This window comes from Onychostruthus taczanowskii, unplaced genomic scaffold, assembly GCF_017590055.1.
Source record: "Onychostruthus taczanowskii isolate IOZ18803 unplaced genomic scaffold, ASM1759005v1 scaffold220, whole genome shotgun sequence".
Lineage (NCBI taxonomy): Eukaryota > Metazoa > Chordata > Aves > Passeriformes > Passeridae > Onychostruthus > Onychostruthus taczanowskii.
Window position 1 is genome coordinate 3,119 of NW_024499463.1, and position 72,089 is coordinate 75,207.

Here is a 72,089-nt window from a genome sequence, read left to right on the forward strand (position 1 = left end):
GGCTTCAGTGCCACTGAGACCAGGGCTTGAGCAGTGCAGTAGGGGCTTTAAAAGCCCAGACACCTGCGGCAAGTACAGCTCACCCTCCATGGCTCCCTCTGCTCCCCTACCCTGCCCAGGCCCCCTGGCCCCCTCTGCCCCCTATTCAGGACAGAGATCTCCCTTGCCAAGGCAGGACTATCCCAGCATTCCAGATGGGCCCCCATGTCCCCTACCTGTGACCATGCTGTTGTGTTTGCTCCTCTGTGGTGATGGTAGAGGGGTGTGCAGCGTGGCTGCCAGGCAGCGGTGGAAGGAGCGGCAGTGTGTCAATGTGCCTGGGCAGGGAAGGGGCTGTGGGTGGGTGACAAGGGACAAATGGGCCACCCCAGCTTGGGGCAGCTCACCAAAACCCATAGGCTTGTACCCCACAGCACCCCTCTACCTGCTGCCCTTAGGGAGGTGTTTGTGGAGGGAACACTCCACATGAAGACATGGCTTCAGAGGTGGCTCAGCAGAATCAGACCCTCCAGACCCCTCAGGAGAGCCTAACCCCAGTGCCTGAGACAGCACCCATCCCCTGTCCCACCCACACAGCCCCCCAGTATACCGGTGCCGGGTGCTACTCACGCGCCAGGCACCTGCATGTTGAACTGCCGGTCGCAGGACAGGCACTTGAATGGGACCAGCAGCTGCCTAAGGGAGAAAGGGCTGGGTGAGCTCCTGACAGGACTGCAGTGCACACAGACAGCAGCTCACAGGCAGCAATAGGTGCCAGGCACATTGCTGCAGGGAGCCTCCATGTTTGCAGGGGGAGCTGTGAAAATGTTGAGCCTGGTTTTCTTCCCACGCAAGGGGACAAGGAGATAAGTGTGCCTTGGCAGCACTGGAACTGCTGAACAGTGGCTGTGGCCCATAGCTGACCAGAGCAGGCAGGAATATCAGGGGAAGGGTGCAGGCACCCACACCACTATCCAAACAAGCCCTTGCCCTGGTGTCATCGCCTTGTCAGCGCTCACAACTCCCCTGCATCTTGCCAAGGTGAGCAGGTCATGACTGAGGCTTGTGGCACCATGTGCTGCACCCCTGCCCAGGCAAACAACCTTCTGTTCTCCATCCTTGAACCTCTGCACCTACACCCAGTTCTGGTTTGGACAGCTCTGTTTTGCAGATGCCCATTCTTGTGCCTCCTTTGATGCGGGGAGCTTTGATGGGTGAAGAAGGTGTAGCTGCTTTGTCAGCATTCCTGGAGTTTGTTGGCTACATTGTTCTGATGCCAGGGTACCATACAGGAAAGAATGAGGCCAGTGCTGTTGCTAGAGCCAGTACCATCCCACTGCACTCACTGCTTAATTCCAGCAGCGTCGTCAATCTCTACTGTCAACTCATCCTTGAGATCCTTAATGGTCTTTGCCCAGGTATCCTCTAGCTGCTTCTGGAAAGGCCCAAGCTCCAGGCGATCCAGCTGTGGACAGACGCACACCCTTAACCAGCTGCTCCAGGATGGAACATGGTAGTCCACAGGGAAAAGCCAGCAGAAGGGGAAACCTCAGAGGGAGGCTGCCTTGGGCTGCAAAGCCCCCAAGGAGCCAGTTTTGTACCGTGAGCATAAGGCATCCCTCACCTTGGAGTCCAGGACATCACGGAACTGCTGCTGGGCCTCCTGCCAGCGCTGCTCCTGACCCATCACCCGTCTCAGCAACTCCCGCATCCTCTCCTCCAGACGCTCCATGCTTTCATCAAAATGGGCACAACTGACTTTGCTGCCCAGGGCAGCTTTGTCCACTTTCTAGCAGGGAGGAAAGGCAGGAGAGCGGTGGGGACAGGGCAGAGGTACAAGAGGCAGGGCCAGCATGTGTTGGGGGTAGAGGCAGAAATGTTCCTGGGGGGCCATCGTGCCCTTTTCAGGGCTGTGTGGCCTGCTTACCCATCACCCCCAGGGAGTCAAAGGGACTTAAAGAGGGAGACAGAGGGACCTGGCAAGGGATCTGCAGCCAGTCTGGAAGTACTCACACCCTCCCCCTTCCCCATCCAGGCCAATTTTGCCACTGCGCACCCAGAGGGCAGAGGGCATTTGTCACCCTGCCCGAGATCGCTTGGGCTGAAGATGGACCTCTCAAGACCATACCAGCAGCAGCAGGTCCTCCTTGTCTGCTTTCTTCTCGAGACCCTCCAGGGACCGGAACAGAGCCTTTCAATACAGAAAGCATCTCATGACACCACAGCAGGGTCAGAGCTGTGTTCTGGCCAGCCAAGTGCTCTTTGGGAAAGGCCATTTGAACCAACAAAGGGCTTGCAAGCAGGTGGGCAGGGCATCAGACCTCTGTGTGATCAGACCAGCCTTGATGTGCCTGGGGGATACTTTGACCCTGTGGGGGTCCAGCCACCAACCTCGATATCTTTCTGATGCTGGCGATGGTCATCCCGGAGGCTCCCGGTGACATAGCCGAGCTGCTCGCAGTCCCCTTCCACCCGCACAACAGTGGCCTGGATGCTCTTTAGCAGCTCCTCTTCCTGCTCCAGGGAGAAAGATGACAAGATGGTGTCATGCAAGGAGTATCTGGCTACCCTCAAGGACAGATCTGGGCTACTTGGCCATGAGCACTCAGTGCCAGCCGGACATTTGTATCAAGGCTTTAATTTCCTGCCATACTGCCAACCCATCCAAACTGGGGGGTTAGCAAGGGGCTGCTCTACATTACAGTGAGCACAGACAGAGGGTCCTGATACAGCCTCCCAAGCCCCCGCTCTATGTTGCCAGCTGCCCACCTGGGTCTTCTCTGGCAGTGACCTGTGCACCTGCTGTGGCACCAGGCAGTCCACCTGCTGCTGGAGCCTTTCACAGCGGTGCAGGAGCTTCCTCACAAGCTTGTTGTCTGAGTGTGACTCTCCCGGCTGCTGCTTCGCAGTCCCCATCACTGCCCTCAACTCATTCAGCTGCAGAAAGGGGAGAAGGAATAGATTTTGAGATAGAATGGATGCTGCCAGCAGAACCTGGTGCCCAGACGGCCTCCAAACCTCACCTGCTCCTGAAGCTGGTCAGCTGTGACCAGCTGCTTCAGTGTGGTCTTGGTAATATTCTGCTCCTCTCTCAGCTCCTTCTGCTCCTGTTTAATCTCCAGCAGTGCAGGCCTAACCAACAAGATGAGGGCACAGGCAGGCTGAGCCTCCACAAGGCCATCTGGGAGGTGAGCTTTGCTCCCCAAACCCAATGCTCCTGGATTGCCACCCCCCATACCTCCCGGTTCCCCTGCAGCCCGTAGGATATGAAATCCTCTCCCCATCCTCTTACTCCAGCTGTAGGGGGATCTCGTTGGTGCCATCCACTCTGCGCTCAGGTACAGTCACACCCAGCTTTCCAAGGGCATCCTGCAGCTGTCTGATCTGGGAAGGTGGTAGTGGCAGAGTCAGGGTATGGACCCCATGGTCTCCTTTGCCTGCCTCCTCTCTACCAGCTCTCCCTGGCATCCTTGCAGCCCCCTTAGGGACTGCTATTAGCTTACCTTCTCCTTCTCACCCTGCAGGTCTCGGACCAGGTTCTGCAGGGAGGACATCTGGCTCTGGAGCTCAGATAGGTCTCTGAGGATGCTCTCCATAGCTGGAAGGCCTGCTTGCAAACCAAGCTGTGTCCCAGTGTTGCCACTTTGGGCACTGGGGGTCCTTGTCTGCATCCCAGGGGTGGTGCTCTGGGTACCTGGGCTCTGCCCTAGCTTGTCCATGTCCGAAGTGTGGGGCTTGGCAGGGGCAGGCTGGTCGTGGAAGACCAGTGGCTGGCCAGCAGCATCCTGGAGGTTCCCCTGGAGTGGAGTGAGAAGATGGATTGCAGTCAAGACCCAGGAGCATCCACAACTGAGTTTGCACCCAAGCCAGAGAGACTCTGGGTGGGCTGTGGCTGCCAAGCACTGGTAGATCTTTACCTTCTTTCCTTCCCCATTTTCCCTTTTTTCAGGGCTGCTTAGTTCAAAGTGCCTCAGCAACCCTGTGGCTGAGGCAGGCAGTGACATCTACTACCAGGTTGATCTGCAGGCAGAGGTGGGGGCCTCCTAGTGGGCAAGGCTCAGTTTCCACACTTCCCTCACAGGACACCCTTCCCACTCTTCTATCCCAGTGACCTTCACAGTGGGTGACACCCATGGACACAAGGCAAGGGTGGCAGGGCAAGGTCTTGAGAGGCACGGAGGTGGGGAGGGCCCAATTCCCTCCCAAAGGCAGCAGCTCACCTGGCCAAGTGCTTCCTGGATCACCCGGATGCCTTCTCCCATGCGGGACTGTGTGGCTTTCATCTCATTGATCTCCTTACAGAGATCCTTGCAGAGATCTGTGGTCTAGGAGAGGAGGGTAGGGGGGATGAACCTCAGGGGAGGGTTGCTGGTGACCTGCAGGACCTTTGCCTGCACCATGGTCTGTGGAGCACAGCCAGATAGCTGGGCACTGTGGGTTGCACTCTCCATTCATCTGGCATGGCTGGCTGCAGCTGAACCTCCAGTGCACAGGGAGGTCACTGGCTGCTGTCTCACACCTGCAACATGCTGATGCTGGCAGCTCACCTGGCCAAGTGACTCCTTGATCCTCTGGATTTCCTTTCCCATGTTGAGCTGCATAGTCTTAATCCCAGCCATTTCCCTGTGGGTCTCCTGGGAGAGAGCAGTGGCTTAGGAGAGACAGGTGGTGGGGCTGAGCCCCAGGCAAGCAGCTCCCCAGAGACTCCCACTCCTGTTCTGGGGGAGCCCTGGGTCAGCAGGAAAAGACCCAACATGGGAAGGCCCTAAAGCTCCCAGAGCTGTGTTTCAGCCCCAGATTTCCTCTCCAAATCTTCCCCCCCCCCTGATGTTCTTCCCTTCACAGAAAGTCAACATGCTGCTCGGAGCTTGGGCTTCAAGCAAACCTTCGTATAAGGGCACAGACCCCAGAGGAGGGGGCGTCCTGGGGGGAGCACCGAAGCGGGTTGGGAAAAGCCTCTACCTTGGAGATGCCACTCTCTTTGGCTTCAGTCTTCTCCATCTGTCCCATGTCGGCAGCCACCGAGGTGACAGGAGAGCCGCTCCTGGTCTCCTGCAGCTCATCCGGCGGCTGGGAGGGCTGTCCCGCCTCCCACGCCCCCGCCTCCTGCTGCGGGCCGGGGCTCTGCCCCGGGGCGACCGCGGCTTCCTGGGCCCCTTCCTCGGGGATCACCTCCTGCAGACCCAGCAGGCTCAGGTGGTCCACTATGACCTTCAGCAGTCTGCGGAGCGCCTCCAAGTTGACATTGACTTCGGGCTGCCCGATGGCGTCATCCAGCAGCTGTAACAGGCTGACAGAGACCATGGCTGCTGCCCTGCCCGAAAACACAGCACCTGTCCTTCCTCCGTGCTCGGAAGGAAGCTGCAGCTAGGAATGTGGGCAGCCAGCAGCCTCCTTCCTCCTCTTCCTCTGCCTTCCCGAGCCCCGGTGGCACGTGCCTGTGTTTGTGGTGTCGCTTGTTGCCAGGTAACGCCTGGCCCTGGCAGCCGGCTGCGGCGGAGTCATGGAGAGGCCGGCTTGGAAGGGACTGCTTACAGATCACCGAGTCCCATGTTTGCAGCTGTGGTGGGCCAGGGACCTCTGGCCTCCCTGATGGCCCCCTTTTTCTTCAGCCACTTGGATTGGGGGAACACGTGATTAGGAACCCCAAAATTCCCTTGCTCCCCTTGATCTCCATCTGCATTCCACCTTGGGTGGGAGGACAGCACTGGGGGTACCCCAGCACCCTCCGTGCCCTCAGGTGTCACCCCCGCTTGGGCTGCCGCGGTACAGCACAGCTGAGGGCAGCGATTCAGCTGCCGCGGTGCTTCGAGCCATGGGGCCAAGCAAGGGTCATGCTGGAACTCAAGGGCTTCAGTGGAAGGACACACACACACATGGACACATGGCTTGAGTTAGGGACCCTCTGGTCAGTCCCAAAATCCTGGAAGGACCCAGGAGGCTGGATGTCGGGGCAGCAAAGAGAGGTGGTTTTGTCCACACTTGGCTCCCTCTTTCGGCTCTCCGAGACAGAGCACAGCTGGCACCCCAAAACACAAAACTTCCAGGTGTTTGGGGTGCCCACCACAGCCAGGAGGAGACATGCATCTGGGCATCTCCCCAAAGAGACCCAGATTTTGGTGTGCTCTCCCTGAGATGACCTCCGGATAGGACCCAGATGCCTCTGGATAGGACCCAGATACCCAGATAGCCCCTCTGGACCAGGATGCAATACAGATGTCTGGGCAGCCCTTCACAACCAGGAGGAGACCCACGTGTCTGGGGTTCCCCCCAAGGACAGAAGTGGAGCACTGGCATCCAGGCTGTCCCCTCACAACCAGAAGAGGACCCAAGCATCATTTGGGGGTTCTGAGGGGAGGCAGCTGGGGGGCAGTGGCTGGGGGTTTCCCCATCACCTTCTGCACAGTGTAGTGTGTGCCCTTGGAGTTGCTGTTATCCTGAGGGGACTCCCATTCCAACATCACATCGAACTCCAAAACCTCCTTCACCTCCACTGCTCAGACATGGAGGGGGAAGGCCACTCTGTGGGGCAGCCTTTGCCCCATGGTCCTTAGGCCCCCAAAATAGTCCCCAAAACCAGTTCATGGCCCACAAATATCCACCATGGACCACAAATACTCCCCCAGCATGCCTGCCCTAGCACATCCAGCCTCCAAACCACACCCCAAAACACACTGCTCCTATTGCCCCCAGTGCCTCTCATTCCAGTATGGCCCATTCCAGTGGTCCCGGTACCCTCAGCCCAGTGCTGCCAGTACTCCTACACTAGGACTCCCAGTATAGCACATCTCAGTGCTACCAGTGCCCACTGAGAACATGCAATGAGGATGCCCTCCCAGGCTGCCAACATGCGTGTCCTACCTAGCACGCCCAGCCCAGCTCCCCCATCCTAGTGCTTCCACTACATTCAGTCCCAGAGCTCCCACTAGTCCCTCTGCCACTGGTGACATGCAGTGGGAAGGCAGCTGTGCCTAAGATCTGCTTTGACATAACCAGGATTTCCAGCTCAAATTTTAAATAAGTCACCTCTCCTCTGGTGAGAAACTTGTAAGTGATTCTAACACCCTGGCCCTGACCCTGATACAGCAGGTTCATTTGTGGGGAGTAGAGGGCCATGGAGCTGGGAACAGGGCCGCCTCAGTGTGGGGATGTCGCCTGCCCATCACCCTCAAATTGCATGTCCCCTGAGAGTCTGGAGGTCCCTGACCTCACAGGATCCTATACCAGCACCCAGAGGTCCTTGTCCCCAGGAAGTCCCCACCTTCACTGGAGGTCTCCAGCTAGGCGCAGTACCCTGAGATGGGGCTAAGGGTTCCCATGGCTCTGGGGCAGGTCACCAGGCTACCTGTTCTCATGGGTCACCGAGCACCTTGAAGACTGTGACCCTGTGAGAGGCAAGTGATGCAGAAGGGGTTTGCATGGTGATGGCAGGATGAGGGCACAGATTCCGTGGTGTCCCAGCATGGGAGTCCACTGGCTGCCTCCTGCCTGCCCATGCACCACTGGTCAGTTTCTGTTCATATCAAAGAATACGAAAGAACAAGTGAATTGCATACGTCACGATGGTTTTTATGCAATTTTAGATCTTGTTGATCTGATATAGCTGACCTGTGTGTGTTGACAGACTTGTGTATGTTTATGTGCAAGCGCTTTCTTTGTTCAGAGTCAAGAGTCAACTAAAAGTCCCTGATATTTCAGCAGGGATGGGTGTGTGGGTAACCTGGTCCTCCAGGTCAAATTAAATTAAAGTCACAAATACTATTCAAAATGCAGAGTCCAATCCTGTGATAAGCTTCTGCAGCCCCAAAACCCCTACAAGAACATAACAACACGGTGTAAAGAGCCAAAATCTGCAGATGCCTTTCTAACAGTGATTCTTTATCACTCTCCAAATCTTCCAGACCAAGAGACTTATGGAAAAGAGGATATGTTGCTCAAGCAGGGTGTTTCCACATATATAGATAGTACATACTTGCAATACTGTGTCAAGAAAAGAATCCTTGGACTTAAGAGGATCTTCAGCATATGCTTTGGTGTCTTGGTTGTAGATGTAGTAGATGAGTAGATGGCAATACCATCAACATCTGCTCAGTTGAATGTGAGCAGTTAAATAAGTTATAGGTAAACAATCACCTGCTTAGTGTGTGTTTAATAATAGCATACTCCAAATCCAGGTCATCTGTAGTTAGAGGGGTTTCTTGCAATCTCAGCACTCTGCTCTTAAGCATCTGTTTTATTGGAGGAAGAGAGTAATTCTTGCCAAAACTTGCTAAATCACTAGAGACAATAACATAAATCCTGAATTTGATGGGGTTTGATTTTCTTGTTATAGCTGAAAGAACTCTTAAGGAGACAGTAGGCTAAAACAAGAGTAAAGAGAGAAATTATTTATTTATAACACATTAGGAACACTTTTCACAATACATCATTAACAGGGTGACTACTTAATAAGGTGATCATAAAAGGATGACTTAAAAAGCTGGCTAAAGACAAGGCATAGATTATAGGTGAGTCATGGAAACTGGTAGGCTTTTTCCTCCCATAAGCAAAGCTGCACAAATAAAGACTGTCTCATACTGTTTCTGCAAAGGTAAAAGACTGATTTACTCAATCTGTATATTTTCTTTATATTGTATAAATTTACCAATACTTAGATTAATGTTTTCATATAGTTTATGATGTTAAATTTAAATACAGTATTATGTCTCATAAATTTAAGGTGCAATTTATCAAAATCTACAGTAAATATTTTCTTCTTAATCAGTTCTCTTTGGCACACTTCTGGTCTGTCTAAATACAAAAGTGTAGGATTGAATAGAGTATATAACACTGCAGGTACTTGGAGGGTTTTTTGTTAGCAAATGAATGTGATTTTATGCTTACCACAAGCTTATTCACAAAGAAATAACAGTATATGAATTCCAGTTTAATTTATATATAAAATGTCTAACTACTTCGATGTGCAAGGCAGAAGAAAAAATTGTTACAGCAACTCCTCCCTTGAGAGAGTGATTTTTGCACCATGGAAATCTTGTATAAAATGTTATAGAAAATGGAGATTTTTAATGAGGAAGTTCTCGGTGCTTCTTATCTTACAGCAAGCCACCTGAGGACATGATTTTCTAGGTCCAGAAATGGTTCATAAGATACAGTTTAGCTGACAGGTTGGCACTGTAGTGGTGCTGCAGCTATAAACTTGCATGTTCAATTGACAAACTAAACCAAAGAGCCAAAAAACCCCAACCAGTCTGTATAAGAAGTTTAGTGAAAGTGGCTTCTTTCTATGAGAAAGGTCTTGTTCCTACATTCTTGATATATGTGTGTATATATATATATATGCTTTTATTGCAAGGAAGAAACATTTAGAATTAGCACTCTGCACTTTTGTCTCCATGACCTCTTCTTACTCTTGGACTGACTAATATTTTGTTAAAATCATAAGTGGACAGCAGAAAATGGACTTCTGTTTCTGATGGAAATGTACGAGGAGGCCATCAAAGTTGACCTAAATAGGTAAAGTATCATTTTACAAAAACTCTTCAAATGCCAGAAGAGCAAGCTCAGAGCAATTTATTTCACATCTGGAGTCCAGTAACAGTAGCCTTCATTCACATGAAAGGTATGAGGAAACTTAGCTACATAAATACTGGACCTCTTTCAGTGACTAATTATTTCACAATTGAATAAAAACTAAACCCTATTCAAAGTACAATGTACTTATTTCAAGGCCCTTCTGGTCTGTTTATTCCTGAATCATGCAAGTAGTATCCCCTCAGCTGCAGAAATTAGCATTTTGGCAAATGATCAAGTTACAGGAGTTGTCAAGTACTGTGCAACCTGTTTAGAAGGCAAGGATGTAAAAAGGGATTTCATACAGGTACTTTGTGATGTGGTGATGTGCTAATCCTGAGTAAAACGCATTTGGCTGTCCCAGCTAATGACCCATTTATGAGCATGCTGATTTCAGAGAGGCATTTCACAGCCTCAGGAATAGTACATATTCTAAAAAAAATAATTAAAAAAAAAGTATTTTACAACTGTCTTTTTCTTCAGCCTATCAGTAAGGACTAACAATAGTGAGTTCATACTGTTGAGGGAGAGGATGAGAAGGGGCATGGTAAGGAGAATCAGAGTCTGTGTGGTAAATCAGGTGTAAGTGAGATGTAATTAATTCTCAGTTTCCTTTAAGCTTTTTGAGATATTGCATATGGCCATGTCCCTTAGTGCTCCTGTTTTATGTGAAAGCTACTGGCTTTAGAACTGGGATGTTTGTGTGAAGGATATGGTATCAGATTTATCTACAGCAAAGCCTCCATTGATGTAAGATTTCTTGGCCTGTGTTTCATCATTATCAAATATTCCTGTTTCCAAGGCAAAAGGATTGACTATGTTGACTTCAGAGGTGACATCCATCTGCTCCAGCTCCTTTTTTGAGAGCTTCTCCACTATTCCTGTACCAAAGGCATCTCCCAAGACATTCACCATTGTTCTGAATCGATCCCTATGGAACAAAAAAGTTGGCAGACAAACAATTCAGTTGTTTAGGAAATTGTTTTAGTAAAAGGAAGGTACTCTAGCTCATGCAGCACTGTTTTCTTCCCAGTGCAGATTTGGGTAATTATTCAATTAAAGAAAATAGTATTTTAAAACAAGAATCAGAATTTTACCCACAGGTATTTGAAGAAGACTGGAGTAATTTTAATGAGAAATTATTTTGTGTAGGACATGCAAAACTGCAAGTCATGTCACTTGTCTGTTAGAGCAGTAATTCCACTGCTATGGCACAGCCTTACAAAATGTTGGAAGGAACACCTCTCAGGCCCCTGAAGTATACTACAAAGCTGGTTCCCTTTTGTAATGATAGACTGTAGGGTGCAGCAGAAGAGTTTGCATTGTGCCTTTTGTCATTCTAAGTCATGTCCTCACCAGAAGAACACCTAGCCCAGTATGTCCAGTGTTCTGGCCCAGACCTGGAAAAGGGAAAGGCCTGTCTTCTGCTATCTCCTCCTTATTAAAAAGGCCTGAAGGACAAACCTATACTAAAAAAGTCACTTAAAGGAATATGATACTCCTGCACTATGGATTTTTCTCCAGACAGAAATGTGACATGAAGGCCTTAAAAACCTGCTGCTACTTGACAGAGGAACAACAAACCCTTGCAACATAACAAAGTTTGAAAATCAACATTTAAGTATGGTATGGAGAGTGGAAGGCTATGCTTTCCTGTTTTTCTTTTCAGTTACAGAGCACTTACAAAGGTTCTGTGGCAGAACAAGTTTCTCTTGCTATGTAGAGACATTGAGGTACATATATTTACAGTATTTTGCAATACTTCTACAACTGCTGAATTCTAGTGCTAAAAAAGTTTTCCATATGCAACAAAAATATATGATAGGGAAAGGAAGAGAGAACAGTAAAGATTCTAATAGGATCAGTGTGACGAGTGAGGAAATCAACAGCACTGGAAACTCATCTGTTATAAAGCACTACTCTATTTAATTTAATTTACACAGCAAAACACATCTTAGTCTGAAAAATGCCTTGTTTAGAACCAGAAACATCTTGAATTATTTGTATGTTTCATGGTGGGAAAAGTGCCTTCCATGTAGTCATATTGTGCCTAAAACCCACAAATGCTGTGGACTTCTAAAGTGGAGTAAAATTCAGATCCATAAAGTCATGATCGCTCTGAGAAACAGGGTATTGTTCTCTTTCTCTCTCACTCCCATAAGGTAAGTAGAGGACATCCAATGAAATTATTAGGGTGGAGATGAAAACAAACAAAATTCAATTATATCTCTGCATCATTAGGATGTGGAATTCATCTCCCTAGGACTTGTGGAAACATGGGTCCCAAAGTAATGAGGCATTCATAGAAGAAGACAACAATCACTTCTAACTCAGGAACTCTCTGCTCTGCAATTTGCAGGAGGCTGGGCAAAAACTTTGGAAAAAGGAACCATTATATGTTTGTGTTGTACTTAGACTCTTTAGATACCTGCTCTGAGCCAGCGGTTTGTACTAATCTGCACTATCCTTAAAAACATTAAATGCCCACTAGGAATAGAAGAGAGCTGGAGAAAACAAAATTACTGTGGAGCACAGCAAACAAACTATTAGACCCCCCCCAGCAGACAGCTGACTGGAAGAATGTACTTGTGGATGGAACTGGTTCCTTTGGAAAATTGAATTGATTCTTGCATCCATACAACAGCTCTGATTTCCTGGAGACTGGCATTACATAGGTTGCTGCCAGAAATCCTTCAATAAAATTATTTGAAAGCCCAGAGGAGGAACAGCAAGGCATTTATCTTGAGTGTAAGTAAACCTAAAGAAGACATGCAAATATTATGAAATTATTAAGATCACTGGACTGATACCAGTGAAATGTCATCCCTGCAAACTGCAGGTGAAAAAGACCTTGGGCTGACCACTAAACTCACATAGTTTAGGAGGCAAAAGAACTGAAGTTATACTTGTTAACTTGTGAATCCTGTTACCCTATATATCGTGGGACAAAACTGAGCATTGACAGCCTTCTGACCTCCAGAATACACTCTGTGATTCTTTGGGCTTTTGCAAAAGTGGCAGAGAAACACACTGGTGTAACTTGAAAAGATTTCTGGTGAAAAAAGATTTCTTTTTCTCCAGAAAGAGCAGATGAATGTGACTGAGATGTTTTGAAGTGCTCTGATATGGTTTGCATTAGGCATAAGAATCACTTTCCAAATTTAGATGTATGCTTGTTGATCAAGGGCTGGGCTAGTGTTCTCAGTGAAGAACAGCCCTAGCAAAGTAGGGCCGGCAGCACAGATCTGTGCATGTGGAATCAAAGGTTAGTTTTGCTTTGTTCATGTTGTGCTCCACTGCCAGTTTATGGATATTATGTGCTTTGCAGCTTGTGGCTACATTTGATTTTTATGAATGATATATGTATTTAGCAAAATGTGGTGGCATCTCTGACACTCTAGAGGTATTTCTTGTCTGTCTTGAGGATGATGCTCATCATTTGTTAGTGCTGTGACCACTGCTTTAAGGCAGAAAGCATCTCTGAATGTGAGGTTATTCACTGCCATCCCATGCAGGACTCTCACAAAGCCATTACTGCATTCAACTCTGAACGAGCCTGGCCATAAGAATAATCTTTGTCCATTTTCTGCAACTAAATTATTTTATTGCTTTCTTTCTCAGATTCACACATTTCTAGGCAACTTATGCAAACATTAAAAAAAAAGATAAGGAAAATGAAAAAGGAAAAATAATTAATATGAGGTGCCTTAAACTTACAGAAGCCAGTCAACTGCAATGATCAGAGTAACATCCTCGGCAGGCAGGCCAATGGCACTCAGCACAATCACCATGGTAACAAGTCCGGCTTGGGGCACTCCTGCAGCCCCGATGCTGGCTGCTGTAGCTGTGACGCTAAATCCCAAATAAAACACAGAAAAGGCATTTGAATACATGTTACTCACAGAAACTCTGTTTTCTGGCACAAATAGTTTAATTTCACTGCAAGAAGGAAGTCTAAATGTTTCAGTTTTCCTCTTGAATAGTATTTACTCAAAGTCTGGTATCAAGCTTATAGATGTACTCTTATGGTTACACTGCAGAATAACAGGCAACAACATCTAACAAGCAAAGTGGATAGATCAAAGGTAGAGGCTGAGTTAGGTTTGTGAGTGTTTGCAGGGAAGAATAATGGCAATTTTCATAACACTGCTGTATACCAGCTGCATATCCTGATCCATCCTCCCTCCCCATCAGGTTGCACTGGCTAGGCCTTCAATCAAGAAGTGAGAATATTTATTATTTCTTGTGCTGTGAGTGATAGTTTAAACTTTCCCATGGAGTATCCAAAGTTAATGTAGCATTCACAAAAAAGTTCACTTTGCACAAAATGCATGTGATGGCTGTAGTCTTACCTAATGGTGACTATCTGGCCAACATCCAGTTGTAAGTCATTCAGCTGTGCAATAAATATGGCTGCTACTGCTTCATAAAGAGCAGTGCCATCCATGTTGATGGTAGCTCCAACTGGAAGAACAAACCTTGTGATTCTTTTGTCAATCAAGTTTTTTTCTTCTGCACAGCGGAAGGTGACAGGCAAAGTTGCTGAACTGGCACATAATGAAACACATAAAATAAGTGAAGGCAACAACACGCCATTTCTATTATGTTTCCTTTTGCTCAGAGCATGATCTGCTTTGTGACTCAAAAGGAGATCTAAGGCAGGAAGGAAGGCTGCATCATGAAAAAGCAAAGCAACTTTTGTTATACCTTCTAATTACTGGAAGAAATAGCTAAGTGTTGTTCTCAAAATTACATGGTAAATTGCCATGGTATATGTAGTCACAAAAAATGTCCAACAGTTTAAATGCTGTCAAGTCTGCAGCTAATGAACTGAATGGCAAAGAACTGCCTCCTCCAGGGAGAGGCAGACCCTCATCTGGTGTAAGGCTAAGGCATTCTAGAGCCTTTTGAGTATGACATAAATAATGATGAAAATAGTATTTCAGCCTTCAGGGGACTGAGAACTGTCCAGCTGATACCATGGCTTTTAAAATAGTAGCAATAAAATAAGAGCACAGATCATGCAATTACTACTAGGTACATTACAGAAAAGATGTTTCTTTTGTTTACCTGGAAGAGATCATGAGGGCTGTCAGAAGTGCCTGAGCCATCCCCATGGCAAACCGAAAAGGATTTTTCCTTACTATTACTAAGTAGATAAGTGGCAGAACTATACCGGAATGGATTGCAAGTCTGAAAAAAAAATCAAAAAAAAATCAACTAGTTAAACAAATAGATCCATCTCATTGTCTTTCTTTACTAAGATGGTGATAATAGGTACCCAGCTCTGTCCTCAAGTATACTTATGAAACACTAAATGTGACTCTAGTGACAGCTAGGTGCAAAATTTAGAGAGAATGCCACATTAATAAAAAGCAGAATCATGTTGTTCTACACTTCCTTTTGGAAAGGAGAGAGAGACCATATATGAATCGTCTCTCCTAAGCTGAGCAAGAATTTACTTGGAAAAAATTTCAAACTGATAATAATGAGAAGCCTAAACTAATACATAATATTTACAGTGATGTGCAGAGAGTGATTTGAAGTAACACTAAAACACTTCACTTTTCTCCCAAATCCTTACAATGCAAACCAGAGACAAATCAGAAAACCAAATCAAATTATTATTCTCAGTTTGTCTGCCCTTATTACAGAACATGTTTTAGAAATAAAGATAAATATGTTTTCCAGTCAGGGACAGCTGAAATGCACATCTTTCTGCAGAAACTTCAAATATGGACCTTTAGAAAAATCCACATCTGCTCTATGGAAAACTGTGTAAGTTCAGGTCTACAATTAAAACATGGTGAAGTATTTGAGACTGTTTAAATGAGATACATGTAGTCTAAGCATTTTTAATGTTGTAAGATGCTGAAATACTGTATTTTGAAACTATTAATTTTTAAAATTAAGTGGGTTGATTCATAGAAGATCACCTTGCTCTTTTGACTTTAGCAGCTCAGATGTATTTGCCTGGGTATTTGTATAGGTCTTAGGGACAAAATCATCCTTCAACTTATGCATTAATTTTGAACACTGTGCAGTAATCCTGAATGCACATGAATGCAGAGCTTGTGGACATTAAGATAAAAGGTAAACTGACTGCTGTAAGTACGTTTGAAATAAAATGTATTTGAAGGGTCTATGAATATTCCCTGTGTTCAAAGGTCGCAATTATAGCAATATCCGCTTTTCATGAAAAGAAATTATCACATAGCCTGGAAACATAAACCCAAAAACTGTTGTCACCTGTGACCTTGAATTTTTATTCTGTCCTCACAAAATGTTCATGTGCATATTCCTGTGTTGTAATAATGCTTTATGATTTCAGAGCAGTTGATAAAGATAGCAATAAATCATGGTACTATTTGTTCTGCCAAAATCAGACAATTAAGAGACCAGTAGTCACAGTACAGAAATCCACAATGGCATAAAAAAATCATTCACAAAACCTACATATTTGTTTCCTTGAAAAATTATCTTTTTAAAAGGAACAGGCATTGAAGTTTTCATTCTCTATGGAAACGTATCATAGAATTGTAGAATCACATTACATATTTAGTGGAATGTCAATAATCACATGAAACATGTCTTGATAAAATTTTGTAAATAACTCTAGAAAGAAACCTAGCAATTTATACATGCACCACCACAAGGCATCATTGTATAAATTGCTAGGTTTGTGACATTCCTGAGAACAAACTGAATATAGGAAAAAAATAAAGTGGTATGGGTGCCATTTGCTGTCTTAATAAAATGCTAATGAGAGTAAGCATTTCAAGTATGTCTAAGTCTAAAAGCATACTGACTTAGTTATTTGAAAAATTTAGATCTGCACCTTTTTAGTAGCAGCATGAACAGGACATTATTCAAAATATTTTTGTGTATCTGCTTAGCTACTACTGGTTTTCCTGAAACAAATTTTAAGTAATACTTATTTTTGTTCATAAAATGTAATTATCAGGAAGGAGCAGAATTTTTTATAAGAAAATCAAAAGCAGTAATTGAAAACAGAAAGTCTAATAGCATTCATTTTTAAGTTAGGAAGAGTCATGCCCCTCAGAGTCCCAAGCTGCCATTACATATCTATTACAGGGAGTAGCTGCCTTGCTTCTTTCCGAATAGACAAAGGCACAGGCAAGGAGAGTCTACTTGCTGCAGTTTTTATTTTCCCCACTTCAGCCTGAGTTCCCTCTAGCACTTAAATTATGCCTCCACTTTGACTTTCCTCTCCTGTAACTTCTAATATGTTCTCATTCTGTCTCTGCAACCATTAATTGTGAGAGACTTGAGATACTTAGTGGCAAATTGCACCAAAGACACTGGGGGAAGTCTGTTCCCTCATGCTGACCTGAATGAGACATAGAGACTGAGATGAGCTGCAGACAATGGTAGTTGTCCTGGTAGGGCTGAGGCTATGAAAGCTCATAAATAATTAAGTTGGGAAGAAGGTGAGCTGGTTAGGGAGGTTAAAGGAAATAAAGCAGAGACAATTATCTTCTAAGGAATACAAGACATGTTTAAGATAATCTGTTATTTTCAGGTTCAAGCTTAAAGAGAGGATGATAAGCAGTCACAGAAGACACCAGTGAACAGAATACACTGCAGGTAGGGTCAAACACATAAGAATGAAAACCAAAATGATTGTGGGAACAGCAGTTTTTAAGAAACCCAGACAAAGAGCAACATTTCTCCTTTTTCCTGAGAGGTAAGAAAAAAGGCTGAAAAATGCAGAACAGGCTGAAAAATGTAGAAGCACCTTTTCCCTGCAGCCTATAGCCTTATGTATATGTGTCCATATCTTCTCCTGTGATCTGATTATAACATGCCCTCCCTGATGGGCACTTTTGCAGAGAATACGCTGCCGTTATCTGTTATCCACAACGCCTTGAGTAGCACTCATGGCAGGCTGCTCTGCAGGAGGCAGAAATGCTGCAGAGATCTACTTGAGCACCCATCGGGGAAAATGGTCATATTTGCAGGAACAGAGACTTTTTCTCTCCAAGGATGCAAATGTGCTCACTAATGTTTTTATGGCACCTGGGGATCTACTTACAATCGTTGTGCCTGTCAAACTAATGGTTACCAGCTAAACAGGAGGCTATGCAGTGGCAGTTTACTTTGCAATCAAAGTGCTTTGGAGAAGGCACTGCGTCTTCACACACATCGTAAGGAAGACTTGCCTTGTCACAGTAAAAATAGTAACCTGTAACCAGTAACTAATAGGTAAATAGTCATAAAACTTGCTATCACATCTGAAACTAAAACTTGCTATCTGATGTAAAACTGAAGTCAAAAGGCAGTAGTAACCCATTCAACATATTCCTCCTCTGAATTAACTGGAGTTAATGACACAGAAAACCTTCAGAAGTAATACACTGTCATTCTGTCAATGATTTCTATCTAGCTTGTGGTTGGGGTGTCATTTATAATTCATATAGAAACTATTAGAGTCTTGATTTACCATCTCTTGGTAAATATCAGCTTTTGAAACCTGTAAAAATCTGACTTGTGCAAACAAATACAAAAAACTGCACAATGCATTAGATAAACATAACTTGCACTCATCTCTGTAACATTTTGAAAAACTCATGAATCAGTGCTATTTCTGGAGCAGTAATTCTTATTTAGTAAGAAATTTTATCTTGATTTTCAAACAGCTAGTCCAAACATACTGGCTTATGAATAAAACAAAACAACAATCTTGAAATAAATGTGCTTATCTAGCAAAGATTAATGTAAAAACCCTGAGAACCTTCTTGATTATTTATAAAGTAGTTTGCATTTAAGACAAATATATTGCCATTCGCTTTGCTTGGCTGTCAGAAAATATGTGAATTTAAATGTGACATTTAAAGAATAGCATGCAAATGCGTAAGTGTAGGGAAATAAACTCTTGAACAACTTCGGACCTAGCTTCTAGACAAAACACATATAAATCCTTAGTATACTGAAGGAATTATAGGAGTGGATGCTAAGGTAATGGACCAAGACTGCCCAGAAGGCTATGCTTCACTGAATTGGAGATAGAAATTTAAGCACATTTATTTTATTGGGACTGTAATATCCATTTATCTGACAAAAGAGTCATTTGTAGGATAGTCTTCAGAGATATATAATAACCTGTATTATAACCTATAATTTGGAGCAGTTAAGTTATTCTAAAGTTCCACTGCTGAAAGGCTCCACATTGTGCAGGTGTAACCTCCTCCACCCAGACTGCTCTACATAGACAACTGCTAAGCAAAAAGAATAGGAAAAAAGTTCTGATGCTTGGCTATGTTATTCACATTGCAACTTCTCTTTTTGCAGCCTCACCATCTACCCTAACCTTGAAGGAGGAATTAGCAAACAGTGCAATCTCCAGGCCTTCTCTTAATGTCAGCTATCTGCTCAGTACTGGGGAGGGAAGGGATCAGTCTCTTTGGCATCCTTTACTGTGCACTGCTCTGCATCTGTATTCAGCAGGGAGTTTGGTCTGTGCTGCAACACCTTGGGCCCAAAAAATTCCATGGAGGTTCCCAATATAATCCACATATTTGTTTATGTTTGATAGGCTGGCAAGCCCCAATAAGACATAATTCATAACCTCACCTTTAATACAACAATATTTTCTTCAGCACAAGCTGTGAAACAGTGAATACAAGAAAGGAATTTGCTTTTGGGGTTTGGGTTTTTTTAGAATGCAAGGCAGTGACTTTTTAAAACAGAACATGCATCCAGCAAAACATGGATTCAAACCATTCTCACATATTGTCACATAATTTTCACGGATGAGAATTTTTGTCTCTGATCTAGAAGACTGGATGTGGTGGATAATTGAGTGGTAATCAACTGAGCTCCAAAACTGCATACATCTTTAAGAAATGACATACCCACTTATTACTGTAGCCATATAAAGACCCAATTTACGAAAGATTTCCCAGTCCTCAACTTCTATTATCTTCCCAGCAATTAAAAACACGATACCAATTGGCATATACCTAGAAAGCAAAAATAAAACTATCAAAAATGCATTCTCAGAAATACTGCATGCTCACCATTAAATAATTTCTTTCCCAGAGTAATTTTTTTAAACAGATAAAAAAATATGTTTTGATATCCTATTTCACAACAATGAATTTTTTTTTTTCTTAAATTATATTATACATTGGACTTTATTCATTTGCAGCAAGGTTACAACAGAGGTGACGAAAAAAGACTGGAAAATAAAAGTAAATGTAACTCTACATGTAGTCTAGCTAGTATTGTATAACTTGGTGTCACAGAATACACAGAAGCTGGGAAGGGGTATGGGCATATACCCTGTTACAGCAAATGTTCATGTATAGCCACAGGCTCCCTGGGTGTGGAAGTTTGCAGGGTTGAGATCAGTGTCTGTCGAGTCTGTAATCACACAGATGAGAAAGATCTCCTGCAGTTACAGCAGCTGCCCTGCAGCACTGGGGGCTGCATCTGTGTCACCTGCACAGAATAAAGTAAACCTGCACTAGGCCATGCCTAATGGATCGAAACAGCTGCATAGGCTACTGCCTACAGAAAATTCAAGGGAAATATCAGGAATTATGTTAGCACTAGCTCCACTGCATTTTTTTTTTTAGGTTCCACAGAGCAGGCTGTCACAGAGACAAGTTATTACTCCAGAGCTTTGAGCAGTATAAATTAATCTAGAAATTTGTGAATATATAAAATGTATTGATTTTAAATTAGAAATTATACATATATAAAATATATGTGTGCTATCTCATAAACAAAATTGTATCTTACCCCTGTAGAAAGTGGGGATACCTAGTTCCTCTAAGCACTGAACTTGATGAAAACAGTACTAATTCCTCATACTTTCAGCAGAAAACTCTACCTTGTTTCAAACAACAGCTCCCACATCTGCAGAAACTCAGGAAGCCTGTAGCCACAGCTTCTGGCACATACAAGAAAATGGATAATCAATTTATAAGTAAATTCCTGTATGGCATGTGCTAAGTCTCATTGTTGGTAATTTTCTGCAGAGTGAGGCAGCCTATCTCACAGGGCTTTAACTTAGCCTGGGACTAAACTAGCTGCTTGGTACAGGACCAGTTGCAGAAATTAATTTACCTTTCTTTAAGGAAGCAAGAATTGTGCAAGCCCTGGACAGGTTTGCTGTTTTACAGATATCTCAGTGTACTGGGATGTAAGAAAAACCCATGGAAGGGTCAGATCTGACATGGTACTGGTATGAAACATGCACATGAGCAGAGTATTGTAGTAAGTGGCACAAAGCACTCTACATGTAGGATCAAACTCTGGAAGGAATTGTATGTATTTGTAATTGATCCCATAATTGTGATTTGCACAGACAAAATTCTATTAATAGCGGTGAAGTCCAACCAAACACTATCAAATGAGTTTCTGTATTTTAAATTTGTTTTTCTTGTCTGAGAATATTATGAGAATGTAGTCTCACAAAACCTATTACCAGGAGGTAAATGATACTAAGTTGTATTTTGCATACAGTTTTGAATTTTTCTTTGTGCTGTGGCTTCCATATTAATTCAGACTTCTAAAGGAACTTAGATCCAATACAGCCATCCTGTGAAGATAATTTCTGTCAGGGAATAACGTTCAAGACCCAGAAGGGCATATGAATGGTAATGCTTATCCTCAAAAGAGTCCTCAAATGACTAGTGCACTAATAAACATCTAGCAAGAATGCTGAAAAAACTCTGGTTTCTTGGGAATGAATAGGACTGCTCCTTTAGTATATATTAAGAAGTCCTGTCTCCAGTTTCCTCAAAAGGATCAAAATCTGTAGAAAGGAAATTTTTTACCAATCTTTCTTTGAAAGCTGCTTTCTGTAAAGCACTATGCAAAAGCAAACATTAGGTCTGAGTCTGCTTTTACCTCTTCAGTGACAAAATCCACTTAGAGAAGTTGTTGGAAAATGCCACTATATACTTGAACTTACCACATAATTATCTGAACTATTCTCATTGTAGCTTCATTCAGCGCGTTGAAGAAATCCATCAGCACTTGTCCTTTCTCTCCCATTTTCCCAATAACCACTCCAAAAACAAGGCAAAAGACAATCAACCCCAGCGCATTGATGCCGTTGGAATACATCCCCACAATTTTATATTCTTGGGTTTTGTTCTATAAATTGGAATGAAGAGAAAAAAAAATACTATCTGAAAATAATGAATTTACTTTAAAGAGTTCTAAAACAAAAACACATTTAGATTTTTTTGAAAGACACGAAGCTCTTTCCCAGGCACTCTACTGGCTTTCTGAAATTGCCAAGTGGGCAAGCTCAGGAATACATTAAACTGAACTTGAACGCTTTGTATTTTAAAGCCATGCATAGACCTAACCAAAGCAGGGAGTAAAGCACCCCTTAATTTGTGTTGTCCTTTCTGTAGACTTCTGACATGAGGTATGGCAATGTCTAAGTATCCACAGTCACACTTCCAAGATTTACTCCTCTACACTCAAGATTTACTCCCCATGGAAAGCGAAACACAGATGTAGAATCCTTGTATTTGTATCTGAGCAACTAAACTTTGTATCTGGATCTAAGATAAATTCACCACTGCCTAACAACTGGGACATCAGTGTAATTGCATAATTTATAGGAGAATTGTGTGCACATAACAAAAATCCTACTGAAGAGGTATTCATACATTCTTCTGTGCAGCATGAACATATGAATGAAAGGGTGCAATTCTTCACTACATTCTGTTTTAGGATTTAATTAAAGTCTCTTCATATAGGTCATCTTCCCATGCCATTATTACTTTGAGATGAAATTTTGAAGGAGTATAATAAAATGTATATTGATTTGGTATTGTTTACACTTCTGTGTTCACATTCTATTGAATTCCTTTCTCCCTCTCCTCCAGAATAAATCTAGACTTTATATACCATTAACACCCATAACACCCGTAAGATTTTCACACATGATGAAAGGCTTCTTAAATCTCTTCTTCACTTTTGTTTCTATACTTTTTTTTTCAGAGTAAAAACTATTAATTAACAAATGCTTTATATTGTTTTATTTTCCATTAGAAATATTTATTATTATTTTCAACTTTTAAATTTTTTAATAACTTTATAATTTTCTTTTTTTTTTTTTTTTGAGTTTTGAGTAGCAATTACAGTCATTGCTACTCAAACATCTCATGGTGATATACATCTAGTGTTTCCACAGTGAGTGTTGAATTTCTTGAAAATTGACAATTCCTAAGACAAATGTAATCAATCTTCATCTTTTCTTTGGACTGGTCAATTACCCATGGAATCCTCTGATGTTCTTAAACCTACTGGAAGGACCTCTAAGCATTTACAAATTAATGTCTGTGTTTTTGCTAAAATCCATCTGTGTGATATTTCCAGTCATTTCGTTATCACTAACCACATGAGCTAAACCAAATTTAGTCTATGTTCTTTCTTCCCACTTCATATATTATGAAGGAATAAAAAGATAAAAGGTCGTACCTCTGAAGCCTTTGCTGTCATAGCCATTGTAGTGGGTTCCTCTCGAAACATGGAGCTATTTTTATCCACAGCAGTTGTAGTTTTAACTTTTTCACGTTTGGTTTTATACTGGAAAAGTTTTTTAAAAAAAATCCAGAAGAACTTATTTAGAAAGATGAGAAAACTGGGGAACAAAGGCCGAGTAAAAATAAGAGAAAAATTAACCAACATAGACAAAGACTTTATTTCCCAATTCATGTGAGCTGTCAGGGCTCTGTACCTCAGAAGCTGTAGATCAAACAAGAGGTTCACAAGTAATATGCTATGAATTCTGCTCCCCAGGATCTTGGATACCCCATCGATGTGCTGCAGTCTTGCAGGGCACGAGCTAGAGCTCCTGACAATGGCAAGAATTTTTGCTGGAACAAAGAGTTTGGAGAGAATGCTGACAGCCATGCCAGCCATGCCAGGAGAGGCCCTTGGTGGTGTGGTCAGCATAACTAATGCCACTATGCTAGGCAAACAGCTACTCTTAGTGGTCAAATGGGTTACATATTTCCCTTTCCCCTCATTGCCAGGTCTTCAACGTCCTGTGCACCAAGCAGACAAACTGAACAAACCTACTCTTCTGCTCCCTACTAGCCTCCAGATTCCTGGCACTAGGCTGACTACTCCTCTCCTTATTTGTCTTTAATGTTCCAGGCACCCAGCCAGATGAGTAGTGTTGATGATGCAGTCACAGAATAGGCAAGTGTAACAGCAGCAAGTATACTGTCCATAACACTAAGCAGGTCCAAGTCCTAGTGAGTAACTTGGACCAAAACTGCTGCAGGACAGTAAGACCTGGTGGTCAGGGATGCCTCCATCATTGTCTGTTTCCTCTGAGGACTGAGTGACCAACCTGCATTCTTTTATATGTTTTTCAAGCCTAGATTATGGTTGTTATATCGATACAGCAAATGAAGTATTCAGATGTGACCAAATATGCAGTGGCTCCAAGTGATTAGAAAACAAGTTAAATGGTGCTATATAAAACTGTTCTGCACTGATTCTGCTCATAGAAATCCTGTGCTATTCTGATTGTAAGTTCTGTGCTATACTAATCATAATCATTAAGAAAACAAGACTTTAATAGTAACTACAGATCAGTGCCATCATCATTCTGTCAATGATTTCTGAAAGAGCCTCCCTGTCCCCTTAGTGTGGGGTGGCCAGTAATGATGACAAAAACTACATGGCGAAGTTTTATAAAGTGAGTTGTGCACAGCAGCACAACAATCTGATATAAATTTCTGGGGAAGGTTAACTGGTAAGTCTAATATATAGACAGAAGTTTCCTCTTTCATCTTGCAACACTCACTTTTCCTGAAAGAAAAAGTGAGTGTTGCAAGATGAAAGAGGAAACTTCTGTCTATATATTTGAGTCTATCTCAAATAGACTACTAGTTATCATGCTTTTCCTTCAAAGGATTTGGTCTGGCAGTGGATATCAGATGTGAGACACTTCAGGGTGAGGGCTAACTTACACAAACTTTATCAGATGCAGAGGGATCTTAAGAACAAGGAAACTAATCCTCATAAGATGGTTCTTCTAACTCTTGTTGTCCCAAAAGGAAACATCTTATCTTACATGTTGCTTGGTTTCTGCATCCAGCTCCTAAACAGTGTCTTTTTGGGACTTAATAGCTGATAGCAGAATGTTTATCATAAAGGAAATGGAACCAAGATGCCTTAAACCCCCACCTTTCTATAGGCGATGGAAGATATTCCTGGACTTCTCAGAAATAAGTCTTGCCTGACAACTTTTTTGTGACATAAGAAAATAAATTGTGGTTAACAGTGAAAACTACAGAAATAAAGAGGGATGTTCAAACTTACCTGTTGGAAACAGGCCTGAACAAGGTTCTCTGGGAACATATTCCTGTTAACAAACATAGAAGCATTTCAATACTACAGCATAGTAAGGAAAAGTTGTTTGTATAAACAAAATGATAAAATTTGATGCTTAAAAACAGATCATGTTTTGTTTATTTTTGTTTCTTTTAGCAGAAAGGAATATATTTAGCATCACCACCTAGAGATAGATAGATAGATAGATAGATAGATAGATGGATAGATAGATAGATAGATAGATAGATAGATAGATAGATAGATTTTTTTTCTGAAAGAAGTTAAGGGTTTAAGAGTCCTAATGACTGTTTTCCTGCTTGCAGTTGTTGAACTTTTGGGCTTATTTTTTAGTGTTTGGCATTTCTATTGGTAAGCTACTAAACCCAGTGTATTTTATCCCTGCTACATTATCCCCTTGACTTGCATAAGGAATACAGGACACACCTGTACTATATTTGACATACCCTATAAAGGACACTTTATAGGGTATGTCAAATATAGGCAGAAAACAAAACAAAACAAAAAAACTCATACAAAGGCTGTGCTGTAAGAATAAGATATTTGATGTGCTCTACTGTAGTTTTGAATTCAGAAGTTAATCTTGGTTAGTGGTAAATTCTCCTGTGTTATTCTGGTGTCAAGGACAATTTTTACACACTGAAAAATAAGGAGATTTAGTGCAATGCAGTTGTGTGACTGCTTTCCAAATGGCAATTTCAGATTCAAACAATTGCAAAAAGAAAGCATTAATTAGGTAGTTGGTAAATATCCAATCCAGTGCAGAAAATGCATTTTATTTACTGAAGCAGAAGTTTTTAAATTTCCCCTAAAGATCTTTCACAAACTCGTCCCTTTGTTTTCCAGTTTTAAAAGCAAAATCTATTCAAAAGCAAAATCAGTTTGTGTAAGTGTGGGTTTTTCCTTCATCTTTACAAGACTGTCTGGTTTTGAATCCTAAATCTATTATTTTTATCCATATTTTTCAATATAAATATGTAGGCAATTCTAATTCCTTTAGAAGAGAACTTCAGATCTTAATTTAACTCAATAACATCTGCTACTTTACAGTTATAATCTATAGCAAACCCCCAAACTACTAGATATATGGCAGTTGATTCTTACATGACAGATTAAGTAAAAATTCTACAAATACAAAATGGTGGGCAGGAGTAGTGACCCAGAATAGAGACTAAATACACCAGAAGAAAAAAATAATCAACAGAAATATTTTTGGAGGTACCACCTAGCCTCTAGCCTCTATTGGAAATGCAGCCTTAATTGGTGTTATTTTTCTTCAAATCCCTTATACACAGTAGCTCTAAAAACCTGCAGACTTTTTCTAAGGGTTTCCTTCTTCTAACCACTTTAAAGTATCTATCATTGTCTATGATGCTAATGGGGAAAGACACATTATACGGTTGCCTTAGATACTGGTGATGCAGCAAACTTCTTGACTGTGGAACCCCTGCAAATCTTGGCATACTGCATCTGTTACTCTGCATGCTGCCTTGAGGAGGGGAGCCACAGCTCTGCAATTACAGCTGGTTGTCTGTACAGGATGACACAGAAGCTGCCAACCAGTAATCCACCAGTAGTCCACCAATCCTTTATGTATCTTTTCATCATAATAGATAAATCTTGCATGTCGATTTCTGTGAAGGAGGGATTTTTCATCACTGGTTTATTAGCCAAAGTGTATGGTGTGAAGAGACTTTTTTTTAAACTAACTGCTCTGAGTAAATTTTAAAATGTCTAATTTGTTGAAATACTACCCTTATTCATCCAAACAGTGTCAGAAGGCATTTTATTGTATTACATATCACAACTTTATTTATGTTTGTTTGGATTTCTGCAAAGGGGATATAGAAACTAAAAACAAAATCTCACCTGATCAGATCCAGCAAGGCATCAACAGTATTGACTTCTGGGGTACTGCCCATTCTGTCAATATCACTTGCTCTTTGAGTCACTCCAGGCTTAATGGTCACAACAAGGATAATCCCTGCAGAAGGAGAAGCAGAGAGCTCACAGTGCAAACAGAGACATTGGTGCATTCTTCCAAGTATATCCTGTGTAGCCAAACTCTTTCTGAACTCAATAAACACTTCCCCTGGGTGCTTCTGCTGGTATGTGCAGAAAAGTCTTCAGGGGGTGTTCTTAAATGTGTGGGGTTCCTCTAGCACAGGAGCTACTTGCAGGCTTGCCCTCAGACTTCGTCACTTTAGCTTTGTTTTTGTTTGTATCATACTACATCACTACTGCTCACCAAGACAGTAAATTAACATAGATGGGCTTCAGATGAGTGTGCTGCAACTTTTGCAGAGTGAATATATTTCATTGCTATTTCCCTTTTCCTTTATGTAGCTCTTCTTGTTATTAGCTTTCAGATATGAATACAAGTGTGCACCCCAGAGTCACAGGGTGTTTCATTAAAGTTAAGTAGCAATATATTTATGTAAGAGACGGCTTCAGAAAAAGAAAGAAATAAAAAATTGTAGATTAAGAAATACTAGATTTGACCTTGTAAGTACTGAAATCAATGACAAATTTTTCATTTACTTTAGTGGCTCCACTTTTAAGCATTTTTACTATTGTTATCCTCCAAATTTTCCAAATTTTTTTTCTCTTTTTGTTTTTTAACTTATACAAGTCCAAAGAAAGCCAAAGCAAATTAAACTAGTAAATTTCAGTGAAGGGAGAAAGAAGGGAGAAAGAGCTGTTTGGATGACCCTTCAATCAGGCAGGAACAAGTCTTTCTAATGAATAAAAGCAGTACTGTATTTGCATAGCTCTGCATTATGAAACAAGTAATGTCATAAACGCCATGGAATAACTTAGAATAGCAAGGACCTTGGAAGATTGTCTGGTTTAACACCTCACCCAAAGCTGAGACAATTTCAAAGTTAGATACATACTAATGTTAGCCTTTATATAATATTTCTTATACTATATAATATTTCTTATGTATTCACAGAAATTACCCAGACAAATGAGACAGATTGTTTTATTTTGTTTATTATTAAAGAAGGCTGGCTGAGAATGTTTCTTTAAGCAAATACAGAGCATGTCAATATTGCTTGTCAGGAACGAACTTTCTGTAAGAGGAGATGAGAATTTCAGATATGTAGGATTGGAGCCTGGCAGTGACAGAGGGGGGAAAAAACCTTTAAGGAAACAAACAAGATGACAAGGGAAGCAGTATTTTCTGTCATTCTTTCAGGTGTGACACACTACATATTTTCCAGTCTGAGAATCAGGAACAGGCTATCAGTTTTGCTATTGAGGAAATACACTTTGTATTTAAGGTTGGCCTTTGACATTCATTCAGCTTTCTCAGTGCTGGTCATTTTTTACCTCAGCAGACAGCTCCTAATCCCTGAGCTGAAATATATGGTGAAATTGCTGGTGGCTTCACACTGGATATGAACACAACCCAACCATGGACAGCAGGACTAGCTCCTCTCTGTATCTGACTACAGGTAATGTCAGGTTGTCCGCTATTATTCCCCATCTCATCTCCACATCCTGTCTTGGGAAATTAGTAATGTCACAGTGCAGTACATTTGTAATTAGGCAATGTTGGTGATTCAAAAAGTTAGATAAACGCAGAGTACCTAATATTACAGCAATGACTGTTGTGCAGAAATAATATACAACTGCTCGCAAACCAATCTTCCCAGAAATGTTGGAATCCAAAGCAGCAACACCTGCAAAAAACAGCCACAGAAACAAAACAATAAAAATCAGTCTTATAAGAATGTTGTCATTTTTGTAGAGAGAAGTAATTATTGTCCCTTACTTCTATGCAGAAAACTTTTCCTTATTCAAGATGTTTCTAAATACTTAATTGACATTGGCACTTCTGGAAAATATCTGTAGCTGACCAAAGTACTTGCTTCTGCTTCTTTGCAAAAATCTGTTTTCCTTTTTCCGCCCTCTCCCCGCCCCTGCTTTTTTCTAGGACCAAGACAATTGAGTTTTCTTGATTCTGATGTTTGTGATTAATTAGACTTTGGTTTATAAGAGTATGTCACAATTTATTTCCTTATTCACTTAACTCATAGCTTCACTTTTTCCGGATCTGTAACATGTTGGCTTTAAAGCTAAAGACCATGTGAAGAGAGTTGCTCAGGCCTGTTATCCCAAGTGGCTCAAAGGCTCATCAGGCAAGTAAGCATTATTTCTGGTCAGTTTGTCTTCATTAACAGGTTTACAGGTTTTAAATTTTTGAAGCTTTTTCTGAAGTTTGGGTGGTCCAAACTTCTCCACCTGTATATGTCATTGTGAAGAACAGACAGCAGATTTACTAATGAAGGCAAGTGCTGAGACAGGTATTATACTCAGGTCAATTTAGCTTCTGGCAACAATACTTGATGAAACTTCTCGTGAAGTATTTATTAATTGTTTAAAAGATTTATAAAAGTTGTATGTGTAAAATCAGTAACTAGGGCAAAATGAGCATTTTGACTGCAAAACTGGTCTGTTTATAACAACATTAGTTAATAATTCACTGCTATCTCTTTATTATACATTTGTGATCCATTAATATTTGTATGTTTATTGAGTCAGTTTATCAAAGACTGGATGGATTCCTTTGTATACAAAAGCTAAACCACAAGGAGGGTATTTAGCCTCAGAGAAGTGTGATTTTGTAGGGAAAAATAGTTTCAAAAGTGAAGGAAGAAAAACCAAGAGATCTGACATACATGTAACTTACTGATCTTTGAGCTCAAAAACAATCTTAGCAAGCACAGTTTAACCATGTGTTGATGTCTCATTCAGAAGGTGTATTAACAGACAACTTGTGCCTAGAGTACTCATATAATGTCTTACTAGTTCTGTTAATTGTTATTCAAAATGCAAACAATACTCAGAGGGAAGAATGAAGGTTATTTTATTTCATAATCTGATTATCTTGGGGTCATCCATGGTATAGTGTATCATAAGACTGAGTACAGAAGAACCACACATATATACAGAAATCACAACGCAAAGATTCTCTCACTTGCAGAGCAATGAATTGTTCATATGGCAAAGGAATACAGATTAACACAGAGAAAATCAATGCCACAGCTATTAGAGGAAACTGTCAGCAGAAACTATATTGTTATAGGCATGAATAACAGAGTGAACACAGAATCTGGACCTTGATTTCTATTCTCACCTTGGGAATTGGGGGGTAAAAAAAGGTAAAAAGGAGGACTTTTCCATTGCCGTGGGCTCAGCTGTGGAAATCATGGCAGCAAGAATGCCTGAGAATGGATAGTTTTGGCAGGAAATGGTTAAAAGTGGAAAATTTGGGGAGGGAATAGTTTAGACCAAAGTAACCTTGCAGCTAGGAATGCTAAAAATGTCAGTGTGGGAAACCTCCATTTATTATGCCTAGTGTTGTTCAGCCACTGCCTGTTCTGAGAAGTAGAATTCCTATGGAGAGATAACACTCTCAGAGACAAGCAGGAAGCCTTTTGTTACAGCGAGGCAGGCCGCAGGCACTTCCCCCGCGCTGGCCGCTAGGATGAGCCAAGCCTAACGGAGCTCTGCCTCCATGTGTCTCGGCCACCTGGCATTGCTGGTGAGGTAATGAAATAAATCTACTCTTTGCGTTTCGGCTGTCACTTGGTGGTTCCCTTGGCTGTCTGATTGTGTCGATTCACACTGATAATAACAAATAATGCTTTCTATGAACAAACCTATTTTCAAAGGCTGTAAATGTTGGAACTTCTGCACCTGAGAAATTAACTTGGAAGAATTCACTTTTTTTTTTTTTGAAAGAGAGCAAACAGGTATTGCCACCATTTCGTATCTCGTATCTTTTAATGAAAATTTAAAAAACCTTGGAAATAGTGGAATTCTATTATACAACACTTGTGGGGTTTTTTTTTTTTTTTTTTTTTTTTTTTTCCTCTGACACTCCTGTTGACTTAGTCAAGAGCCTAGTAATCATGCAAGGTTATTTCCCTGGAGTAGTCAGTTATAAAGATCCTACAGTAAATATGAAAGGAGATTCCTGTGACAGGAATTCTTCTGTCTCCAAATGAAATCCCTCTGCAAACTGTTATGCTCAGTAAAGTTATAGAGGTACAATAAAGGGTAAACTTTGCCCCTGCCTTTTTAAACTGGGTAATGATCCTGTTAGTGAGCAAGCTGTGCTAGAATCCAGCCTGTCCTTCCATTGTCATGTTGATGCTGCTTTGCTGGTAACCATAAAACCACACAAATTATTCAGACAGACATGGCTGAATAAGTACAACTATGGTCTGGGGATGATAGCTGTGGGGTTTGCATTTTTTGAAAGCTGCTGTACTCTGAAACCTGCATTCAGAATGATGCTTCCATTTAGAGACTGAAATAGCATTCACTACAAGTGCCACAGACACAGGTCTGCACTGGGTCATCTATACTGCTAAGCTCCTTTTTTTTCCATTTTAGCTTGTTACACATAAGAAAATATCATATAATAATGGACTTCTATCCAAATATGTCCTACTGTCATGACTGAACAATTGATAACATAATTGATAGCTACTAGCCTTTTTCTCAAGATAACTGAAAATTAAGGTTCCCTTTGTAGTTACATCATGGCTTCACAGTTTCTTTGGAACTGAAAGAGTTAATAGAAGTATTGAACAAGCACTAAAACACTACTGACTACAAAGCTAAATAGTACTAAACTACTACACAACACCAATTTCAGTTCAGAAGAAAACTAATTACTCCAATTAAGATGGCACATACGCTGCTTCAAAAGGAAAGTCTGCAGTGTCGTTCAAAATTAGATCACAAAAGCAGTGTAATTAGGTTTGGTTATCTACTTTGGAATACCACTAAACTTTTACAACTAATGTATTTGTTCTTTCTTCCCTCAATTTATCCCCAAGTTTAAACATGTTTGAGCAGCTAAACTGGTAATGTAATTTACTGTATAGAGTTTGAACAGGCATGATGGATTCTCCTCCATCCCATGGCATTTCAAAACTGCAATTATTTCTGATTAGTCCTTTAAGTTTTCCTATAAAATATTTCCTAATTCAGCTGTAGCCACTGAAGCAAAAAATGCAATTCTGTGGCTATATACAAAAAATTTTAAGTGAGATCATCATGAGAGACACCAACTGATGTTAAAATCTGTTTATCTACCTCTCTGCCTGTATCATTTTAGCAGAACAGAGTTAAAGTTTTAATTACTGAAGTCAAATTTTGGAATCTATTGTCCAGTCTTCCACAATTCACCTTCCACGTTTTCTGTGTTACAGTCTTGAAGCTCTTAGTATTCTTCTCTTTTTTTGCCCAGTTTTCTCTATTTTGTATTACATATGCTTGCAAAAGAATACAACCCAAAAAAATCAATGAAATCAAGTCTCTCCCTTCTACTCTTTCTTGTACAAGGACCTCAAAACCCTTCCAAAGTGAAATGCTGCACTGCAGCAATTTTTAAAAATTGGACATGCTTTTTATCTGAAAAGTGAACACCAAATTCTAGCTCCAGCATTGAGCAAGATTATTGCTTGCACAAGCAGTGTATAGCAAGCTTACTGCTTATTTTCTTTATTCCTCTATGTATCTAAGAAAATCCAAATTTGCATTCTTGTTTCATGAGCTATACCGACTTTAATCAGCTACTGCAAGGAAAGGAAGGCATCTCACACATGTAAGACTAGATTTCATCGCATTTCCATGTAAATTTTAGTCATTATTTAATAGTTGGGTTATAGACACAAACAAAAAAATTTCCTTTTTACTCCAGGGAAAGGCCCTTTCTGCTGTCCTATAAACTTGGGACAGTTCAAACATAAATTCAGAAGAATATTTTTCTGAAAAGATTCCAAAGCCAGTTGTCCTCTGTCCTTTTGTTCTTGGCCCAGTATTTCCTTTTGTCCTTGGTCTATGCTTACTTTTTTGAAGGGAAAATCCTTCTGTATACAATTCAGAAAATAAGTGCAGTGAGGGAATCACTGTGGTGAATTCAGAGCCTATGCTTTACTGAAGATGTTTTTGAGTCCTCTATGATTTTCCCCCTTCCCATTTCAGACTCTGAGCCATTTCTGTCCCATTTTGTCCTTTTATTTGCATGATGTTTTAGTTAAGCCCTGACTGTCAAGTTGCCTTGACTATCAACAATCTCCTGAAAGGTCATTTTCTTCACATTCTCCCAGAAATTTCAGTTTCCAAACTGTTCAACAGCAATTTCTGTTGCTTCTTCCAAAAGCTGAATGGTGAATCTTTTCCTTTTTTTTCCTGATGCTCTGTGGAACTCTCTGGGAAATGCAATACCACGTTACTTGTGTTTGAACAAGACTATAGGACCGAGGAAGTAGTTCACAACTATCTACTGAAATACCACCCACATGCAGGACTTCAGACAGCAAGATGTACTGCCCGTTGCTCATCTGAGACAAAGAACTCAGATTACTATTGCCAGCAGATCCTTCTCAAACATCTTTCAGTTGACATACATCTCATAATTTTATTTTTCCTCATGTTTACCATGTCATGGGGCTTGGAAGTATCTTTTGCAACTAGTCTTTCCCCAGCTAACTGATAAGTCTCATTAGAAGGACAGTTCCAAGTCAGATTTGGCTGAGAGGATCAGGTAATGAAAAAGCTATGGCAAATGGAAACCCCAAACAGTGATTTACAGTCTCTCAAATGAGATTTTTCATGATCTGCTGTCTTTAGTGTTTTTACAAGGTCTTCCATTCCTATTCTGTCAATTCTTCTGTAACAGCAGTTATCCTGTCTATTCAAATGTCATTGTTACTTACTTAAAGGAAAAGGATTTCTATGACTGCTTGTAGCAATTACCTTTTCAATTGATTTGATAGACATTTCATTAATTGCTCTTCTGTAGAACAAGTGATTGTTACTCTACTAGTATGTTGTGTCAGTACAACAAAAGAATGTCTTACAAATGAAATGAAAAAAACTACTACATGATGGGGGCAGTGTGAGGGAGAAAGTGGGAAAGAGAGATAGATGCATGCAGGTAATGCCTAAGCATCTGTTTGTGCTATTTAAACATCACAAAAAAATTCAAGTCAGAAAATTCTCAATTTCTAATTACATGATCTAATGAGACTTGGATTAACATGTCAAATATTGGTCTCTTAACTTTGGAGAGGCACTGAAAAAAAGATTATTTGAAAAAACCCCTACAAAGAGACTAAAATGTGGAATATAACAATAGTTACAACAGTCCAAATACTGAGAGATGTCTTGGATCATTTAGGATGGGGTTGAAAAAGTAATTGTAATGAACCTTTCTAAATGCCAGATAGGGTGGAATGGGAGATGAACAATTTATAGCAATGAAAGGGTTAAAATAATTATAAAACAGAGGGATTTTCTGACCCTGGATATCAGTTTGCTAAGGGACTGTTGTGCTATCTTCTTGGCAGTTGGCACAATCACTGTACTATGATTTTCCCCTACAGAGCATATTGTAGACATGCAGAGAAAGAGGGTATTAGTACTGCCTTCTATCCATCACTTCTAGGAACATTTAAATTTTTTCTCTAGAAAGCTCTTAGAGGTTATATAATCTGAAGTTAATGCCTTTTCAGGAGAGATGATGTTCCTTGGTTGGAATATAAGAACTTGAAGGAAGATGACACATCTAACTGCCAAGATGGACAGGTTAACAAGATTCATTACAGAAATCAGATTCAGTTCAAGGATGCAGCAGAAATATAGCCCCTGCACTGTTGCTGGTGATACATGTATGGAGTGTATAGAGAAAACTGTAGTATTGAAAGTATTTGAATTCCCTCAAAATTATTATTGGTGGTGAAATGTGTAGGTGGACAACTTCCAAGCTATTAAAAAAACCCTTTAACATGACACTGCATTTTTAATCTATTATGATATCTACTCACAGGGAAATGGAGTGAAAAAGGTGAATAAAATCTGTTTTATCTAGTGGAACAGTTGTGTATGTCCTGAGCTCCACAAGAGGACAACAGAAGACACCAACTGACTTTAGACTCATCCACAGTGGTGCCACCAGCAGTGCCCATAGTGATACGGCTAGGACAGGAGGCAGTGACAGCTGGTGCCACAAAATGGCTGTTCTGTTGGAGATGTTTGCCCTTGAGAGCTGGTGGAAATCGTGCCCCATGAACCAGAAGTGCACTTCAAGGTTTTATTACTTTAATTTAAAACTTTAAATAATGTAGGGGCTGTCTCAGTTGTATGAGGTCAACTGATATTGATGGGAAAGGAGTAGCTGTCTATGATAGAAGTAATCTGAAGAAAAGGGGCATAAAGTGTTGTCCATTAATAACCCATGACGCTGCCATCCAGCCTGCTTCAATGACTGCACATGGACAGCAGGAACAGAACTTCCAGCATCCCTCAATACAGCTGAAGGCAGAACTCATTAACAGTACTGTAATGCTTTCTGACCTTCACACAGTTAATGATACAGAGGGAAGAGGTGAGTCTCCTGTCTGAGCCCAGTTAACTAATTTACTAACACTATATAATGGATCTAATTTTCTTGGCTCTCTGATTTTCTTAAGCTCTTTAAGCTCAAGAAATAGCAAAGCATACAAAGAACATGTAGGTACTTCAGAAGACAGCCCCTGAGTATGTTAAGCTAGACCAGTAATTTCCCAAGGATTGTGCTGGTGATGCACAGGGCCTGTTAGGGATGCCTAAGGATGTAAGTAATGGAGCATCTCCCAAGAGCTGCACTTCTTGGACTTGTAGAAATAGAAACTGCTGAGGCAGATTTGTGGTGGAATCATTGCCTTTGTACTATCAGTAGCAAGTGAAGTAAGAGTGTATATTTGGCATTGGGAAAAATGGAACTGGCATGATGCTTCAGACTGCAGTGGACCAGTAGTCAAAGCAGGCCCTGGAGTAAAGCAAGAGTTTATTTCTCTAACCATGGAAGCTTTATAGTTTTGCCAGACCCACAGCGCAGGAGACATTGTATTTATAGCTCACATACAGCAGCCCTGAGAGAGGTAATTGATACTGTCTTTTTTTCCACTGTTCCTGAAGTATGCCATGTGCACCTGCAAATGCCTCATCAATGGCTTTAAGAAATTATGGTGTTCCCCATAGCTGAGCCTGCAGAAATTCACAATGCAGGAAACTCCCATGCATTTGTTCTAGTCTCTTTGAAGCTGTCTGTGAAAGCTGAAAGTGCAGGGGAGGTCAGAAACAAAAGAAAGAGCTTTATTAACATTTTGTCAAGGAGGAAAGATAAGAAATGAAGCATAGATTATTGCAGAACTTGAAACAGATGTTGAACAGCTGAAACAATCGTGTCATTGAGATCTGCTTCCCATCCCTTTTCAGATTCTGCGGTGCTATGTGTCACACCTTTTAACACAGAGCTGAAATTTCTGGCATTTATGGGTAACTCTGGAAACATCATCAAAGAAAAGGTCATTTATCATATATGTGATGTGAATTTTTTTGACAGAACACATTCTAGCCCTGAAGAAAGACCTCCACATCAAGATCCATGGCTTACAGTTTGAAAATCAATGTGGCAGGCAACATGATACAACCCCATCTGAGAAGGACCGACTGAAAAGAGATGGGAAGCAGACCCATGGTATTCTCGTAGTATCTGTATGTCTGGGGATGTTGGTTAAGATGCAGATCTCCTGACACTAGCTACTAACACAGAACTTAGGTGGAGGAAATAAGGCCAGATGCTTCATGTGGTAAACTTCAGACTGGGCATGTAAGTTTCCTCAGCTTGTACCCAAGTACAAGGGAACAACTGTTCAGGAAACTTGACAGTTGTCTCCAGCCTAAGTTCTACTGTGATCCTGACAGAAAACAGATTTGCAAACATTTCCTGCTGTTGCATACTGTGTGAATATCACTTCATGAAAAAGAAAGCTAAAGTGCTTAAAGAGGACTAACCTGTCCTGGGTTGACTGTATGATGCTTTTATCCCCAACTGTCTGTTCTGTTTATGCTGAATAGTAAATAACAACAACAACAACAACAACAACAACAACAACAACAACAACAATAATAATAATAATATTAGTAATAAATTTTGCACCTTTAAGACTTGTTCCAGAGACTGAAGAGGAGAAGCGCACAGTTTGTTTTCAGACACTGCACTCACTCCTCCACATTCGCGCTCCTGGAGGAGGTATTTTTTCCATAACCAGTTGGGGGAGGGGACAATTGAAACTGCTTTTCTAGAGGAGCTCCTTTGGGGGTTCTCTCCCAAATTTGCCATGAACCAGAACAACACCCTTGATGAAATACACTGCACAACTCTAGGGAATTTTTGTTCTGAGAATGAAATTAGAGTTGTGAATTTCTAAGACTTTCAAAGATACTTTATATGTCGTAAGAACTCCCAAAATTATTAGATGTAAGTCTCAAAACTCCCATGAAGTACACAAGAGATTTCTCTCAATTCTTTTTCCCTACAGGGCACCTAAAAATAACATATTTTTGTATTTGTCTAATATTTCTTCTTTTAGAGAATTGCTTCCAAAAAAGTGGATCTGGGATGTGCAGAATTACACTCAGTACAGCTGTAGTTTTAATGTCATAGCAATGATCTTGTGTAACAGTCTAGGCTTTTGATTTTCATTTTCAATTTTCCCATGTCACTACAGCAGGAGACAAAAAATACAAATAATTTCTTGACATGAATGATGCATTAGTGTGCTATTAACTAATTTGAGATATAGAAATCTCATGGGTAGATAAAAGAGCTCTATATTTTGAACCAAATTATCAGGAGTAGACTTTTGGGTGAGAGTAAATAATTAGAATCCATTAAAATGATTATAATAAGAAGAGAAAAATTAAAATTTGGCTCTGAGTTGGAGTAATACTCAGACTATTCCACCCCCAAAGCAAGGTCCTACTAACTAAGATTTTCAAAACAAATACATGCTTAGTGCTTATGTCAGTTTTCTTCTAGGCTACAGTTATGCTTCTAGGCAGGTTAGCAGAAAAATTCCACAAATTGCAACTTGTAGTGTAAATAAGTACATAAACAATGCTTTTCATCTCCTATGCTTAGAGGAGCTGAGTTTGTGAATGAAAGCCACATTTTACAAACCCCTCCATCTCTCCAGAGGGAGAATTTTACCTTTTGAATCTGAAAATAGAGGTAAGAGTTTTTCTGCTCTAATTAAAACTCCAAGGAGAAGGAAGAAGCATGTTCCTGATTTAACTGAGGAAATCAGTGAGGGTTTTTTTACTAAGATAGAATCTATTCCAACAAATTAAAATTATTAACACTTCTAATTTTGCAGAAAATCCTGAAATCTCTAGGAGTGATTGCAACTTCCACTCTCTTTGCTGTGGCTTGATTTGCATCATTATGCACAAATGGATTGGGATCTGGTATGGGACATGCATTTGTGCACAGCTCCCCATCTCTAAAGCATAAGCTGATTCTTTTTAGGATGTGACATTACCTTTTGAGACATAATCCTGAAAAAGAAAACCACACACTACATTTTCAAAAATGTCTTGGTGACATATTTTGTATCATAGAATCATAGAACAGTTTGGGTTGGAAGGGACCTTAAAGATCCTCTAGTTCCAACACATCTGCCAAGGCCAGGGACACCTTTCACTAGACAGGTTGCTCAGAGCTCCATCCAACATGACTTTGGACAATTCCAGGGATGGAGCAAACACATGGGTTCATGGGTTAACCTGTTCCTGAAAAGTGCCTCACAAACCTCAGAGTTTTCACTATCTAATCTGAACCTACTTGTTTTCAGTTTAAAGCCATTGCTCCTTGTCTCAGCACTAGACACCCATGTAAAAAGATCCCCTCCAACTCTCTTGCAGGCTACCTCAAGTGTTGGAAAGCTGCAACAAGGTCTCCCTGTAACCTTCTCTTCTGCATACTGAACAAGCCTGTGAACTTGCTGAAGAAGCATTCAGTTCCATCATCAGTCACTGATAAAATGTTAAACAGGATTGGCCCCAGTGCTGAATCCTGGGGTGCATCATACTGACTTGCCTCCAACCAGATTTGTGCTGGTGATTACAACCTTCTGGGTCTGCCCATTCAGACAGGTTTCAATTTGCCTCACTGTGCAATTCTTTAACCTGTATTTTTTTCAGTTGTTCTGTGGGGATGTTATGAGAGAGTGTTGAAAACCTTACTACTACAGTCAAGTTATACCACATGACCTCTTTGAAATTCTGAATTTTCAGATCAAAAGCAAAATTCACACTTTCAAAAATCACTGTAAAGAAGCAAACAGAGAGGGGAATGAAAAATTTATGGAAGATCTAGGATTTGTCTTTAGATGTGATTGTAAACAAGACAGCTCAGCACTGTTCACCTTACTGTTAGTGGCAAGGCCGTGTATTTCTGCATTTGGCGGTGCCTTTTCTAGTGTGAGACCCAAAAGCATTTTTCTCCAAAGAAACCTCATCATTCTTGATTAAATGTAGGATATACAAGGAAAGCACCACAATCTGCATGCTGGCTGGTTGTCTTTGGTGAGACCAAAGGGTCTGATGGATGTCCACCTCCTTGGATGGTGGTCTACATGCATTATGCAGACACCTATATGGCCTGTATCTGATAATAAAGCTGTTTGACCTGTGTATATGTTCACACCCTCAGTGGTAGACACTTGGGGACAGAATATATTCAAAGTTACTGCAGTTAGAGTAGCAACAACATTTCAGCTGGTCCAGAATGAATGTCTTCTTAGTTTACAAGTTAAGGGGATGCAATTAGCTCACCATGAGAGAAAAAGACTGTCATGTTATTGTGCCTTTGCTGAAGGTCAAGTGTGTGCACCAGAGATAATTACAATGGTTCATTTGGTACATAACTCTAACTAGACTGTGATGCTGCAAAGGCATCTAGGAAGTTTTGATGCCTTTTGTAAATTTATGTCATGTCAAAATCCTAGATTTTGGTTACAGGTAACAGTTTTGTGCACAAATCACCAAGACAAAATTGGGAAGAGTGGCTGATGTATGAGATGGTTATATGGTCACTCAAAGGTACCTGCATGGGCTGGAGAATTTGTCTGAGAGAAGGTTTGTGGAGTTCAACAATAAAAAATGCCGAGCTCTACATTTGGGCAGGAATATTGCAGGGAACCAGTGCATGCTGGAGGCTGACTGGCTGGAACAGCTCTGCAGAGAAGGATGTGGGAGTCCTAGCAGACAACAAACTGACCATGAGACAGTAAGACCTAACAGCAAAGGTGGCCAACAGACTTGTGGGCAACAGTATGACAAGCACTGTCAGCATGTGGGGAGAGGTGATCTCTCTCTAAACACAATGCCTGTGAGGCCACACCTAGAGTACTGGGTTTAGTTCTGGGTTCCCCAGTAGAAGAAAGGAATGGACTTACTGGACTTAGGCCAGCAAAGGGCCACAACTATGATGAGGGTTTTGGAGCATCTCTCACATGAGAACAGCTGGGAGAGCAGGGACTGTTCAGTCTGGAGAGGAGAATGCTCAGAGTGACTTAGTCGTGTATAAATTGCTGATGGGTGGGAATGAGTACAGAGCCAGGCTCTTAACAGTGGTGCCCAGAAACAAGACATGAGACAATAGTCAAAAATTAAAAAACCCATGAGATTTAACCTGAACACAAAGACACTACTTTAGCTGACCCTGTGTGTTGATTTGACACAGCCTGGATTTTTAGGTAACAGAGGAAGATCACAGAAGTGGCTTCTGTGAGAAGCTGGTAGAGCTTCCACTATGCCTGACAGAGGTAATGTCCGATGGCTCTCAAGATGGACATGCTGCTGGCACAATTAGAGAGGTTGGTAACACCTCTGTGATGACATATTTAAGAAGAAAAGCAAAACAGCATCTGCACAGTTTTTTCCAGTGGTGGCGATGAGCCGTGGCCGCCGCCATCTCGACACAGCCCACGGCAAGCCTTGCCTGCCTGGCCACCCCTAGCCAGCCACGCCGTGGGCAGAAGGACAGACGTGGTGGTGGCTTTTCCTTCCCAGACCCCGCAGAAAGAGAGAAGTTAAATAGCACCAGCACCACGGCAGCCATCACCGCCCGTGCGATGGTGGCGGGGGCGCCTGGCTGGCAGCGGAAACACGACGAGTGACTCCCCAACCTGGAACCTAGATGAGATCAACCTCTCAGCACTGTGGGATCCTGCAGGAATCTTTGAATTTGTAGAACTTGTTGACAATGGTACCTACACAGAGCAGTTTTTCTTCTAATCAGAGAAGAGGAGGAAGTGAGGACATGTGAGAGAAAAAAACCTGGTGACATCAACGTCGGTCATGCCTGGAGGGGAAGGAGGTGCTTCAAGGGTCAGACCTGAGATGAGGGCTGTGGTGAAACAAACTGTCCCCCTGTAATGCATGAAGTCCATGGGAATGCAGAGATCCACTCGCAGTCCATGGAAAATGTGTTCACATTGGAGTGGGTGGATGCTGGAGGGGGCTGTGATCCATGGGAGAACCGGCTCCTGCTTCCAGAGACAGAGAGAGAGAGGGCCCTTACTTCCAAACTAGAGCAGCCTGTCCTTAGAGGACTGCACCCTGTGGATGACTGACCCACGCCACAGCAGTTTTGGGAAGACTGTTTGCCCATGGGAGGGACCCCACGGCAAGGCAGAGAAAAGGCTCCTCTCCCTGAGTGAACAGAAGATCTCAGGTGATGAACTGACCAAAACCCCCACGCCCTGTCTTCCTGCACTGTCAGTGGGAAGGAGGGAGGGGCTGGCAGGGGAAAAGGTGTTTTAAAGGTTTATTTTACTTTTCATTCTCCTCCTCTGACTCTGTTAATAATAAATTTATCTTATACCTTTAAATTTGAACTTGGTTTGCCCTTAGAGTATTTCTCTCCCAGTCCTCATCTCAACTCATGAGCCCTTCATTCATTTTTTTTTTTCCCCTCTCCTCTGCCCAACTACAATAGAAGAGGGTGGGTGAACGACTTCTGGGGCTGTCTAGTGTTTAGCTAGTATTAAACCATGACATCCTGCATGGGCATTGGATTAGACAGTTTCAAGAGATCCGTTCCAACCTCAATCATTCTATATGACTCTGTGTAAAAGAAGAAAAGTTACTAGTATGCTTCATAATCATTCACAGGTTTACTTGTTCAATTCAAATGTGCATTTCTGATGGTTAGAAGTTAACATACCTATTTTTAAAAAGGCAATATATCATCAACATCCTGAGACCAGATATGGGTGAATAGTGAAAACCACCATGCACAGATATTTGTGGTTCATTTGCAAAGCCCTACATACTCTATCGAAGTAGCTTCTGTTTTTATCTATCTTGTTGCCTTTCCCTTGCCTAATACTCTAATATAGAAGTGCAGAAAAAATATGCCCTTACTTGCTAAGGAAATTGGATATGCCAAGGTCAGAATCAGAGTATCTCATTCTCACCCTGAGATGCTCTGATTCTGACCTTGGCATATCCAATTACACAGTCATTTCTGTATTTGACTGTAATCTGCAATCTGTAATCTGCAAGCTTTTGTTAGTAGTTACAAGTGCAGTTTACTCATACTGGAACATTATACATTAAGTAAGCACAATATTTTTTAACAGGATGATTCTTGTTTCCCCTGTAAGTGCTGGACAAATATATTTTAAAAAGAATTAATTTCATAATTATTCTAATGATACAATTTATTTCTGAAGACATGAGCCCAACTTCACTCACAAATAAAATCTTTTTCAAAAAAAGAAATGTCTTAGTCTTATCTTGGCAGTTTTTCCTGGATGGATTGACACAGACTAAGTTTCTCCTCACCTTTACACACTAACAATTGTTTAACCTCCCTTCATTCCTTTGGACAAAACCCTTGACTATTTTGTGACATCATTTCTCACTCTGCCTTTGGCAGCTTTCCATTCTGGATCTTGCAGCTCTTGACATTCTCCATTTCAATTCTAACACTGGTTCCTCTCACCCTACATTACGGATATGAAGATCTGGACATGAATATGTTGTCAAAACATAAGTTTTGTGGAGATGAAATGGGACCAATGTGTCTTGATTCACTGCAAGAAGCTGAAAGAAAATAGTCACAATCCTTGCACCCTCAGTAAAGACTTAAAGAATAAAGAGAAGTTTACTTGGCTTTCCCTTTTTCGAAAAAAGTTATTTCTAAGGAAAGGCTATTTGATGTTCAGTTCTGTGTCCTTGCTTTGGGTTTTCTCCACCAAATCTTTCCAAAGTTTTCTCTGTGGGTGAACTGTTAGCAAATTCTAGCATCTAGCATTCAGGGCAGGGTTCCAGCCAACAGGTTGCTTGCTTTTCCCAGAAGATGGAAGTTTTTCTTCCCTCTTCCCTTCCTGGCCACACAGTCTCCCAAGCACTCACTTGGTTCAAAGGAGTTTTCAGTCTTGGAGAAGTACAAGTAGAAGGATTCAGGATCCTTGGAGAAGTACAAGTAGAAGGATCCTTCTTCTACGAGAAGGACTCGTAGAAGGATTCAGTGAATGCTAGAGCTCATGCACAGTACCTCGGGGAAGTTTGCTGATATCAAGGAAGTATAGGTCATGAATGCCCTCTTTTTGTGGCAGAAGGCTATGAGATCAGCTCTCCTTTGCTTGTTAAATGGCATCATGAGACTGCTTTTAACATTTAACTCTACCTCAGAATATGCAGTTGCAACCAATTGGGCTTGTAATGTGCTTAACCCACTTCTGAAAATAGGGAGAGAGAGATACAAGAATCTATAGATTTGCAAAGTTATTAGCTCACAGTTCTATATAATGTCATAGACAATAGTGCTAATCTTTCCAAATTTTTTCTCATTCTCATTATATAAAGACATAATTTAATCTAAAGATATGAAATCTCTGTTTCTCAGTATAGAGTTCTATCAAGTTGTTTTTAGGGGTTATTTCCTTTGGAAAGAAAGCTAACCCACAATGATAGTCCCATAAGCTAACAGTACATTTTCAGTCATACCTGTGATCATACTTGATATGATTAATGGCAGAATGATGAGTTTGAGCATTCTCATCAGCAATTCCCCAGGAAATGCAAAGTAGACCTTATCCAAGTTAGACAGATTGCCATATTCCCGTACCAGCACGCCAATCCCAACACCTAAAAGGGACATAAAAATGTTACACGAATTAGATGTAGTTTATAATAGAAACATGTGAGACAAGGAGAAAAAATAGTAGAACAAAAAGAGCAAGAAATAAACATATTTTCACAACTATGGTACAACTTCTAAATCAGATAAGATCACATATTTCCTTTTCTAACGATAAGCCAAGTAATAACACATAATTCTGAAGCAGGATATCTTTAGGTATGTCTTTGGAAAAATCTGATTAGGTGCTTTGATTATCAGTCCAGTCCAGTACTGACTTTTTACCCACCTTCACTAGTTCTAGAAGACCCATAACTGGCATTAAAAAAAAAATCAATAGACTATATAAACACTACCAAACACTAAAGAGAGACAGTGACATAAATACTTCAGATTATTTCTATTGGTGAAAATAAGCCTACCCAGCAGCAACACTTTCTGTAATTGCTGCACTACATAATTAGGAAAGAGTGTGACTGTAATCACTAAATTAATTTAATAACTTCCAGGAATAGAACAACAAAAATACACTCTGCTCATTTCACACTCATTTCACAACACAACCGGCCTACAAATACCAGACTATAAATTCAATCAGTGATTGAGCCATGGCACAAGGAACCTTTATACATCCTCGTATATTTGGATTATATGAATCATCAGATAGTTCCCACTTCTGAGATAAATCACAGGTAAGAGTTCTACCAAAAGAAAAAAAAAAATCATGGGCTAAAAGACAAAATTCTTCAGTTTGACAGGCAATACCTTTATTTTCCATTCCAACATGATTTTCAAATTGAAATTACTGTTACAGGAAGTATGTTGATCAGTGTCTAAAAAGCACTAGAACTACTAGTGAAACAACTACTGTTGTTTCACACAGTAATGCTTCAGTTCTGAATGAAAAGAGATCAAGAGATCCAGTTTCTATCTGGATCCAATGAAAGAACAAGTCAGAACTCTTCATCATCAAAATCAAGCTAAATGAAAATTAAAACCAAGATTTTCCTGTCAATAGAGATGGAAAATTAACCAGGTAACCTTCCATGAAAATGAGCTGCTCTAGTCAACTGATCGAGTTGTAATCTCTGCCAGTGAATACAGACAGTTTGAATTCCTTGGAGCAATCTTGAATCTTAACAACCTTGAAGATATTTGCAATATTATGCAAATAACGTTGATTAAAGAATGATAAGACACAATGATATCTATTTCTCATCTAGGGACTGAATTAGGTGGGTTGAAAATATTTACTCTGCACTTTTAGATAAGCCCAAGCAAGATAAAATTCCATTTGTAAAATGGCTACATGAATTGAAGTTACTTGCTAAGGCTTCGATCCTGAAAGCACTAGAATAAAAAGCTGAATCTAACCATACAAGCAATTTCTATGTCTTCAGACAATTCATGCAACTCAGGGTAGACATTTGGTTAAGTTGCAGCAAGACTGAACTGCTTGTTTATGGCAAGTTGTGTAATGCCACTTTACTTTCAGCACATATGACTAGGACATGTTCTAACCATCTGCTTTTCATTCCATATGACTGTCATATTTGACCAGATAGAAATCTGATCATTGTATATTCAGCAGGATTGCTAGCAGGTAGAAAGATTCACCCTTGTTTTAATTCTTGAGGGTTATGTTTGCCACTTCTTTAGATTTCACTACAGAAACTTCCCACATGCTCTCACAATTATAGCAGGGTTTCCTTATGATTTTCCATCTATATACTTACACCTGTTCTGTTAGATTTTTTTTTTTTTTTGGTTGAGGATATTATTTACCTAATGACAATAACTGAGAATAGAACTTCAACAATCTCTTGAAATTGCATTATTGCTCTCAATTCCTTATTCATGCAATTTCTTTACAGACAAAGTACTTATATCCATATTAACTTGCATAGTATGCCAAACAACAGTAAAATGCAGCTACTTTTTAACTGCGGTTAGCATCTAGCATATGCTGCTTGAATATATCATGGAAATATAAGAAATTTTATTTTGTAACAGCAACAAGAGAAGATTAGAAATTCAGCAGAATAAACTTGCTGTTATGCAGGAAATGGACATATGTAGAACTTTTTGATCCTCCTTTCAATAACCAAGTTCCAAATTTGGAAATTTCTTCTGGGAATTATAACGTACAAAAAGAAGTGTGGTTCAGCATAAACACATTTCACATGGTAACCACTGCTTTGAACATCACATTGATTATAGCAGCCCTAAGTACAGACGAAGTGTCATAAAAATCTCATTTTCTCTAGATGAATGCTACTGATAACTCCATTATTTCTGAAATGAAAACTAACAATTCCTTTTAACAACCTTAAAATACACTATAGTCTTCAAAGCTGTTTCTATATATTAGTATTCCTTCCTTTTTATTTTTTTATTTTAATTTTAATTTTTTATTATTTTTAAATTTATGGAATAATTTGCTTCTACTTTTTGAAGAACAAAATGTGCTCTCTTCATCTTTTCTGGAGGAGTTTCAACCACTCCACCTTTCTTCTCATCCATGATAAATTGATTTTATTTCTTTTCCATCTCTTTTTCTTTTTCCTTCTTGTCCACATGGCTAAGTTGGGTTATGATTTTTACCACAAGAGCAAGCCTTTACTTGTAGGTCAATGACACATTCTGCTTAAGATTTCTGCAGTATTGGGCAGATGTGAAGAATGATGGTGGAGTAAATGGTACAATCCCATATCTTTAATTTAAAATTTTAAGCAAAATATATCCTTGTAACTGTGCATAGTACAGCACATGCTGTATAGCATGGTGTCTACATTTCCTCTCCCGGCAGCCACCAAGACAGAAAGTGAAAGTTGCACTTTGGGTCCCTGAGATTGCGATGCACAATGAAGGCCACAGAACAATTCTCCTGTCTGAAACCTAGTGAAACATCACATGCCCTAACTTCTTGCTACTATTCTCTCAGGTAGCACATAAGGCTTTTTATAAGCTTGGTAACAGACAGAAAATCCTTCAAAGAAAGGGTGCAAATACAGACGAAGCAAGTAAGGGGTGAGGATGAGGAGAACAAGAGAAGAAAAACAGAGCAGAAGAAAATCACTGACTATAAGCACAGCAAGTGAAACCTACTGGCACCCAACTTTAAGGGAGTCCCAGCTTAAAAAGCTGGAAGAAATGCATGTTTCCTCTCTATAGGATGAGCCATTTTTCATTGTATTACCCAGAACCTGCAACTGGCTCCACTCTGTGTAGCACTAGATCAATTGCATCTGCCAAGCCTGAGGCTTTACAGGACCTAGGAGATGATGGCTGTGTGTAATAAGGTGGCAGAAAAAGTCTTGCCTGTGTGTGTATGTTCAGTGAGTCCACCACAGAGATTAGGTAAAACGTGTCTTGGGACACCATGATGTTGAGGTTTTCTGTCTATCTGGAAAACCACTTCTGTGACATCTGGGTATCTGGTGAACGTTAATTGATTGCAATCTGATCTTCATCTGGAGAGTTTCTTTGCATATTGCTTTTCTTTCTGAAATGTTATCTAAGGAAAAAGTAAATTCTTTGTATGGGAATGATTATAGGCCTACTACATTTTTCTTCAAGTACCTTGCTGCAGTTCATGACACAGATTTGGAAATAAGCAAAAAACCTACACACATTCTGTTCAAAACATTGGCATAATCTCTGTGCTCAGTTATACTAGCACACATGGGGTGTCATAGATTGTCCTACAGCTACTGTAAACTTGTAAAAATGTGCTGGCCATTCAGAAGCCCCCCAAGCAACCCATCACTGAGACCATTTACAATTCTTCAGGAAGTGATAGCTAAACCCTGAACCCTTTTTTGTGAGGTCAACAAAATACAGATACCCTGAGTATATGAATCTGTTCAGGATTTGCAGTATGACATTACTGTACTTATTTGCTTTACATTGTTACTATTGGGGGTTAGTTGCTCTTCAGAACCTGATTGCATCCCTGATAAGTATATGGTATGATAGCATGCCCCTTTACTTTCTTTACCTTCACAGGTAAACAACTCACAATTTAGAAACAGATAACCTAAGTCCACACATAGACATGCCTGCTTCTGTTTCTCACTGAAAGAGAATATAAAACAGAAAGAAAAAGTTATTGAACATGTGGGACTCCCTCATGTTATGTACATTCACGGATGACAACGCTGGTTTGGGATGCACAGTTTCAATTGACAGGGAGTTCTCCATCAGTGTGCATGACACTGAAGAAAACAGCCTAGCACCTTCACCTCCCACTGACTTTATTATGTCATGAATGATCCTTAGGAATGAACCATAAAGGCAATGAGAAAAAGACTCCAGCATATATTTTTGTAAAACTAATAATCTGGTTTGTAAAATTATCTGTTCTGTAGCACATGTAGTGCTCTGAAAAAAAAAAAGATGTGGTATTTATTTTTCCTGTTTTCTTAAAATTTCATAATATGGAAACTCCTTATCACTGAAGCAGACAGTGACCCTGGCTGATGCTGATAGACAGTGTGGGAATTATAGGAAGTTTGCTTTGACACAGAACTGAAAGAAGGAAAAAAAGTCACATTGTTCAAACCTGGTATTATTTAATTGTACTGTAGCAACACCTATTGTGCTTTTAACTAAGGGATTAAGCTCTTCATAATTTCACATTATATGCTGCACAGACATGACATACTAACACAATTACTTCTGTCATTTTGGTGAGTCTTAACTGGATTAACCTCACAGCAGATGATTCATGGAACTGAAAAGGCTAGCAAACAAACTTCACTGACTTGATTTCAAACACAATACAAAATACTCAATATAAACATGTCAAACTGCAGCACAGGCAGGAGGGAGTTTTGCAGTGTGATACATTCTCAGTCCTTTAGTAATATTTTATAAACCAATTTTTTCTGCTCTCTCCATAGAGTTTCTTTTATCACTGGCTGTCTCTTAGTGCAAAGAAATACAGTGCCTACTATAGAACACTAAAAGAGAGAGTGTGGAAGATTATATTACAAAGGCTTATAAACATATTATTTTAGCTCTTTTTGCATTATTTTTAATACTTTCTAATATTACACATTTTACTGTTTTACACTCTACCTTCCAATAAACATATTGATGTTGATTGAAAAAAGAGTATTCTTGGAAAAACTGCACGCTGAAATTTCTGATTTCTCTCAGAAATCTTCCAGAAGAGAGTTTCCATATCAGCTCTTGGTTTACTGAAGAATATTTAGTAGCAATGTATAAGAGAATGGCTTGTCCTCTGCCATGGTGAGACCCCCTGATGCTCTCTGATTTTCCTGTTGAGGGTGCAGTGGTTGTAAACTCCTCCACACAAGTAACACATTGTCATCTGACTGCAGTGTGAGAAAAGTTCAGGTAGAGAGTGACTCCCTGTATGGACCTTCAGGAATGAAGGCAAGGTGGACTGCTGGCCAGAGGGGGAAAAATCAGCTTCTCCAGTGTGGGTCAAGGCTACCACAAGCAGCAAACCCACATAACTCCTGCTGCTTTCTGTGCTGCAGGAGCCTGGAACAGGGCTGGAAACACAGGGCAGCCTGTAGCAGTCACCACTAACACACAGCAGCCTCTCTGCTATCAGCTCTGCACAAGGCATACCTCATCCTTAGTCAAACCAAGAGCAGTTAGTTCACTCAGCCAGGAAAAAGGAAATAGTGCCTATTTTCCTGTGACTACGTGACCACAGTTCTGCTGAATCTGAACCAGTACTCCCTCCAAACATGAGGAGGGCTAACCAGTTTGATTATTTGACAATGTCTTCTATTGGACTCTGGATTTCCTCTCCTTTATCCAAACAGAGTGTAGATGAATTCCTCCTGCACATATCTTCCAAATATTTTCCATGTGCAGATGCAACTTCTTTCAGAGAAAGCCAAGAAAAAAAAAATACAGGTGATGGAAGAAGACAAACCTTTCTACTGTGCTTCATCTAGCTAGAACTCTTGTACAGAATCTACCACTAAAAAAAAACAACTAAGTTGTATCCGATATAAGATTTTTTTCTTTCACAGTTTTCAACAACTTGTTGAATTATTATGTTTGTGAAGTACTGTGTTTACAATCTTAACATAACAAATTTATTTATTTTGTAAGCAAGGTCATGTCATAAACAAAACAATCTGGGGAAAATGACAAACCTATCCCAGCAGCTATGCAACCTACATTTCTTCAATAATTTGGATGTGTCCCTGTTCAGTTGGGAAATACTGTGTGAAACTCATTAAGGTTTCAGGAAAAGTGAATTCAGTGTCAAACACACATGAAGGAGGACTATAGGGTAATTTAAAAAATGAAGAGCTTACCTTTTGAGAGGAGATGAAAGAACTTAGTTTGTCCATCACAGATAGTGAGGTAGAAATATAGAAAATTGAATACTAGTGATGGAGCAATATTTTAATTATTGGATGCATAGTGAAACAACATTTATAAAACATTTATAGTGGAAATTGTAAGGCTTTTGACCATCAGATTGAAGAATACTGCTTTCTAGGAGGATGTACAGCATCAAATAGCCTATCCTAGCTTGAAGATGGAACATGGCATGTAACAGGATTTTATCTACAATGGTGTAACCCAAAGCAGCAGGGGCTGGATATGATAACCCAGGGGGTATCCTTCTATCTCTCTGTTCCTGTGCTTTACAGTAAAACTGAAAGATACCCTGACAACAGTAACTTGTCTTTCTTCTTTTGCAGACCTTCCTTATGACCCCTTTCAGATATCACTTCTAAACCCATTACCCTTCTCCTTTATCTCATCCATCTATAATGTGTTAGCCTTCTTTAACTATGCAGTCATCCAGACAGGTACAGATCTTTGTGCTTCCACAATGTCTCCAAATGCACAATTTATAAAGCAGTGTTTTTGTTTAGACCCCTTTTCTCAGTCGTTTCAGAAATTCATGTCTCCCAGTTGTAGCATCTAATGTTTTGCTTATAGGGCCTGATACACTGCAGTACCATGGGCACCATTACAATGCCACACACAAAAAACCCAACAATTTTTCACCCTTCCTTGTAAAAGCCCACTGATTTTCTGTTCTCTTTCCACAATGTTTTGCTTGCTATCCCAAAGCTGTATAAGCGCCTTTGTACATGGATAGCCCAAGAGATATTAGCTCAGTAGAGCACATCAGGAGAAATGCATCTTTATTTAAGACCCCTAAAACACATAAGAAACTAAATGGTTGGAAGCGGTATAAGACAGGTGAAAGGCTAGTAACTGGAAATACCTGCCAGATTCTAACCCTTGTTATTGCTTCTTTGATGAGAGAACAGGACAGTAAACAGGACATTCTGTTCTAGTTCTCCCCTTGCTGGAATGACTGTGACTGAGATAAACAGATGGAAAGGCAATTTAGTGGACACTAAAGATAGACAGATAGTAACATGCAGAAACATTGTTATTCTGAAACTAATGAACACATCAAAGCATTGAGAAATCAGATACATGACCCAGAAAATTAGCTAAGATTGAGCAAGTTGTTTGCCATTCCAAAAGCATGAAAGGACCACGAAATTTGAAACGCTAATTCCAATACAGCCCTGATCTTCAGATGTGATACAGATGTGCTCTCACTGCACAAGATAATATTGTGGGACTATAAGTACAAATGGCTTGCACAAATCCTATGGGGCATTTGTAGGGAAAAAAAAAAAAAAAGACTTCCAAACTGTGCAGCTATTGTTTGTGAGTAGTCTAAACCTGAACATTATCTTTTTTGATGGGGTATATAAGATGAAAGTGTCTTTATGCTTTGTTTCTAAAATATAAATATAAAAGAAAAGAAATTTTTGCAATTACATTGCTGTATCTTCCCTTAAATAATATTGGGAAATTAGACACAGTAAATATTTTGCTGATACTAATACTGGTGTTCTGGCTTCAAATGTAAAAATAATACTGGTAGACTTTGGTAGTTTGGGGACTTTGCAGAGTGTAAATTGACATTAGGCTCACCCTTTCCAAAGATTTAAAAATTCAGCTCTAGTGATAGTTTCACTTCACTCACATTAAGTGAAACCCAAAGACTGTGTTAAACAATAAAATTGGAAAACTTTACATGCCAGAAGAAGAAATAAAAGATGGGTTTTCTTTGCTTCAAAACAGTTCAAAAGAAGAATCATGCTTAACTTAATTTCCTTTGAATTCTTTCATGGCTGACTTCCTGACTTAGAGCATTTTGATCCTCAGTGGCATGTGAAACTCTCAGATGAAATTATTTATCATTCTGCATTTTACTTTCCACTGTTAAAATTAAATTCAGACATTTTCTCAAAATTGCTGTGTTTCATACATTTCTGAAGAGATCCCATCCTATATCAAACTGTTGGCAAGTGTTACAGAGAAACACAGATATAAGAATCATCACTGTCTAAAGAGGCATAAAAAGCCACAAGTATCATCTATGCTGTTCTGAGGCACAGCAAGAAGAAAACAGTCTTCTTTTAAATTTCCATGCTACCACAGTTGATTCAAGATATCTGGTCTTCATTTTTTATAAATTCCAAATTAATAAAATGCTGTGCTTTGGAATTCAAGGAAGAAAAAATGCTATACAACTATACTTGTCAGAAACAAAGCAATAATTCTTTTGTATTATTATATTCTCCTTATTCCCCAAGAACATCCTTCTTGCTGGTTTTGCTAGTGTATTTCAAGAGACTATAAATCTATAAATCTGCTTCATTGTTTGGAACCTTACCACTGTATTGTGCAAGCCAGAAATGGTACTGAAGACAGCCTAAACTAAGTTAAGAGGCCACTTTTTGATAAGGGTACAAGGAGGGAGAAATGGAAAATGGTAAAACCTTACTTCATATCAGGAATGGGTTTTTGCTATTTAAATTACATTTGCTAGAGACAGAAGCAACTTACTGTCAGAAAGAGTTAATAGGTTTTGGGGGTTTAGAGGCTGCAGTCAACATTTGCAAAAAAACCTCAGGAATGTGGTGAGCTCCCTGGATTCAGGTGGCCTTCTGCATAGGTTAAGGCCATCAACAGAGTGATAGGTTACTAAATTTCTGTTGTTTTCTTCACCCTATGAGACATTCATTATTGTAAGAATGCACTGGTGGGCTTCCAGTAATGCAGAACTACTGCTATTAAAACCAGCTGTCAAGTCCCCTTGTGTCTGATTACAAAGGGAGCACAGCCCTTCATTTAGCAGGTGTGAATGTACCTGACTTGCCTAGAAACAAAGAAATATTCTTCAAGTGAGATATTACTACTTAATATTATAATATAAAATAATAACTTCCATTAACATTATAGAGAATAAAGGCATATAAACTGTTAGGAGGTATCATAAAACACAAACCAGAACAGTCAGTGGCTAGTGCACTTACCAAATCCTGGTAAATCATTATAGTCACAACACTCAAAGTTTCTGCAATGCTGGTATTACAACAGGAACTATGCATATTTTAATCTCACTCTCAAGTGCAGGGAGAAAAGGAGGTCTGATGCCAGCCCGCATCTTTCAACAATGGAACTGCACAAGCAAGCATTTGATCCTGCAGAGACTGAATAAATTCACTTCACAGGTGGAAAAGTCAGGTGTTTAGGCATGCTCCAGCCTCAATACCTGACCCCTGCCCTCTCTTTTACTCCATCCCTGCCTTACATCACCGCTAGCTGCAGCTCGCGTTTTTGCGCGTTCTCTGGCTGCCCGGTCCCGGCTCTCCCTGAGCCACCTCGGACAGCTCCCACCGCCCCTGTGCCGCCCACCCGGCTCCCGGCACGGCACGGAGGTTCCTTTTTCGTGGTGTCTGAGGCGTACAGCGTAAGGACCATGTACATATGTGAAGAGGAGAACTATGGAGGAAGGTAAAGGCAGAGCACAAAAGTGTTTATTGCTGCCTCTTACTGAGCCTGCACTGGCACACCCTTGATGAACAAAGGGCTGAAGAAAGGACACCTGACATTCACAGTCTCCAGTGCCGTTACCTTCCTCCTTCTTTATCAATCTCAATATTGCATTTCTCATATTTCCACATGAATATCTGAACAATTTCAGTGTCCCACACATGTGCTGTTGAGAAAAATCCAATCCCAAGTCATATAGAGGCTCAGAGGTATCTTAAGTTCTGAATATGTTTAGGAAGTGACAGAACAATCCATTCAGCAATTTAGAAAAGTATTTGCAAATTTAGGTGAATTTAATCCCTCAGAATAATCTTTCCCAGACACAAAGCTGCTGCTGGGGAAAAAAAAAAAAAAAAAAAAAAAAAAAAAAAAAAAAAAAAAAAAAAAAAAATAAAAAAAAAAAAAAAAGCGAATAGATTTCAAAATTATCAGTTTAATAAAAATAATGCAACTTGTGTACAATTATCACTTCCACTTTAATTTCCATGGTAAGAGAAAAGCTGTTCTGCTGAAGAACTGCACAGTATCAGTATCACAGGCTATCAGGCTAATGACACACAGACTAATGAACAAGTATTTACACATAATCAGCCTCTTACTTTCATGACTAGTTTGTCTGCGTTGCAGCAGTGAACTTTTGGAGACAAAGTGATGACAAATAAGAAATACTCCATGAGAAACCTGTGAAGTGTGACTTAAACTCTCTGTATGCAATTGCCCTTTGGACACCTGTTTCAGGGAGAGTAATTTTCAGGGATATTTCTGGTTTATTTTGCCTTGATTGTATAATCTGGAAACAATGTAACTTTCTATATAAAGGGCTGAAGAAGCACTTGAAGCAAATTCACTTGTAAACTACTTCTGTTAGCTCAGTTGCTTTGGCTCAGTAAGGCCAGTAGAACAACAATGTGCAAGACACACCTCCTTTTGCAGGTATTTGTGTGAGGCTGCTGCTCTCCTGGTTACGCATCTCTTCACATCAGCTTGGTGGCCTAAAGCTGACTCTCTTCTAAGGCAAGGAAAATAACCATTTGAGCCTCAAATTTTGTTTACTTTGAATGTGCATTCAGGTGTTTTCACCCAAAAGACATGACACTCCAGATATGTAGTGTCCAGATTTTAAACTACATTCTCCCCTCACCCCCCCTGCCCCAAACACACTGCTATGAAAGAAATTCTGGTATTTTTGAAAAGGGAAAGAACAGGGAAAAGGTTGAATGCTTAAGAAAATAATACTCTTGAATAAAGAAGTGTTTGGAATTCTGAGGGGTTTCCATTTCTGTCTCTTTTCAGAGCCACACACAGGTAATCAGGAAAACTTTTCAACTTAGTAAGGGTACTAGCAAAGATAAGTATATTTCAATTGGATGCTGAACATGGCTCTGAAGATGATGAGCAAAAAAATCACGATTCCACATGATTGTATAGGAATATCAGGTACTTTGCAAGACAGCTGGACAGCTTTCACAGCACATTTTCTCAGATTGATGCATTTATTACTTCCATACACTTCTGAAAAGCTTATTTTCTTCTTTCACAATGATGTGCCACTCTTCTGCTCATAAATGCTAAATTGTCCTTCCAAACTAACTACATTAACAAACCTCAGACCAATTTCCCAGTGCATATTAAAAAAGAATGAATATGTAAATTTAATTATGAAGGGTTTGTGGACTCTAGGTATATTACAAACTTTCCTTATGCTGTAGTAAAACAATAATATATCATTTAACTCCATCTTCACAAGGGTTTCACTGTTCTTCTTGTGCACCTTATTTCACTTTTGAGAAATATTGGAAATGCTGCAGGCACACAGTTCCTTGCAAAAGGTAATTTGGTCCAAGGCTCACAGAATTACTATAAAGACTCTCTTTGACAGTATTATAGAGCTCCCCTGGGTTATGGACTGTTAATTACAGTGTAGCAGGCAGAGAAGTTGAAGGACACAGCAAGGTGTTGAGAGCCTGTCCTCTTACTGGGAATTCCTATTGGGTATTAGGGGAATTGGGGTCAATTGTCCCCACAGTCCCTGCATTGTCACACTTTGTGACTCTCAGAGAAATTTAATTTCAGAATGTTGCACCTGTAGAATTACATCATACTCTTCAATTCTAACTACAGACACTGAAGATAATAAGAGGGGAATATTTCTTAACCACTTCTGTAATCGGAAGTAAGTAGGCAACTCCTGGAAGAGTACCTGACAGGAGTATGCGAAAAAGCAATCGTACACATGCAAACACAGACACATAAACACACTCCTCCAGTTGTACAGTCAGATTTTCAAAGCAACGCCCATAGCACTTGGTATGCAAAACTCATGAAAATATTTTGAATGAGGTAAGAAAAATCCAGAGATCTTTCACATACTGAATGTATAGAGGAAAACACACATGTTAATGTAAGCACGGTTCTGATTACAGCTTATAAATAACTGGGAGGAATTCCAAAATAACAATTCTCTTCAGAACAAATTTCCACCGAAATAGGCATGGTCCAGCCAAAATTCAAATTAGCAGACAAGTCATCAGAAAGAGACCCAGACAGCAAGTTACAAAAGTATTTATAGCACCACTTCTCCACAGGGGAAAAAAGTGAACGAGGCTTTCCAAATAATAACCAGGAGATAATGAAATAAATAGGACCAAAATTATACCCTATGGAAAAATCTCTTCATCTAAGTAACTTGATGCACTTTCTTTGCCCTCTTTGCCCATTTATCCTTAGTAAGAAGGCGTTCAACTCGTTTTTTCTTCTGAAATTTGTTAACGTACAGGGGATATATCCTGCTATCTTTACAATGATGGACCTGAAAACCTCTCTGAAAAACGGATGGCACTGCCAGACGTTTCACCCCCAAAAACCTCTCCGAAAGCTGGGCAGCACTGCCAAACTCTTCCAGCTGCACCGCTCGTTTGGGCCACCAGAAGCTCCACAAAGCCACCTCCACCGCTCTCCGGCGCTGCAGCCTCCCTCGGGGGGCTGCCACCTGCAGACCAGCAGAAGGCAGGGGCCGCGTCCCCCACAAGAGCTGCAGAGGCTCGGGGCACGGCCCGCCGCGGGGACCCGCAGTACGGAGGGCTCACCCCCGGCTCCTTCTCCACACGGCCGTCTCCCCCCGCCGATCACCGACCTTTGCCACACGGGCCGGCGGGACACAATCAGGAGCCAGCCAGGCCCTGGGTGCCCCGGGCCCCCGCTGCCGACCCGGCCGCCCGGAGCTGCGAACGCCGCGTTCCCCCGCGCCCAGCCCCGCTCTCGCCCGACCGCCGCGGCAGCACGACACTGCGGGGCTGTTCTCCGCGGCCGCGGCGATGCCGGGGAAGAGCAGACGGCAGCCCTCGCCTGCCTTTCGGGTGGGTCGTTAGCACGGCCCCGAGCCGCCCAGCCCTGCCCTTCGGCCGCGCAGCACCCCTCGCCCCTCCGCGGGCCCCGGGCCACCCCTGCGCCCGGCAAGGCCGTACCGTGCCGGCAAGGCCGGGCGGGGGGCGGCGGCACCGCGCTCCCTGCCTGTCCCCGCGCTCACCCGCCAGCACGGCGGCCACCGTGCTCAGCAGCAGCCAGTTCTTCTTCACGAAGCTCGGGCAGAACGTTCCCTGCTTGATCGCCCTCGCCATGGCGGGGGTCGGCGGGGCTGGTGCGGTGTGCGTCGCGCGGAGCCGGGCCGGGCCGGGCCGGGCCGGGCCGGGCCGGGCCGAGCCGAGCCGAGCCGAGCCGAGCCGAGCCGAGCCGAGCCGAGCCGAGCCGCCTGCGTGCGCTCCGCGGGGCTGCGCTCTTACCGCGGAGAGGCGGAGACGTTGCGCTTCACCTGGCAACCGGAGAGCCCGGCCCCCCGCCCGCCCCTCGCCCGTCCGGCCCACCTGCCGGCCAGCACACCCAGCTCCTGCTGAGAATACTGGGGGCAGCAGGTACACACAGGTCTTATCAGATTTTCCCCAGGGATTTGACCCTGGTAGGCTTAAATACCAAAATAGTCAAGAAGCGTTTATTTCTTTTTCAACTCGCTGGCAATGGCCTCCTTCTCCCTCCCCACCATAAGGTTTATTAAAGCATATATAATATTTGGACCACCGTTCCCTGTGGGTGTATGGTTTTCAATATGTCTATAAACGTGCTGATTTTGATTGTCAAACCCTTACCTTAATGGTAAATGCAAAAAACAAACAGCCAAGCCCAACCAAAATCTGCCATTGTCTTGATGAATGACACGGAGGAGAGAGCAGAATGAAAGTTTAATTTATGTTATTTAATTGCACTTGATATCATCCATTTCTAGCCATACACTACTGAGGTTTATCTATTTCTGTCTAAAACAACTGGGTAACTAAGGCCTGAAGGAGATCAGTAAAAAACTGCAATTGAAACCTTGTCACTTCTGCTCTTCACATGAATCTGGCTGTGCTGTGTGACAGCCTGGAGAAAGAGACAGGTATGTACCTTGTTGAGTCAGGTAAGAGCACTGAAATCCACCTGGATGAGAAGCAAGAGCTGTCATCAATCTCAAGTATTAAATCCTGGACCCAGATGCATAAATTCATATAAAGACACCTAAAATTGTCCATATTTTTCAGATGAGTAGAACAACTGCAGTAATTTGTTGGCATCTGTCATCAGGAGAATTTAGTTTAAAAAATAAGAGAAAGCCTAGTGGTGGAAAGGAAACATATGAGTAAATATAGTTAGTTTAATTAAGTCATAAAAGGTGTCAGACCTCTTAAAAGGAAGGCTGGCATACTACCACATTACAAGCTACAGTAAAGCAAACCAAAAATAATTAATGCAAAGAAATGGCAAGAAACAACAGGACTATGCCTAGACTTTGGTATGGAACTGTCACAAAGTATGAGTGGCACTAAAGAGAGACATGAAGAAAAAGGCACACTGGGTTTCAGGCTGGGCAAGATCAGGCATATCTTGTGGAGAAAAGCTCTGACTTTGGATTTCATTGCCACAGTGTATAATTATTTTTTATTATTATTTCCTCTCTTATATACTTGGAGACTGAGATGTTGTTTTCAGTAAATCAAATGTCTGATCTGCCCTAGGAGGTGATGAATTGGTGCCTCTCTAGATAGTAAGAACAAAATGATTTGCAAGACACCTTCAGAATTTAGGCCTTCCTTTAATTTTCTCTCTATTCACTTTCTCACATACCACTTACAACTTCCTCTGCTTCTCTTTTCAGCTGTTTTGGTGAGCTAGGGGAAATTTTTCCATTTCAGTTCCTGAAGACTAGCTAAAATAAGGTTACAATTTACTTATTTCTCTATTAAGGTTTTGTATTTCTCTTAATACTAAAGCATTAAGTATTCTTTTTCGCTAAGGATTACTAAGGATTTCATAGTACCTTCTTGGCAGATCTAGAATTATCTGCAGCATTCTTAGGACAGAAAAAAGCCCTTCTGCAGGTGCAAAACAATGTGCTTGTAGCTGATATATTTCTTCCTGAAGCTTGCAATACCTTAAAGGAGTTGCACAATCTTGGAAAAAACATAATACAATTTTGTTTTACAACTTGTGAAGGCTAGAGACAGATCTTTGTGTTCTGCAACAGCAAGACAATATATATTGAATAATGTTGAAGACCTATATATACCTATTGTTTTCTGTTACAGTACAATGTTCTATTATTTTCAGCTAGTGTTTTGTCCCTAAAAATATTTAAGGAAAAAAGCATGCCAAAGTTCTAGGCTTTTTTCCTTAATAATTGTCTTTATTTTTTTAATTTCATCAAAAGTAATTCCACAGAATTGACCTCAAAAAAATCAAAACAAAAAAAAAAACAAAAAAAAAAAAAAAAAAAAAAAAAAAAACCAAAAAAAACCAAACAAAACAAAAAAACAAACCCAAAAACCCAAACCCCACAAAGTTGATAACACAACACCCATAGAAAATTAAACAAAGGTTTAAAAAAATTAAGCCTGTGAAATAGGGATGTTTTAAACATCCTGATGAGCAAGCTGTTTTAATTTTCCTATTATAGAATGATGGACATTGGCTTTGATCCTGGATGTAGAGTCAAGCTGGCAGTTTCTGTAAAGGGATCTATAAATTAAAAAACCCAACATCACAAAAAAAGTATCCTAATAAAATGGAAAAGAAATGTAGCCCAAGCCCATGGATCACTCTTGAAATATTGAAATTATTTTAAAAATTAATTAATCTATACAAAAAGACATAATACTTTGCGAGACTACCTGCTTGTACACCTAGTAAGTGCATCTACTGAGAAAACATAAATCTATATTCTATTTAAAACATTTTTTTCTTTCTGATTTTGAGACATCCTTATGAAATATTTAGAAATTATGAAATAAATATAATGCATTTGTGAAAAAATGTCGATACACTATCTGTAAAGATGATAATAATATATTCTGTAGCTATATTGATCACTGTTACAAAGTTGTCAGAGTAGATCATGGTTAAGATTGTACGCATGAAAAAATGCTTTAATTTTTTGTGTTTCATTTTTTTAAATGTTAATGAAACATACAGGGGAATCAGTCCTGAAAATGTGAACACTGTCCTGGAAAACAATGACATACATTGACCATGGTTCTTTTTTTTTTTTTTCCTGAAGGTTAAAATAATTCAGATTATTTTGTTGTAGAATTAGGAGCATACATGAATACATAAATAACCATTCTATTGCCAAATTATTACCACATGGTGACCTAATATTTACACAGCCATGTCACAAAAATAACTTCCAATCTGTAGAACTTAACTACATTTTACAGTCTTAACTACATTTTTAAGTGACTGGCTTAAGACCAGAGTAGGAATATTTTCAACATTTTGAGGCATACGAGTATTTCAGTACTGGGAGATGCAGAGCAGTCCTACTAGAGCATGTACAGTGCAGTGCAGAGCAGAGTGTAGCAAGTGGAAGCTTGCCCATTCATACATCTTAAAAAAGATCTTCAGTGATTCTAGTTAAGACAGGAAAAAAAATCACTTCTGTTTTACTTATTTAGACATTCAACTTTTTCTGCCTTGGTTAGCTTACTAATATAATTTGTATAAGTTTTGGTGACAGTTGATTTGTTCCACAGAAAACTAATGAAGTGTCTTTTTCTTATAGTTTATGGTGAGCTTATAAAAGAAACTTCATCAACAGGGAATTAAGGAAATTTTAAGTATTGTGGTTTTTAAAATGCTTTGATAAAACAATAGTATTTAAAAAAGATTTCAAAAAATGTGTGTTAATAATCTACATAAAATACAGGTAGAATAACTGAGGGTTTTAAATTTGATTTTTTAATTTGAGGCCAGTCCACCAGACAGGACCTTTGCAATAGTTTTTTAATAACATAAAGCCATGAGTATACACAAAGTTTGAAAACACAAATTGATCAGTTCCTCTCTAATATCTCTTGTCTTAATGAGAAAATAATGCAATAAAAATTGTAGCATTTCTAAGTTCAGTGAAGTGCCAAAACCTGTGCAACAAAATGCACAAAGATGTGTCTTATGTCTGTAAATACTTACCAAGCAGCCAAAATTGCAGAATTTTTCCTTATAGCCTGGAACATGTGCCTCCTGACATCTGACCTCAAAGTTTAACTTCCATATATGCTATAGTGATAAGAAAAAGCATCACTATGCTATAGTGATAAGAAAAAAACATATGATAGGAAAAAAATTCCTCCACTGAGCTTTATTTGACACATGCACTGATTGTCCCCAAGGGCAGTGCTGATGTGGTGCTGATTTTATATCTGGGGCCATGATACTGGTTTAATAGCAGTAATGCCTTTTCTTTCACAGATGCTGTTTAATTGTGTAGTTTTAAAGTACCAGAACCTTTATTGGTGTATTTAATTTATCCAAACCTCTCTTATAATTTTAAAGTCATATATATTTCTATTTCAGTAGCTGATTCTGGAGGCACAGAGGGGTCCATCTAACTACTTAGAACTTACAGAATATTACCAGTACATGCTTTATCTTCTATTTGCACCAGTTTTTCTACTCTTACCAAAGACACCCTACACCTTATCAAATTAGTAATTCTTCATGTTTTCTTCAACTGAGCGTTTTTAGAGTTGTTGAATTATGCATTTTTTAATGCATAATTCTACATTAACAGTAGATAAAAAGGGTCTGGATTTGAGTTAAATTAACAAAGAGAGGACATTGGGAGGGGTTTTCATTTGTTTGGGTTTTGGTTTTTTGTTTCCTTGTTTTGGGAGGGTGTCACTGGGTGTTGGGGTTTTGTTTTTTTTGTTTTGTTTTGTTTTGTTTTTTCCTTAATTAAATGAAATCCTGTGCAGATCAATGGGATTTTTATTGTTATTGGAGTCAATGGGACCACAACTGGGAGAAGGACAACAGCTGCAGATAGGATTTTTGTTTGCTAGCTTATAGCCCTCTAATACTGAATATCCTTTTTTGCTACCAAAACCCAGTTTTGGTAACTAAATGTTGTTTTATCAGCTATTTTTCACTGTTGGTGTCAAAACTCATCTGTGTCAAACTAACATAAAAGAATAATGATGAAAAAGTATTAGAATTCCTTGATAATGGTTTACCTGTTAAGCTTTTAAAATCTTGGATGTGGAACTCTACGTTCTAGATCACTTCTAGATTTTTAAGTAAATTGTGTTCCTGGCCTCAGTAAAAGTACTGTGTATATTGTCATTTATTTTAATGAAATTTAGAAGATGTTGTGTCCATGTCTTACTTGGAGGAATTTCTATCAGTGGGAAAGTGTGATAATTTTTTCTTGTTTCAAGTTGTGTAAATATTTAATTCTGTGCTCATACGTTTTCCTGGCTGCAGACATTTTATGTTGAAAGAAAGTATGCAAGCAGAGTGGGAAGGTGCCATCAAATGTGTTTCACAGATCGAAATTTAACTGGTAGTTATGTACTATTCACAGAAAGCTGAAGGAAAGCCAAGCTCTGAAAATCATTACAGGCAGATATGTTTTACAAAGTTCCAAATTTCTCATTTGCCTAGAAAGAATGATGGCATATCTGTGAAGTGATCATGAACCAGCAGCTATGTAAATCCAGGTGCATACTGTGGTAATGATTTTTAAAATGGTTCTTCCTTTTCTTAAAGATTCAGCCACTTAAGAGTCCATGAAAAAAGCCAGACCATTATGACTGCAAATAGTTTTCCTTCCTAATTACACAAAATGGCTAAGTACGAACAACAAGGATAAGTATGAAGAACACATATTTCTCACAACACTCTTCTTTAGCCTCATGTGTGAAAGAATTCTGGTAGTAATAAAAAATTAATTAAATTTGCACAACAACTAAAAATGTCTGAGTTTCTGAGAAGCATTTAAAAATGTCTGTCAGAGAATATCAGCATGGTAGGGATGCGGTTTGTGTTGAAGGATGATGTCTTCATGAGCAAAATTATTCACTAACCAACTTTTAAATCTTTGTAGAGAAGACAAATAGACCTACTATCTGGAGTGGAGGCTTACCTTTTCACTTCTGATTTCGGTAATACCTTCTCACCTGCTGACTCAGAAATGAACTCTGCTCAAGGCAAATGACTAAAAGGAATTTGAACTAGACCTGATATATATTTTCAAATTTTTTGAGCTGTGGATCAGCCATTATTGTTTTAAGATGTGACTTGATATTGGGTGTTGCACAGGATATACTGCTCTTTGGCACACCAATATGTGCAAGGCAATTCCATCTCAGAAGAGTTGCTTCACAGCAGCACCAGCATCTTACCTCTAAGCCTATGTGAAAAGGCTGGATCTTTACTGTAGTGTCAATTATGTCTCTTCATCTTGAAAAATTAAGAGGTAAAACTATGTTGAACAAATATCACTTTATTAGCATAATAATATTTGTTCCCCAAATGAAGATGATGATATTTTCTTGCCATATTGGAGTAACATCATTTAACCTCCATACTACACAAAGTACGTATGTATTAATACAAGGTGATGGTGAACAAAGCAAAAATTATAGGATAATATTCTACTGCTGCTCCAGCAGCTCTGCAGGATGCCTTATTATGTGATATATGTTACAAGTAGCCACACTAATACATACGTAATTATAAAATTATTGATTCCAGCACACAGTTGCTTTTTACCAGTCTTCACAGATGATATAAATGAAATTGAAGGACACTGTTCACCCGCACTCCATTTGGAGATTTATTTTAATGAAGACGTAATGAAGCAGAACACTTTTTGGATAGAAGATAATGATAGCAAATGACAAAATTATTTTGGAACTCAAATCTCTTAGTAGTACATTGAAATGGATGAGTGGATGAACACTAATTTAGAAAATGTTCAGCAAGTTTGAAGTAATATGTTAACTTAGATAGCCAAAGATCTGAAGAGCAAAGCTGAGAAAGGCATTCAGAATTATTGGCTATGCAACTCAAAAATAAATTATAGGCACACGATCTGACCTTCTGGAACATTTGAAGAGCTTGAAAATGCTCAGTGTCCTTGGCATTCTTTCTAGCAGAACTAAACAACCACTGTATTCCCAATTTGTTCTGAGGAGTTTTATCGCAAGATTTGGAGCTTTAGCATGGTCTGTGTCTAAGCCTCAGCTTCTTTAGCCGCCTGCACATATTAGAATAAAAACATCTAATTGTGAGCTAGGATTCTACTCCAAAAGAATGTGAAAAAAAAAGTGGAAAAATACAATGGTAATGCACTGTAAATGGTTCAAGTAAAGAACTCATATTTTAAAATATTTTAAAATCTCATTTTATCTGATACCTAGCCTTCTTTCCAGTACTTGAAGGGAGCCTACAAGAAAGATGGAGATAGACATTTTACAAGAGCATGTAGTGACAGGACAAGGCAGAATGCTTCAAATCTCAAGAGAGTAGGTTTATATTAGACATTAGTGTTTTTTACTGTGAGGGTAGGAAGACACTGGAATAGGTCATCTAGAGAAACAGTTGATGCCCCATCCCTTGAGGTGTTCAAGTCCAGGCTGGATGGAGTTCTGAGTGACCTGGTCCACTAGAAGGTTTCCCTGCCACCCTGTCGCCCTGGCAGGAATTTGAATTAGATGATCTTTAAGCTTCCAAGCTTTTTTTTTTTTTTTTTGCCAAGCAAAACTGCTCTATGATTCTAAATCTAGTCTCTTCAACCATTCGCCCTTGTCCTTTCACGACATGCCCTTGTAAAAATTCTTTCTCTGTTTTTTTTGTAGATCCCTTTTAGATGCTGTAAGGCTGCTAGAAGGTTTTTCTTGAGCCTTTTCCAGGCTGGAAAACACAAACTGTCTCAGCATGTCTCAGCATGTCTTCATAAAAGAGGTGTTCCAGCCCCCTGGTCACCATTGTGGCCGCTCACTTCAACAGGTCCATGTCCTTCTTTTGTTGGGGACCCTAGAGCTGGATCCAATACTGTAGGCTGGGTCTCTCAAGAGTGGAATAGAAGGGCAGAATTGCCTCCCTCAACATGCTTGTCACACTTCTTTTGCTGCAGCCCAGGACATGGTTTGCTTTCTGGGCTGCAAGCTCACTTTTCTAGGTCATGTCAGGCTTCTTATCAAACAACAGCCCTTGTCTTCAGGGCAGCTCTCCATCCATTAATTACTCAGCCTGTATCCATGTTTGGGATGACCCTCAGAGGTAGGCACTTGTATCTGACCTTGTTGAATTTCCAGAGTTTTGCACAGGCCCACCTCTCCAGCCTGTCCCTCTGGACAGCATCCCTGCCTTCCAGTGCATTTGCCACCCACAGACTGGTATCATCAGCAAATTTGCTGAGGATGCTTTCACTGTCCATGCCACTGCCATAGATATATAACACTGGTCCCCTGAGGAATGCCACTCATCCCTAGTCCCCTCCTCTGGACATCAAGCTGTTCCCACAACACTCTAAGGGCTACCATCCAGCCAATTCCTTATCCATATAATGGTCCACCCACCAAATTTGTGTCTCTCCAGTTTAGAGACAAGCACGTCATGTGTGACAGTGTCAAATGCTTTGCACAAGTCCAGGTGAATGATGTCGTTGTTCCTCCCTCATCCACCCATGCTATAATCCTTCATAGAAGACCTCCAAACTTGTCAGGCAAAATTTGCTATTAGTGATGCCATGCTGGCTGTCACCAATCACCTCCCTGTACCTCCATTCCAGAACTACATGCTACATGACCTTGCAAGGCACTAGATGAGACTGATAGACCTATAGTTCTCTCGGTGTACCTTATTTCCCTTTTAAAAAATGGGAATCATATTTCTGCTTTACCAGCCAGTGGATTGCCATAACTTCTCAAATATGATAGATAGCTTAGCCACTTCCTCAATCAATTTCTTCAGGATCAGCAGCTGTATCTCATCAGGTTTATCTCAAAATCCACCTGACCCTTGGAGCTTTCATTCTGTGTTTCCTTTCTCCATGCTTTGAAACTTCTTATGAGAGAGACAGAATTTCTGCAAGAGCTGGGGAATGAAAGCTGTCAAAGGGTATATTAACCCAGGAAGAACACCATGGGTTACCATATCTCCACAAACATAGATGAAGTGCTGGCTGACAAATTACAGCCCTCCCTGAACTGCAATGAAATGTATGCCAAAATTTTTAGCTGCAAGAAAAAAAGCTGGTGTTATAAAAATGCCCATGATTTGGAGGCAATCTTATTTTCAGACTTGAAGCTTGGCCTTTGAGCTTTGGTTCAAACTGCATGGGAAGTCACAGGCCAAATTTTCATGGTTGTAGGAAAACCTTAGACAGGCAAGCATCTGTCTCAGTGCATTAACTGCAGAAAAAGCCTGCTAGGAACAAGGAGGGGAAATGAAAGCAGTGGAACCAGGTGAATGCTCAGCCAGTGTGGTAAGTAAATCTCATACACAGCTGTTAGTATACAAGAGACAATATTTTAGTGCAAATTATGCAAGCAGTTTGAACAGTAATATGGTCATTATTTCAATATATCATGTGAGGGATGTTGTTGATAGTAATTCATAGGAGACACAGCACTTATTGTCATTCTTACTGTCATCTTTTCTAACTTTTGACTAATTTAGTCCTATTTATGCTTTTCAGTGCTTCAGTTTGTGCTGGTTTAAAACGCAGGTGAAAAATTAAACCCACTGCAGCTGCCCCCTTTTCCTCCTGCCCCTTCTGATAATGGGGAAAACTAGGAGAGATTATAAATTGGAATCAGAGCTGAAACAATCACAATAATCTCAACAATATTAGTAACAAAGAGTATACAAGAGGGAGAGAGAGAGGAGAGAGTTTTACCCTGAAAAGGGTATTCACCGAACGTCTGCCTGGGCACCAATCAGCGCAATCTCTAAACACAGGCAAAACAGACACCATCACCACATGCACCCAGCAAAACAAAGGCAGCATGCCAGAGAGGCTCCTGTGGCTCAACCTCCTCCTCCCCAGCCCAGAAACAATGGAAAACAGGGACAAAACATAATCTGGAAAACTACTTTTTCCAAATAAGGAGCTGTGGTGCAGAGACGCTCGCTCTGGTGGTGGCAGCAGTACCCGTGCAGGCTCTCTCCGCCGCCACAGCGGCAGCGGTGGTGTGGGTGCAGGGGCTCTCTCCGCAACAGTGGGGACAGCAGCAGAGTGGCAGCTAGCAGCTCCAGCGTGCTGGCTCCGATGACTACAGCTCTTGTGCTGCCAGCTCTATCCTGGTGCCTGGTGGCATCGCAGTCTGGACTCCGTCTGGCACACACCCTTCCAAGTGTCCTGGCTAAAAATGGTGCCACTTCTGTTTCTGCCTGTAGTGTTTTTCCTCTCGAGGCCGCATCTCTCTAGCAGTGATATGGGTGGTATGTAATACACAGCACCGAAAGCTCCATCTTCTTCTCCCTGTACCCAGGACAGAGTTCTTAGGCCTTAGGATTCTTACTTACCACCAGGGGTGTAACTATCACTGCTAAGGGAACAGTTAGAAGAGGTAAGCATTTCTAGTTAATTAATTGCAGTAGCCAAAGGAGAAGACTTGAGGCTTTAGTTCAGTATTCCTGGTAATTAACTTCTTAGAAATTGTTTAGCCGGAGATCAGTAAACTGCATAGTAGGAAATAGAACTAAAAGAATAAGAAATCACCTTTTTAATTTTTTTTTTTTACATTTTAAAATGTTTTTTTTTACACAATATTGTCATGGAAATGCTGTTAGTCTTGAAGCAGCTGACTTTTCCAGCCTGACAGAAACTTGTGATCACCAGCAGTAAGCCGGAGTTCAAGCTATGCTTCTAGCAAGTTTTATAATTAAGTTTCTGCAGGGCAGTTTAAGCATAGTTTCACTGTTCTGATAGAAATGTCCAGTAAGAACAAACAAATCTTTCTGAAAATGGCCTTTGGAGAGGCAAAATCTCCTTAGAAATAGCTGTGGAAACTCTGTCATCCAAAAGGACATAAAGTCTCTCTATGCGTCAGGACTTAACTGCAGTACAGCAGATTTGCATGGTAAGGTTTTTGACTGATGAAATATGAAAGTATTTTAACAAGTGAGCAGGTTATTTTTTGCTGTGCTAGCAAAAAGGCTTCATGGAAATGACCCCACAATGCTGGTCAGTATCAGAAGCCTGCAGAAGGCAGCTCTTTCCCATGGCAGCAGCAGAAAGTACTCAAGAAGCAATCTGTTCATAAATTCAGATAGATCAGTGCATGTGTGTATATTCATCCCCTTGATTGTGTCCTCTTTTTGCCTGCTAAAGAACAGAGAGGAGCTGGGGTCAAATGTGTAGCAGAACATTGTATTTCAAGTTAGTAGATTCAATTGTAGGTTCACTTTAGAATTTCCAGAAATGTCTCTAGCTCCCCAGGTTATCTCTATCTGGTGACCATACAAAGAGATGAATATGGCTGTTCTCATACAATCAACCAGTAGGAAAGAGTCAAACATGTTCTTTGTCAAAGCAGGAGTCACAACACAGAAATAATGTTGTATGATCTTCACAGTGTCAACTGACAGTGGATTATTTCCTTTCACCTGATGTGTCTGTGGGGTATCCTTTTTATGTCATCCATAGTCTAAAGAAATTCTGATTACATTTAAATTCTATTACTTTCAGATTGCGACCGCATGCTTTCTTGAAAATGAAAATACATTCTACATTGAAAACAAAAATTTAGTAGCAGGGATAGAGCCTGTTGTAGTGCTGATTTTCTTAGTCTCAATTTTTGTGAATGTAAAAGTCAGCAGTATTTAACTTTATTGTGACACCATTCCAAGCCAGTGAATAACGTAAGATTTTTTTTTTTTTGTAGAGTCTGTATGTTGAAAATAACCATCTAAAAATTTCTTCCTTTGAGGTGAAAGAGAATGTGGATAATTTGGGGCTGATAATTCTTTCTACCAGCTTGTTATGTTGCCTTTGCAGGAAGGTAAGAAGATACATACAGGGAGATATTTACCCAGTAAAATGGTGGGTTGGTCACTCAGTTTTCAAATCTAATGGCATGACATGTCTTCATGAGTTGCAGAAAACAGCAAAGAATTCAACATGGACAGATCAAGGCACAAAGTCTCAGAACATGTGATTTCTGAGTGTATGTGCTAAGAAATACAGAATCACAGAATCAACTAATTTGGAAAAAACATTTGAGATCATCCAGTCCAGCCTATGACTAAACACAACGCAACCAGACCATGTCACTGAGTGCCACATTTCTTTTCTTAATCATCTCCAGGGACAGTGAAACCTCCATGTCCCTGGGTAGCCCATTCTAATGTCTATCACCCTTTGTGTGAAGAAATGCCTTCTAATGTCCACCCTAAACCTCCCTGCGAGAAGCTTAAGAATACGTCCTCTTCTAATATTCACAGCGGCCTAGGAGAAAAGGCTGCCTCCCACCTGGCTACAACCTCCTTTCACAGAGTTGTGGAGAGTAATAAATTCACTCCTGATACTCCTCCTCTCCAAGCTCAATGATCTCTGGTCCCTCAGGCACTCCTTACATAACAAGCATTTCAGACTCCTCACCAATTTCTCACTGCCCTTTCTATGGACTTGTTTCACCACCCCAATGTCCTCCCCGAATGGAGGGGCCCAGAACTGGACACAGGATTTGAGGTGTGACCTCCCCAGTGCTGAGTACAGGGGACAATCCCTGCCCTGCTCCTGCTGGCCACACTATTGCTGGTGCAGGCCAGGATGCCATTGGCCTTCTTGGCCAGCTGGCCACTGCTGGCTCATGTTCAGCTGCTGTCAGCAGCACCCCCAGCTCCTTTTCCTGTGGGCAGCTTTGCAGCCACTCTGCCCCAGCCTGTGGCACTGCCTGGGGTTGCTGTGACCCAAGGGCAGGAGCCAGCACTGGCCTTGTTGGACCTCACACCACTGGCCTTGGTCCATGATCCAGCCTGTCCAGATCCCTCTGCAGAGCCTTCCTGCCCTCTAGCAGATCAACACTCTGGCCCACCTTGGTGACATTCATGAATTTGCTAATGGTAGACTCAAGCCTCTCATCCAGATCGCTGATAAAGATAGTAAACAGGACCAGGCCCAACACTGCTTCCTAGGGAACACCACTAGTGATGAGACTGAATATGCTTGACTGAAGGGATCAGTTAAATTCTGAATATCTCTATAGTGAAATTATCCTAACTGGGCAGTTTGCAAGGACTTTTTCTAATGTAACATTTACTAAATGGAGTAAGCAGTCACATTTTTCTTTTTTGTTATTTTTTATTTTCTTTTTTTTTTCTTTTTTTTTTTTTTGCATATATTTTCTCAGTTTGAAAAAGACCCCAAACAAACAACCAAATCAACAAGTAAATTATCCTGTAGAAGCCATTTTTTGGTAATGTGGTTTGCAATTCATAGTTTGAAGAGTTTTTCCAATTACCATTATATATCACTTCAGCTGTAAGTTGATGCTGAAAGTCTGTTGTTTGAAGTTTTCCTGAATTCTACAAAATATAATATAATGCTATATATTTAATATAATATAATTATGTATGTGTATATTAGGCCACTTTTTTTGGTTCAAATTTAAGTCTGGACAAAAAATCACTATAATAACAGCAAGAATAGTCCTTAAATAGTTAGTTTTTCTATGCTAATTTATTTCTTGCTATCTTCCTAAAATCACTTTGCTTGTATAATTTATTTTGCTGAATAAAAATAATGCAATAACTAGTAAGATAATTCCAATGTTTTTGTGCAAGCATGAGATTTGTATCATCTTTTTTTAGGAGCTGTCATGTTAAAATAAGGTGATTTCTGATTGCTTACGTCACTCCATATCATTTAACAGACTCCTTATTGCTGAACGGGACTCCAATAATTCAGTTTCTTGGAATCATAAGTAGTTGGAAAATAAGCACCCAATTGGAAATAGTTCAAAATTGCTTTGGTTTTGTGCTCTCAGCAGTAAGTAGATTGATTTGATTTTTGTCAAGCCATGTTTGCTTTTGACTTCCTCATCTCCAGCACTTTGAAAACTCAGCTTCAGTATCAGATTGATGCTCCACATCAAACTTTGGGAATATTAGCCTGATAACTATGTCTGAAAGCAGTGAGGATCATTTTTAATGCTGTATTTTTCTCATTTCATTCACCCATGCCTATCTCTTGTGCTTTCATTTGTCGCTTTTATTTGTATGAGTGGTAGTTTTCCAGCATGCTTTGCTTTGTGCCCTTGGATCTGCAGGCTAACATGATGTATCTGTCTGTCATACTCTCTCTTTGTGCCCGGTGGAAGTGTCCTTTTATCATCGAGCACTCGTTTCACCCCACTGCATTGCAACAAAGCTTACACAAGCAGTTGTAATACTAATGCTGTTCAAAGAAGTAGTTGCTGAAGCATTCATCTTTAAAAGGAGATATTTTAATCCAAATGTTTTAGAGAAAAGGTATTCCTCCTCTTAATTATGTCGAGGACCTTTGAAGTCTCTGACTTCAGCAAACTGGATTATGCTGTACTATTACTATTATTCTGCTCTCCTTTTGTGCCTGTGTGAGACGCTTTTCAAAGGTCTAGAAAGCCTTCAATGACACAGTGTAAAATTCTTTATTCAGGGAGACACGAGAAAGATCTTGAATATTCATCTATATTGTGAGCCATGTCTACTTTTATTTAAGGTGATATTGGATATCATGCATTTGGCAAGATAGGAACATTACAGAGAAATAGAATTACGGAGGAGTTTATTTTCACAGAATGGTGCTTTCTTGCCCCTTTTTACTCATTTTTGATCCACGTTGTTTTGGAAAGAGAGAGAATCTGACCATGAATTGCCTATGGGTTCAGTTACAAGTCCTTGAAAATGGCATTTGATTTTGGTGGATCTGATGTCATTTGTATGTGCTCCAGACTTGAAAAAGGACAAGTGAGAGGAAATTATGTTTTGACTAATGAGTTAGTCATCT

The 72,089-nt window shown here is 40.5% G+C and overlaps 2 protein-coding genes across 2 annotated transcripts; both read right to left on the reverse strand.

Moving 5' to 3' along the window:
* Nucleotides 1–1,325: 1,325 nt before the first annotated feature.
* On the reverse strand, nt 1,326–5,283 carry LOC121336219 (glutamine-rich protein 2-like; the record flags this gene model as incomplete). The annotated part of the gene is made up of 11 exons (XM_041405182.1): nt 4,942–5,283; nt 4,527–4,613; nt 4,200–4,304; nt 3,483–3,776; nt 3,272–3,363; nt 3,003–3,111; nt 2,749–2,916; nt 2,371–2,493; nt 2,108–2,170; nt 1,604–1,768; nt 1,326–1,444 (listed from the first exon to the last, which is right to left on the reverse strand). Coding segments are annotated over exons 1-11 (1,667 nt in total), but the record flags the coding sequence as incomplete, so codon positions are not given.
* A 4,837-nt stretch (nt 5,284–10,120) lies between these two features.
* SLC1A1 (solute carrier family 1 member 1) lies at nt 10,121–57,414 on the reverse strand. The gene is made up of 12 exons (XM_041405180.1): nt 57,312–57,414; nt 43,780–43,920; nt 28,503–28,595; nt 26,776–26,890; nt 24,877–24,919; nt 23,020–23,127; nt 21,494–21,678; nt 19,425–19,532; nt 14,620–14,742; nt 13,902–14,096; nt 13,267–13,401; nt 10,121–10,480 (listed from the first exon to the last, which is right to left on the reverse strand). The coding sequence occupies exons 1-12, from the start codon at nt 57,400–57,402 to the stop codon at nt 10,234–10,236; spliced, it is 1,584 nt and encodes a 527-aa protein (XP_041261114.1). The 5' UTR covers nt 57,403–57,414; the 3' UTR covers nt 10,121–10,233.
* Nucleotides 57,415–72,089: the final 14,675 nt, after the last annotated feature.

Coding starts and splice junctions, on each gene's coding strand:
- SLC1A1 (XM_041405180.1), bottom strand. CDS start 57,402: ATGGCGAGGGCGATCAAGCAGGGAACGTTCTGCCCGAGCTTCGTGAAG. Junction 19,533..21,493: donor ATAGTTCAGATAATTATGTG/GTAAGTTCAAGT, acceptor TTTGCTTTCTAG/GTATATGCCAATTGGTATCG. Junction 10,481..13,266: donor ATTGCAGTTGACTGGCTTCT/GTAAGTTTAAGG, acceptor TTTGTTCCATAG/GGATCGATTCAGAACAATGG.